Source organism: Octopus bimaculoides, chromosome 6 (assembly GCF_046866305.1).
Source record: "Octopus bimaculoides isolate indiv1 chromosome 6, ASM4686630v1, whole genome shotgun sequence".
Lineage (NCBI taxonomy): Eukaryota > Metazoa > Mollusca > Cephalopoda > Octopoda > Octopodidae > Octopus > Octopus bimaculoides.
Genome location: NC_142933.1, coordinates 110,513,863 through 110,572,103, shown reverse-complemented (window position 1 = coordinate 110,572,103; position 58,241 = coordinate 110,513,863). Strand labels below are relative to the sequence as shown.

Below are 58,241 nucleotides of genomic sequence, written 5' to 3'. Positions count from 1 at the left end.
GCTTGCCAGTCCTCAAACTGTCCAACCCATGCCAGCATGGAAAACGGATGTTAAACAATGATGATGATGATGATGTAGCATACACACACTTGTGCAGATGTAAAATAATTTGACACTAAAAGTATTTTTGCCTGATGCTAACTGCAAAATGGTTGTCAACCTCTGGATATCAACAGGTGAAATAAATATATTCATCTCATATCTCCAGACTTTCTTTATGTTCTGTATTAATCTCCACTGATCAGATTTATTGGATTTCAACTGGATAGGGGCTCCACATTACACTCCTATGTATTGGCTTACTATGAGGCATGTAACCCAGTCCATTAAAGGAGTTTTTATTTTTGTGATTACCACTGGATTAGAGAATTCCATATATTGTGCATTAAATACATACACACACAATGAGCTTCTTTCAGTTTCCGTTTACCAAATCCACTCGGTTATGGTTGGCCAGAGGAAGACACCTGCCCAAGGTGCCACACAGTGGGACTGAACCTGAGACCATTTGGTTGGGAAGCAAGCTTACCACACACCCACACCTGTACCTGTATATATGACACACACAGAAGTATGCATTTCTTTTGTAATAAGTCAAAAGAGGTGGTGCAGTTAGTGAGGTTGGTTTTTAGTTTGAAGGAAGGATTGAGAAGTAGAATGTTGAGTAAAAGAGGTGAGAGAAAGTATAAATAGGTTGGACATGGGTGGTGGAAGGGATAGTGATCTATTTTAGAAGCTGTTGTAGTTAACGGAGACCATGGAATGAATCAGCAACTTGTTGGTGAGTCAATATTTTGCAATCGAATGAATTGCCTTCAGGGATATTTATTGGTCAGTTATGTAACCACTCTTCTAGATGTGTGACTAAGATTAATTAGGGTGGCTCTACTTGATGTTTGTAGAGAATTAGTAACAGCCACAATTCAGCTATTATCTGACCCTAAAAAGGAAACCTATGAAGCTTTGGTAATAGTGTCAATAAGAGGTCATCGAGAGGGGGGGAGGCCCTGAAACAGTCTATTGACCCCTTAGCATTCAGATTATTGTCAAATCTAATTCATATTTATTCACATTGTTTTGAATTCATCCTGGATTATCTCATAGCTTTTGAGATTTCAATGATATGATTGTTTATTTTTACAATGACATTGTAGGGTAGGTGTGAGAGGCTTGATCTGGTCAGTTTGAACATAAAATAGGGAGAATATTGGGGACGGATGTGGCTGGATTAAATGCTAAAGGGTTAAGAGACTTTGAGGGTTTCTGTGTTGTTCAGGTGTACAAAGGGAATGGCACAAGATAAAATTATGTCAATTTTTGAAGAAAATACTAGTGTAGGTAAGATGACTAGATAGAGGTAATGTTTTTGTTTTTCAAGTAAAGGATCTTTTCACAGGCATTCAGGGGGTGTGAAGGGAGCTGATGAATTATTGATAGAAATTAAAACACTCCTACTTAGCAAAGAACTCTTTTATGGTGCAAATATAAACAGACTTCTCTCAGTTTTCATCCACCAAAATCCAGTGACAAGGCCAAAGGCTATGGGAAATACTTGTCCGAAGTGCCACAGACTGGGACTGAACCTGAAACCACATGGTTGGGAAGCAAATCAGTCAAAGCCAAACAGCTATGCCTAATGACTTTACAGGTGTCCTTTGAAGAAGGCTTACAAAGCCTCTGCAGAGAGGTAGTGCAAGTCTAGCAGGAGATGGCTGCTGTGTGTGTGTGGGTGGGTGGAGCTTTGTGAAGGAGTGAAAGGGGTTGGTTGAATACAAGGGGACATTTGAGTTGGGGGAGAGAGACCATGTCAGTGCTACAACTGATACAACATATCTGATTGGGTGGGAAGGGAAAGAAAAAAAAATAAGGGGTGGGGTGGGGGTGGATACCAAAAAAACAAGGATTTACATTTGAAGTGATATTTAGCCTTCAGTGATTGGACTAATAATCCTTTCTACTAATGGCACAAGGCATGAAATTTTGGGGGATGGCATGTGGCTTAGTGGTTAGGGCATTTGACTCACAATCATAAGGTCATGAGTTCAATTCCTGTCGATGCGTTGTGTCCTTGAACAAGACACTTTATTTCACGTTGCTCCAGTCCACTCAGCTGGCAAAAATGAGTCGTACCTGTATTTCAAAGGGCCAGGCTTGTCACACTTTGCGTCATGCTGAATCTCCCTCTGAACTATGTTAAGGGTACATGTGTCTGGAGTGCTCAGCTACTTGCACGTTCCTTCAATTTGTAAAAAGCACCCACTACACTCTTGGAGTGGTTGGCATTAGGAAAGGCATCCAGCTGTAGAAGACTTGCCAGATCAGATTGGAGCCTGGTGTGGCCCCCTGGCTTGCCAGTCCTCAGTCAAACCGTCCAATCCATGCCAGCATGGAAAACGGATGTCAAACGATGATGATCATGAGGTTAGTCGATTGCACTGACCCAACTGGTACTTATTTTATTGACCCTGAAGGTGTGAAAGGCAAAGTCGGCCTCGGTGAAATTTGAACTCAGAACATAAAGGCAGACAAAATGCCACAAAGCATTTCGCCTGGCGTGCTAATGAATCTGCCAGCTGGAGCCACCCTAGTGATTGAACTGTAGGCTGTCACTGACATCTAAAAGCTAGATGCAAAGTTTCGGGCTTTGCTCCACTGGGGATGTCTGTGTGTCTACAATGGAAGGGAAAACTGAGTTCTTATTTGAGACTCAGTGCACACTCAGGTGCTTTACAAATAACAGACATCAATCAACTCGACTGAGCAACACTAAACATCAAGGTCAAACTTTGACCAATCTGCTTCTAATTCTACCTAATTCCTTCCTTTAGAACCTTCACAATGGGCCAATATGGATTATTATGATTTCAGCTGAAAATATTTTCCTTCAACCAATTTTTAAATTTGAAGACTGAACGTTCAGGTTTTCTATTTAGCTGCAAAAACGAGCAGTGTGTGTTGAGTCACCAGGGCTGGGTTGGGCCCAAGATCAAGCCACTGTCAGCAGTCAAGCTCCCTGCCCCTCTTAGCTCTCAGTCATTACTGAAATGATAGAATTCAAGGACAATATTGTGAAACTGAATATTTCATTGGGTTCCAGTGTTGGGTAAAATAATCTTGTGGTTAAGCTAGGCCATCACTGTATCCAAAGAACTATTAAAATTCAACTCAACGATTCAGAAATCAGTCATAGATGTAGAGACGCAGAAAAGAACACGCACACACACACACACTTAACACCAATGAAGATTACACAAGTCTCAAACTACATTGATCTGATTAAATGCAAGAGCAACTTCACCATATTACTAGCAGAAACGGCTTTGGAATGACAAAAACAAACAAATAACTATTTCAATGTTTTTTTTTTCCTTCCTCATAACAGAACAGAAAAATCATGAAGTTTTTAAATATAAACATCAAAATATCAGTTATTTGTTATTGCAATGTAAAGCTATTTTTCAATGAAATCTTAAAATTCAGGTTTAAATGAATGGAGACTCACACCAGGCTTAGAATAAATCTCATTACACACACACACACACACACACTTGCGAATACTCGATTCAGTCACTAATATTATATATATACATGGAGGTATGTAAAAAGCCTTATAAGAACTCAAACGGAGAAGAAAGCAAACTAGTTTTAAAATAGAAAATGAAAATCAGATACAAAACTAAAATCAAATTAAATCTGTTACTGACGAGAGTAAAAAAAAAAAAAAGAAAAGGAATCCATTAATATTGTTCAAGGAATAGAAATGAATGTAACAGATGAATGAGGTTTAAGTAAATGCAAAATGTCGCAAAAGATGAAAGGAAAATGAACAAGTCAAAACACAAAAAAAAAAAAAACAAACAAACAAACGAAGTCACCAACTGACCTCGAGAAAGGCAGTTAGGGGCAGATAAAACCCAACAACAAGTCTACTTGCTGTGACCGAGTTACAAAAAAAAAAGAAAAAAAAAAAAAAAGAAAAAGAAAAAAAGGTTTCCTAGGTAATTAAAGTGCAACTTAGGAATATAAGGCCATCTTTTATGTAGTGATTCAAATAAGTTACCAATAAGCATGCAGAATTTACAGGAACAGGAGAAAAAAAAAATATGTGTATATATATATATATATATTTATAGAACTCAAGTTTAGAAAGAAAAATGCACATCGCCAACATGTTGTTGGGGGCCATTGTAGCTAGCCCAACAGTAAGCCGCAGAACCATACACAGAGCAGTCTTACTGTGACGTGGTGACTGACTTGCCTGTAGAATTTCTTTGGGGTCCAAAGCCAGGTCACAAGCAAGCTCTCTCTCCCTCTCTCTCTCTCTCCCACCCAATATGTACCCAAACTCAAAACTGAAACCATAAACAGGCAGAAAATATTTTTTTTTTATTTCAGCCTTTTATAAAGAGAAGAAGAAGAAGAAAAAAAAAAATCAAGTTTCAGATAAATTTGAAAATGTTAAATCTGCAAATCAAGCATATATAACATTAGCAAAGACTTCAAAACACTGGAATGTTACATATAAATGGGTGTTAGTTTTAGAATTATTCTTCATTTTGAAAGAGAATGACTGAATACATTTTCAACCTAACGGGTAGTATGTGGCTATATCATAGGATTGATCAGACTATTGGACATTCTCATACACCACTCGTCACAATGTGTTTCAAATGATGCCACCCTGTCGACTAGCCGAGAAAGTCAACATTCCCCCACAATTGGGGGGGTCGTCTGTTTTAGGGCGACTCATCTGTAGCTGAGTGGACTAGGGCAATGTGAAATGAAGTGTTTTGCCCAGGAGCACAACAGGATACCGGCTCAACGGATTGAACCCACAATCACCAGATCGTGAATGCAATGTCTCTAATGACTAGGCCACATGACTTCACATGTGTAAATATAAATGCGTTAATTTAATAACTACAATTAGTTTAATAGTTAATGAGCTCCTGCAACTCAATCTGTGCCGCCCCACACGTAGCTCACTAGGTGGAGCATCAGGCTTAATATGACAGTTACAGGCTCAAGTCCTCAGTAGGAGCACTTTGATGTCAGTGTCCTAGCCTGACCACCCCCACTTTGCTAGAGACTAAGAGAGCAAACTTGTGCATATGCGAGATATTCTATAATTACTTTTGCTTTTTTTTTTATGTTCAGTTATAATAAAAACAATTTTATTCTTCTTATACAAGAATATTATTGACACTGACTTCCAACTTTCGGCCAGTTAGTGTATGTATACACACACACACAAACTTGAAACAGCTGTTGATCTTAAGGTGTAAGTTCATCACTTTCCTCCCATAATCTGTACAGCCCCTGATGTTCATTGAACAATCCTTTCCACCAATCACTTGATCTTTGTCAAGTTACACTCTTGCTGTCATATATACTGCTATTTTGACAGCTTCTGTTTTTTTTTTTTTTGGATTCTGCTCACTGCAGACTTTTAAATTGCTTCATCTTTGTGCCACATCCTCTAGGTTATTCTACACTTTCTTCCCCACCACCTTCATTTCTGCCCATGACTTCTCTTTCATCAGTTACCCTTGAGAAATCCAAAACCAACAATAATTCTACGAATCTTAGTTCTCTCTCCGAACTGAAAAGTCTTGGAAGTCATAAAAATATTTAAAAGCTACCAGCCTTTCTATTCAGACAAATTAACAGTTGATGCATTTATATATAAAATCAACAAGTTTTCTTTCAAAATTACAAAACGGTAGAAAAAGCTGATGCATCTGGAAAGTTCTAGAAAGGATTCCTTCTACCATTCCTTGTTTGGAAATGAGATAAAAGAAATTGTTAAAAAAGAAATATTTAAAAACAAACAAACATGGGAATTGAAATGTAGAAATCATAACAGTACACATATTGAAAACTTGTTCCTTAGAGTGATTTATTAGAAATGAAAAATACCCCAAGTATACACAATGAGCTATACATTAAATAGGTAGGGGGGTCGGGGGGACAGCAGGGCAGGGGGAGGGGTTGAGAATATGTTCATAAATCACACACTTACCAGATTCCAGCAGAGCGTTCAATGTCTGATGAAATAAACATTCCTCCCACTCCCACCCCCACCCCATTCTGGATCACGTTTCAACCTTACCCCCATCGCCCCCCCTACCCCCCCAACCAAATGAACTAATGGTGTCTGGAATAAAAATGTTCAGGGTTTAATGTTATAGACGTCTATTTCTTCGAACACCATTTACACAACATTCATTTTATCCAATAAATAGAATGGATTCTGTATGCCATATCTTTGACAGTTGTGTTGCCATGGGTAACAAATGCAGGTTTGAATTGCTCGAGATTATTATTATTATTATTATTATTATCATTACACACATTTGACAAGAGTTTTATTTCAGTTTCTTGAACATAATCAGAAGGTTAGCCACAAGTTCCTGAGGTCAGAAAACTTTTTTGTGAATGTAAAAAAAAAAAAAAAAAAAAAAAATGCTAATCAAGTTTTCTAAATCAATAAAATTAAAACAGTTTGAAATCTTTGAAATTGTATTACTTCTCCAGTAAAATAAGGAATTTTTAATGCGATTCCACTAATCCAAAGAAAACAACATTCTCCTCTCTGCTGGGAGAAATTAGAAAGATGGAGGAAGGTAGAAGAACTTTGCAGATGAGTAACTCAATAATTTAAAGAGCAGAGAGTAACTGTGGTTGTACTAGTGATGGAGATTAAAAAAAAAGGGGGCTGTAGACAAAGAAAAGGACATGAGGGAAGTCTGAAGAGACTAAACAATGACGCTTACCTTGAATTCAAGTGTTGGATGGTAAGTAGCTGGGCTAAAGTCCTCTTCTATCCCCTCACCTGCATAAACTGTACATAACAATCAATACCCATCAGGTTAATTAGGCTTATGATCTAATGAAAACTCCTAAATAGGCAGGTTTCTTAAAAAATAGACATTTTGTAAGGAAAAGAGATTAAGTTTGTTTAATGGAGAGGTATTTAATAAAAAAAATTTAAAAAAAAAAGGAAAAAAATATACATTTGCTTGTTTTTTTTTTTTCTTTTTTCTCAAGGAGTGAACAGTCACAAAATGATTGTGAAATAAGAACGAGGGGCAAGGGAGCAGGAGGAATAACAGGTTTAGCAGCTGAAGACTTGAGCCAACCAGCAAGAACAGCAGTAGCAGCAGCAAGCCCAAGCTGAAGAATAATAATAATAGTAGTATTGACGAGCTTACCAATTACTGCTGTAATTACCAATCAGACTGTCACTGCTAGAGAATTTAGTGATTCCCGTTGTGACACTCACCAATGAGGTGGACACTCTAAGTTGGTGGCAATAAGGAGGGAGAAGTAGAAGAAGAGGAAGAAAAAAAAGAGAGAAAGAAAAAAGAAAATAAACAGCTCTAACATAACATTTAGAACCTCCCTGCTTGTTGCGGTGATTGTGTTGTCGTTGCTGGTTGATTCATTATGACACCACGTGGATATGGGTTGTAAGGAGCACGAATGCCTATTGCTGGTGGCACAGTGGCTGGCATTCGAGTGAGAATCGGGCCTGAAATTGTCAAAAGGTTTTTAGAATAAGTGACGAAAAAAGACAAAAAAAAAGACTAGAAGAATAATCATTAAAATGTTAAAGAAAATCATTTTACACAAAGTCAGAATTAAAGTAAATGCAATGTTAGTTTTCTATTTCTGGGATCCATTTGCCATTTAAAGTGCATCCACTTCACATTGTAAAGTGGTTGGCATTTGGAAGGGCATCAAGCTGCAAAAAAAAAAAAACTTGCCAAAGCTAACCTCACATGTGCTTGTGCCCTGTAGAAAGCACTAAGTCCACTCTGCTGAATGGTTGATGTTAGGAAGGGCATCCAGCTGTAAAAACCCTACCAAAACAGCCACAAAAGTCTGGTGCAGGCTTCTGCCTTGACTGGCTCCTGTGAAACCATTCCACCCATGCCAGCATGGAAGGCAGACGCTGAACTATGTGATGATGGTGATTTGTACATTCTTTAACCTTTTAGCATTTAAACTGATCGTACCCAGACCAAATATTCTACCTATTTTATGTTCAAACTAGCCAGATCCAGCCTCTCACACCTACCCAACAATGTCATTCTAAAAACAAACAATCACATTGTCAAAATCTCAAGGCTATGAGATGATGCATAATTAATTTGAAACAATGTGAATAAATAAGGATTACATTTGATAGAGTAATCAGAAATGCTGAAGGGTCAATCACTTGCAAACAGTTCAAAATTTCTCCAAGACACCTGATGAAGGCTGGAGGGTATATCAGCCGAAACGTGTTAACAACAAACAAAATGAGGACAGATATCCATCAAATGTAAATAATATACATAATTCCTCATCTCTTAAATATAGAACTGCATGTAAAGGTTGTTTTCTAAATTCTTTCTATTCTGGTGATTATAGAGCGTTGAGATGTTGTGGTGAAGGAGTATATTCTTAGTGAGAGTGGCTCTCTTACCATTAATACCAAAGGGAACATGGCACGGAAGTGTTACAATGAAAAAATACAAAAGAGAGGACCTGCCGCAAGCAGACTCACTCGTCCAAATTAACAGTGAATACAGTAGAAAGACTGGTCACAAGTGTCATCATCATCTTCCAGGTTGGTAAAGGCCAGAGGCCTGCTGCACCAAGCGCCACTGTCTGCTTCAGCATGGTTTCTACAGCTGGATGCTCTTCTTGATGGACGGGGTGCATTTTACATGACACCACAAAACTTGCAAGACAAAAATCCCTCAACTGAGAGGGGAAATGATACTGAGGGAGGCGGCTTTGTGCCATGTGAAGAGAGGTTAAACTAGGGACAGAGGGTGGGGATATGCCAGGGCATAAATCTGAAGGATTATAAAAAGAAATGTAATGGCAGAGGATTATCATCATCATTGTTTTACGTCCGCTTTCCATGCTGGCATGGGTTGGACGGTTTGACTGAGATCTGGAGAGCCAGAAGCTGCACCAGGCTCCAATCCGATCTACAATCTGTTTCTACAGCTGGATGCCCTTCCTAATGCCAACCACTCCGAGAGAGTAGTAGGTGCTCCAGCACAGGAGCCAGTCAGGCAGACTCAATGGCAAAAGCAACTGGACCAACAAATACAGTGACTGAAATGCTGAATGGACCAGGTGGGTGGGGAGATTGTGTGCATCATCAATGAGGTAGTTGCTGTAGTAGTATTGTCTTATTAACTGCTACAAAAGTAAAACGAAATGTAAGAGAGAGATGATGATATAATACCATGTATTTGATCGATCAGATACTGATGTGAATTAGATTAGAATTAAAAACCGTATTAAGAAAAAAAATATTTCCAAAATACATAATCATAGATTTCGAAACAATTTCAAAGTCAGAATTTCATCCTAAACATCAAAAGGGTTATAATACAACAAGGTCCAGTGATTTCAATTTACTCCAGATTGAAATTATTGCATTGGTGCAACACAACAGTTCTTACCAAACTAGAGCAAGCTGCTTTACACCAATATCTACCTGCTATTTTCTGGAGAATATGTCAAGCTAGGATCAAATTCAATTCGAATCTCTACAGTAAACCACCAGTTTGGTCTAAGATTGCTGGTTTCAGGAGTTGATTGACCATGTGACAACATCATTGCAGGAGTTAGAGTGCAATTAAGAACAGAATTAATTTAGATGAGGCAGTTTGACTTTGTCCTGTTAAAAGGACACTATTAATGTTGGCGAGACAAGCGCAGGAGAAATATTAGCTAAAAGTAAGCTGTTGTAACTTGCACATACTGACCAGGAGAAGGGTTTTGATAGTTCCATGATTTATTATGTGATGAATGTTAAGGAAACCCAGACGAATTTCTTGTACAAACTATATACACAGGTATATGCAGCAAGGTCAGTGTTAGCTATGTGAACAGTGACAAGTTTAGAGTGCAGGTTGGGGTCTATTTGGGCCTGGTCCTCAGCCCTTTCTGTCCATTGTAGTCTTCCAAGATATAACAGGAGTTTAAGACTGTTAGTCCATGGGAACTCTCATGTGTTGATGATTTAGTTCTGAGAATTAAATCTAATGTTGATTTACAGAAGAAATTTTAGATAAGTAAAGAAAACTAGAATAGAGAAACCTCAAACATAGCAAATAGTAAATTTTATTAAATATGAAAAAAGATAGGGTTCTGGTGCCGGGTTTGATATGCAAGAAGAGGAGGAGACAGAAATTCTGCATGGATGCCTAGGAGGAATAAATTAATTAACCGTAGGTGCAAGTGTTCTAAGAGCACAGTGGTTTGTGTAAGAATGTGTTATCGCCTCTGATAGCAATAAAGAACTGCTCTCTCAGAATGAGGAGTAAATCATTTAATGTTTGTATGTAATGCTACATGGTGGCAGCACATGGGCCTTGGCTGCAGAGCATTTGCAAAGACTAGAAATGAAGTGAGCACACACTGCTGGATGCTGGAGTACAAATGAGGGTAGAGAGAAACCAGATACCAAAGGAATCAGATGTAGTGTGCAAGAGAGAAAAACTGAACTGGTATAGGCATGTGATGTGCAAGAAAGTAGTGAATGCTCCAAGTGGAGTGACCCTGTGAAAGATGGAGATTGAGGACGACAAGAGACAAAGCATTAAAGGCAGTTCACAAGAAGTTACACTTCACAAAGACAAAGGATTCTGAGGGTTAGCCCCTCATAACTTAACAGTAAGTATTACCCTTCTGTATTAATAGCTACCATTTCAGGTCACTCATGGTCAACACACACACACACACTTACATCAACCAATTTCTAGAACCACCACTCGCTTCTCTTACTAACATGTAGCTGCCCTTAGTGACCTCTTCTCTCTCTCTCATTGCTTAACTGTCTCCTTCTTTACTTCACCTAGCATTGATTATTTTCTCCCATTACTGTTTCTTCCACCATACTCTCTCAATTCTTCTCTTCTCTCCTACCCTGATTCATCTTCTGCCTATTCTGTTGCTTACACTGCCTTCTTGAACAAAAAGAGACAACACACAATGGTCAGCTCTCTTTTGTCTTGCACTAATGCCACAACCAAATACTTCCAATTCATTTTGTAAAGTGGCTGGGGGTTTAGGAAAAGTACTGAGCTGCAGAAACTATGTAGAAAATAAAACACAAGTGAGACATGTCCCCCTCCCCCATCTCCCTACTCGTCTTGGACGGCAGAAACTGAATAAGAACTGATTTGGACTGTGATGACCCATCAAACCCATGCCAGAAGAGAGAATGGATGTAAAACCAATGGCTTTGTAAACAAGCATTTATTGTGGAATATAAGAAATGCAGTTGTACATATTTATGCATTCATTCATATTTGTCGCTCTGTTTGATATATATGAGGAATATAAGAGGAGGGTTTAAAAGAGAAAATAATATTTACTGACCAGACAGCATTCCAGATGTCATCATACCTTGTACAGGCCGAGGCGACTGAGTGGCTTTTTTATACTTAGGGAGACTGGCACGTCTTTCTTCCTATAAAAGCAATAATAATACATCACTTGTAGAAATTAAAACAAACATCGTAGGTCTTCGATATCTAATAGACTGTTTCAGACATTCCTCAATGACAGAAAATTACAGCAAGACGACTTTAGTTTTTTGGGGAAATTAAAAACAAAGAAAAATGTAGTGCATCATTCACTTACTGATCAAGTAATTCTTCAACGGAGAAAGATGGCCACCTCAACCATTTGCTGAGTTCTAGGACATTAGTAGGAATTTTCAAAGCAACATTATCTAGAATCTGTAACATTTATTTTTAAATCTAGGAGGACAGCATCAGGCAGGTAAATATATCTACATTTATGATGTTAACAGACTTTGAAATTCAAATTTGCCACTTTAAAAATACAAGAACGGAAAACGGTCAACGGCATAAAATCACAAGGAATTTGCTGAAGAAAGTTGAAAGACTTCCAACCAGAGATCAAAAAATCACTGCTGGGTCACAGTGCCCAATACTGACAGCATCTATGTACACAAACATCAAACTCCAGATTTAAAAGTAAGCAGCAAATAAAACTGACATTCAACCGGGGGTCCCCCCACCACCACCACCAAAGGCATAAATGATATGAGTGATGGGCTGGTTTTTTTTACCATGAATAGAAATCACATCACACATTTCACTCCCCAGAATATACGACACCACCAGCCAAGGATTTAGTTGGCATTATCTTGGTTGCATTGCTGAGTTATGTCTGCCGCCAATATACTCAAGCCTCACAAGGCGGTGAGCTGGTAGAAACATTGGCACGCCAGGCAAAATGCTTAGCGGTATTTTGTCCATCTTTATGTTCTGAGTTCAAATTCCGCTGAGGTTGACTTTGCTTTTCATCCTTTCAGCGTCAATAAATTAAGTACCAGTTGCGTACTGGGGTTGATCTAATTGACTGACCCCCTCCCCAAAAATTTCTGGCCTTGTGCCTAGAGTAGAAAAGAATATACTCAAGTCACACTAGCCAAGTTGAATTAATTCCTTAGAAATAGCACAAAATTAATCGACTGATTGTTGCTAAGTAAATGGGAACACTTAATATACAAGTTTCAACACTTCCAGTGAATAAAGCTTCATGAGATAAGATGACCTTGAACTTCCCCTCATAAAGAACACTGTTTATCAGCTTGAAACCTCAAGTTAGAGAGATAATATTCAGTTGTGAAAGTTGCATTGTTTTACAAGAGCCTTGGTCAGTTTATCATCATCGTTTAATGTCCATTTTCCATGCTGGCATGGGTTGGACAGTTCGACTGGGATGTGAGAAGCCAGGAAGCTGCACCAGGCTCCAGTCTGATCTGGCAGTATTTCAACAGCTGGATGCCCTTCCTAACGCCAAACCACTCTGAGTGTAGTGGGTGCTTTTTACATGCCACAGGCACGGAAGCCAGTCAAGGCGGCGCTGGCATCGGCCATGTTCGGATGGTGCTTTTTATGTGCCACTGGCACGGGGATCACAACTACAATTTCCATTTGATTTTGATGTACTTGACTCAATAGGTCTCCTCAAGCACAGCATGTTGCCCTACGATCCAAGGTACCTTTGAGTGGGCTGGGGCTGGTTATGTGACACTGGTGTAGGCTTCAGCTGTGAACTCATTTTAGTGAAGCAAAAGTTCCAAATAGTAACAAAAACCAGGTCAAAGACTTGATTCAGACAAGAACTTGACCATCACACAACTGTACACCACATACACCACTACCTTGAGAAGAATAGCAAAATTAATTTTACATTTTCACTTTGAATGTTTTTTTTGTTTAAATCAGGTTTTTTTAAAAAACCCTTTAACAGTTATTTGAAAGGGGGGGGGGAAAAGAAATTTAAATAATTCAAAATATAGCAAAAATAAAAGACAGGAATTTAAGGAGGGAAAGGATATTTTTATACACACAACATGCATACACAGGCATACATTTTATGTGTGTGCAAGTGGAAGAGAAAGAAATGTGTCGAGATAAGACTCCAAGATGGTAGCTGTTAAGAAGTAAGAAGATGGAAGAGAGCCAGTCAACCGATGCCACAAACCCACACATAAACTCACCAGCGATATGTCTTCATCCGGATGCATCAACTTCGACGTTAACCCTGATGCTGATTCTGGTTTACGGATAATAGGTGCTCCTGATATTGTGGCACTGGGGGAGATTGATGTTGTGACAGCAGCTGCTGAAGGAAATGTTGGTTTTATCTGTGCCATTGCTTGGCTTATAGCTGTGGTGGGTTTGAAATCTGGTCCAACTGGTCGCGATGTGCTAGTCTGTGTCTGGTTAAAAACAAAAATGAAAACATTGATCAATATTTAGCATCAAATACGACAGACAGGTTACAACAGATAATGTTGAGGAGACAGGCTCAATCTACACTAGCATAAAAAAAAAAGAAAAAGGAAAAAGATACTACAGTGGTGCTTTATAAATATATCATTATGGTCCTTAACTCCTCCATTGCTACTGATCGACATCCCTTCTTGTCTTAATCTGCTAATCCTAGCACCCTCACATTTGATATCCCAACTATTTTCCTGTATCTTTAGTTATATCATCATCATCATCGTTTAACGTCCGCTTTCCATGCTAGCATAGGTTGGATGATTTGACTGAGGACTGGCGGACCAGATGGCTGCACCAGGCTCCAATCTGATCTGGAAGAGTTTCTACAGCTGGATGCCCTTCTTAACACCAACCACTCTGAGTGTAGTGGGTGCTTTTTATGTGCCACTGGCACAGGGGCCAGAGGAGGCTGGCAACGGCCACGATCGGTTGGTGCTTTTTACGTGCCACCGGTACGGAAGCCAGTCAAGGCGGTGCAGGCATTGGCCACGTTTGGATGGTGCTTTTTACATGCCACCGGCACGGGTATCACAACTACAATTTCCATTTGATGTTGATGTACTTGACTCAATAGGTCTCCTCAAGCACAGCAGGTCGTCCTATGAACCAAGGTACTTTTGAATGGGCTGGGCTGGTTATGTGAAACTGGTGTAGGATACAGCCGTGAACTCACTTTATTTGTCGGGTCTTCGCAGTCACAGCATATTTCCAGAGGTCTCAGTCTCTTGTCATTGCCTCTGTGAGGCCCAACAGTCAAAGGTCGTGCTTCACCACCTCATCCCATGTTTTCCTGTGTCTCCCCCTTCCATGGATTCCTACCACTGTTTAAGAGTGGCACTTCTTCATACAGCTCTCCTCATCCATCCGTAGTACATGACCATACCAATGCAAACGTCTCTTTTGCACACCACATTCAATGCTTCTTATGTCCAGCATTTCTCTCAGGGCGCTTACACTCTGTCGTGCGCACACTGACATTACACATCTAGCGGATCATGCTAGCTTCATTTCTTTCGAGCTTACGTCTTCAGCAGTCACAGCCCATGTTTCACTGCTGTGAAGCATGGCAGTTCGCACACATGCATCGTACAATCTGCTTTTCACTCTGAGCAAGAGGCCCTTTGTCACCAGTAGGGATAGAAGCTTTCTAAACTTTGCCCAGGCTATTCTTATTCTAGTAGTAACACTCTCTGAGCATCCACCCCCACTACTAACTTGGTCAACTAGGTAGCGGAATCTATCAACTACTTCTAGTTTTTCCCCCAGGAGTGTGATGGAATCTATTTTCTGAGCATCTGTGGTGATTATTGCCCCTGTGCATCTGCCGCACACGTAAGATATCTTCTCGGTTAATCTTCCTTTGATGCTGCTGCACCTCTTATGTGTCCATAGCTTACACTGGGTACATCTTATGCAGTTTCTACCTACACCTTTTCTACAGATCGAGCAGGGCCACCTACCTGAGGGGTTATGTGATGAGTTCACCTTCCTACTTACTAGAACTTTGGTCTTCGCTACATTGACTCTAGGGCCTTTCGATTCTAAACCTTGCTTCCATACCTGAAATTTCTTCTCTAGTTCTGGTAGTGATTCTGCTATGAGGGCCAGGTCATCAGCATAGAGGAGCTCCCAGGGGCAACCCATCTTGAATTCCTCTGTTATTGCCTGGAGGACTATGATGAATAAAAGGGGACTGAGGGCTGATACTTGGTGGACCCCTATTTCTACCTGGAATTCTTCACTATACTCATTGCTAATCCTAACCCTCTGTATAGGGCCTGTACAGCCCTTATTAACCATTCGTCAATCTCCAGTTTCCACATCGCCCACCACATAAGGGATCGGGGGACCCTGTCAAAGGCTTTCTCCAAATCCACAAAAGCTATGTATAGGGGTTTATCTTTGGCTAGGTATTTCTCCTGCAGTTGCTGCACCAGGAATATAGCAGCAGTGGTGCTTCTACCTGGCACAAAACCGAACTGCATCTCATCTAAGCAGACTCTCTCCTTAATGAGGTGGGCTATGACCCTCTCCATGACCTTCATCACCTGATCCAGCAGTTTGATACCCCTTTAGTTATTTCTATCTAGAGCATCACCTTTACCCTTGTAGCAGTTGACTATGGTGCTGCTATGCCAGTCATTGGGTATGACTCAATCATGAACTCCCTGGTTTACAATGCAGGTGACTAGGCCATAGCCCACACCACCAGATGTTTTTAGCATGTCAGCAGTGATTCCTGATGGGCTGGGGGGCTTTTGCTGGCTTCATACCCTTCATCCATTTTTTTAAGATGAGAGATTTAGCTTCTTTTTCTAATAGGTCAAGTGGTTAATATAGAGGTTTTCCCAAGGCCAACCTGATGTTAAGTAACAAAATTATGCAGTTTCTCTCTCACCAACACTTCACATCATTTCCCCATTTCTCTACATTTTTATTACAGTTACTCTCCACTTCCACCAATCATCTTCTCCTCTCTGACTCACTTCCTATTGTTTCTTTACCTACCAGCCCTAAACCGAGATTCATTATTGACCACACCCCCACCCCTTTCTAACCATTTGTTACTCTTCTTTCACACTTACCCAAACCTATCCACCCAGCAATCCTTGATTCCCTGTCCCTCTTCTCTTTCTATCCACCTTGTTGTATCCTGACAGCACACCAACATGCTTTCTCCCTTTCCTGCTGGGGCAGCTATGTATCCCCATTACAGCAAGGCCTGTCGGCTTGTCCCTCTATCATACTTTAAGCTCTCAATTACCTGCTACAAAGCCACCTCCCTCATTCAACGGGTTTTTTTCTTGCAAGTTACTTAGCACCCTCACTAGTGCTGGTGCAATGGAGAAAAAAAAAAAGAAAAAAAGCTGCCAAGACATTCTGTAAAGTGGTTGGTGTTAGGAAAGGCATTCAACCATAGAAATCCTGCCAAAGTTGACAGTGACGCTTGAAGGATCCTGTGGAACCATTCAACCATTGCTGACATGGAAGACATGCTAAATGATGATGATGATGAATTCAATCAGAAACCTGCCAGTGTATCAACAAGACTAGTCCAGAGCACAGAGCAAAGGATGACTTAAGAAGCAGTCAGATGAAATACAAGTCACAGACCCTAGACATAGACAAAGTGACCATACTACAAACTTATCCATCCATTCTCTCTGCCCCCAGTTTCAGGCATCTCCTCCATAGGGTCCTACCAGAAACAACCACTATTTCACTTTCCAGCTGGATTTCCAAACTTAACCAACTGAAACTAGAGATACTCAACCATCTCATTCTTCATCTCTACCCTTACGTTTTCTACTGGTTGGCTTAGCTTAATCCATTTTGTGGTCCTTTCCTGAGACATTCTAATTACATTTCAACAAAAGCTGTGATCTCTCAATGCAGAGAAGTAGCAGGTCAACTTGGAGAGTCCATTTGACATATGGAAAACCAATGATGATGATGATGATGATAGTGAGGGTGACAAGTTAGAAATGCTTCAAGTCCTGTTGTATCAATATTTTTAAATAGTTGATAGGAAGCCCTAGTATACCTGTCCAGCTGCTGCAGCGGGGAAAAGAGGTTTTGCTGGTGCATTCTGTGTTGAAGTTATAGACTGTGAGGAAATTGGAGGTCTTGACACTTGAGGCATTATTCCTCGTGGAGGAACAGCCATTGTGGGAATACCAGGACCATTGTTTGGATGCATTCTGCAAAGAAGGAATACAACAAAATTGAATAAAGAATTCTTTAAATATACTTTATAAAAATGTTTTTATGAGAGACAAAGTTAAAAACTGACACATTAAACATCTTTCTTTATTTTTGTTTCCTTCTTTAAAACCTAATCACTTAAGTCTTTGATTGCACGAGATCAGGTGATGATTGAAATATTGATTCATTCTGAGGAGAACTTGAGAACCATTTACTTACAGCTGATATCTTAAAAGTGTATTTACCATTCCTCATAATTCCTTTATTGGTTTCTATATTTAGTTGACATGAACATTGGAAATATTGAGACATCACAAGATGTTTTACAATTGTTATTAGTAATTATTGGTATGAATAAAGCAGAGATGAAATTAAGACTTACCCCATTTGTGCTATTGGTCCCATAGGGCCTGCAAAAAAAAGAGAAAAATAATAATAAAAGCTGTTGTTTAACCTGAAGTCAATCCTAATCAACCAGTTGTAGAATTTGTGTTTTTTAGTTAAGTCTTTGCTATTATTATCCATATGTGAATTAGTCAATGAAACGAGGATTCCCCCATTTCTTTCAATATCTAGTTACTAAGGCCACATGTAATTTTCATTTCATTTTCAGCCAGACTCTCATTGCTGTTGCAAAAATCCTTATGAGATAAATTCAACGATTAAAAGAGGTACATGCATATTAATTAAGTTTTAAAATATTTTAATAAGAATAATTATTAAATACTACAGCTTTCTTTCTGTGCCCGAACTAGCTATACTGTGCATAAGCTTAGCCTTACACAAGGGCTGCCCAATGTGCATTTTTGCACACACGTTACACCCACTCACCCTTCTCCACCATTTTAACTCGGTGATTCATACGTCACGTGTGCTGTTTATGTGAATACATATATTTTGAGCATACCCTTATTCCCCCTCCTTACAGCCCTCATACAAGTGCCCTGATGTCATACAGTTGAATATTTACACACATAATACTTAAGCTGCTCTATGTAACCACCCTATTCTCATATCCACTTGTTCACTCTTGCTTAGGATGTTGGACGAAGTGCGGTGCGGGGTGGGAGACTGGTGTCTTCTGCTAAAGCCTTGTGAGAGGATTTGGTAGACGGAAACTGAAAGAAGCATGCCCCCAGCCAATCTTGGTATGTTTATATCCCTGTAACTTAGTGGTTGGCAAAAGAGGCTGATACAATAAGTACTAGGTTTACAAAGAGTAAGTCCTGGGGTTGATTTGTTCAACTGAAGGTGGTGCTCCAGCATGGCTGCAGTGAAATGACTAAAAGAATATGTGTATATATATATATATATATATATTTTGTTTCAGTCATTAGATTGTGGCCATGTTGAAGCACCACCTTGAAGAATTCTCAGTGGAATGAATTCACTGCAATGCATTGCAGAGAATTCATTCCACACTTGAATGGAAGAAACTTACCAACAGGAGGCATTGGTGCCATTGGACCGATTGGTCCTATTGGCCCTAATGGCCCAGCTGGTCCCGGTCCTGGAGGAAGAGGAGGCATACTAGGAGCCCCTGGTGGAACAAAAGGTGGCATTGCAGCAACTGGTACCTGACCTCCATTGAAGTAAGTGTTGTTAGCGGGGCAACTGTTGCTGTCTTCATCACTGTCTGCTTGCGGCTGCCGATTATCTCCTGGCAAACAGAAGAAAAGAAAATCATTTAATAAAAAAAAAAAAAAAAAAAAAAACAATTTTAACAACTTTGAAGACTTGGAAAGAACCTTCCAGTATCACCCAAGGACACTAATGCCTTAGGATTCAAAATGGACAATGTGAAAATATTTAGATCTAAATTTTAATTTTCCAGCATAACTTTAAGAATTAGAAATACAAAAGTATGTCCCAAACACTCAAAAACGAGCATCTATTTTACTAAATCTCAAAAAAATTCATTATTTCAAAAATTTATTGGAGCTTCAAGGAAGTGTGTCTATCATTAGAAACACAAAAAGGAAAGAATAACTGGAAAGAAATGAAGAATCTCTGTTGAAGAATTATCGGAGAGTCTAAGAGCTACACTCAAACAGGAAGAGACAAACTGAGCAAAATATAGGATAAAGGGGTCTCTCTCAATTCAGTATGAAAAGACCCTTTCCAAAGATCTGAATGCCAAACCAGTGAGCAGAAAGTGAACCAGATTTCATCTTTGCATCAAATCATATCAACACTAAGAACCCCAACAATATTCCAGCCAAAGATAAGTGGTGAGAGTGGCCAGGATTGTTCTCATGCCAGACATAATGCTTTGTGGCATTTCATCTGCCTTTAATGTTCTGAGTTCAAATTCCACCAAGGTTGACTTTGCCATTCATCCTTTTGGGGGAGAGGGTGGGGGGGGGGGGGGGGTTCGATAAAATAAACACCAGTTGAACACTGGGTTGATGCAATCAGTTTACCTCCTGCACCCTGAAATTGCTGGCCTTGTGCCAAAATTTGAAACCAATGTTACAGTTAAAGGTAGACAATCACACACACACACACACACATTATTGATGTCAGAGCGCATTATTAAAAAGAAAGAACACAATTGAATGTGATGCACTACAACAATGGTTCCCAACCTGTGGCCCGTAAAGGTAGTACTGGGGGGTAGGGGGGTCAGTGAACTAAGCTTAAAATTTCATATCTACATATCTCTCTCTATAGTGGTTGGCGTTAGGAAGGGCATCCAGCTGTAGAAACTCTGCCAAATCAGATCGGAGCCTGGTGTTGCCATCCAGTTTCACCAGTCCTCAGTCAAATCGTCCAACCCATGCTAGCATGGAAAGCGGACGTTAAACGATGGTGATGATGATGATATATATATATATATATACACACACACACACACATCCACATAAAGATAAGCATATTAAAAGGAGTCCGTGGGAAGATTCATTTAAATAAAAGGGGTCCTTGGTCGTGAAAAGGTTGGGAACCACTGCATGTGAAATTGGGGTTCTCAAAACTGCTTTTACTGCCTCATGATTGTCAGGGCAGTGGAGCTGGCAAAATTGTCCCCATGTTGGATGAAATGCATTTTTTTCTCTTTAAATTCTGAGTATAAATGTCACCGAGGTTGATTCTGCCTTTGACCCTTTCAGGGTTGATAAAATAAAGTACCAGGCAAGTACTGGGGTCAGTGTAATCAACCTGTGCTCGTCACCTTTAAATTGCTGGCCTTGTGCCAATATTAGAAAAGATTAGTATCATTTCTACAGCTTTTTACATTTGAAACAAATAACAGTTTCCCATTCAGTGACTGAATCGGAAGGATTTTCAAACAAAATGAAGCAATAAGACGACTAATATAAGCCATGTGCTGGGTGGAGGGCTTCCCTTTAGTTTCTGATTGTGATGGCAAGAATGAAGTCATTGCAGTGGAAATTTAACCTTTTACCATCCACATTACTCAGTTATTAAAATGAACTGCCTATTTATTCGAGTCTAGGACATTTACCTCACCATGGACAATACTGTTGAGGACAACAGATGATTTAAAACTTAATATATTGGAGAGGGGGTAATTGTCCTAGGGGGTAGTTGTTGTCGGTGGGGAATTATAAGAGGGGCAATTATCCTGATACGTACTTATTTACATTGTTTTGAATTATTAATCATGTATTCTTTTCTACTCTAGGCACAAGGCCCAAAATTTTGGGTCCTTGATTAGATCAACCCCAGTATGCAACTGGTACTTAATTTATTGACTCCGAAAGATTGACAGGTAAAGTTGAACTCGGTGGAATTTGAACTTGACCGAGACCTTTGGAAATGTGCTGACTACTGACCGAGACCTTTGGAAATGTGCTGTGCGTGAGAGGACCCGGCAAGCCAAGTAAGATCGTTGCCAGTGCCCCTGGACTGGCTCTTGTGCGGGTGGCACATGAGATGCACCATTTTGAGCGTGGCCGTTGCCAGTACCGCCTGACTGGCTCCCGTAGGATTTTCGAGTGAGATCGTTGCCAGTGCCCCTGGACTGGCTTGTGCGGGTGGCACATAAAAGACACCATTTCGAGCGTGGCCGTTTTCGTGCGGGTGACACGTAAAAGCACCCACTACACTCTCTGAGTGGTTGGCGTTAGGAAGGGCATCCAGCTGTAGAAACTCTGCCAAATTTAGATTGGAGCCTGGTGTTGCCATCCGGTTTCACCAGTCCTCAGTCAAATCGTCCAACCCATGCTAGCATGGAAAGCGGACGTTAAACTATGTTGATGATGATGATGATGAATGTAAAGACAGACGAAATACCGCTAAGCGTTTCGCCCACCTTTTCTAACATTTCTGCCAGTTTGTCACCTTATTAATCATGTATTATCTTGTAGCAAAGAGATTTCAATTATGTGAAGGTTTATTTTTAGAATGACATTGTAGTGTAGGTATGAAAGGCCAGATGTGGCCAGTTTAAACATAAAACAGGCAGAATATTTGGGCCAGTTTTAATGCTAAAGGGTTAAAAAAAATATATAATTGATTCTCTTCGTCAGAGGGAAAAAGAAAAGAAATCCCCAGGTTTCCTCAAGATGCAAAAGCATTTGATTACAATAATTAAGGAAACAAATTGTCATGCAAAATATAAATAAATATATAGACAAACTGCAATCTTGTATAGACCTGGATGGAATTTAAACTTTATAGCAATAACAACAATAATAGGCATTGGGAAATTAATCAGGATCACTAATTAACAGAACAACGAGATCTTTTCTGTTTGGCTGCCACTTTTCAATTTCTTCAATTTCCATTTGATTTCAAATTTGGGGTATTGATGTAGTTTTGTATGCTAATTATTGACATGAAATTCATTTTCTCCATAAATCAATAAACAAAGAGTTAATAGCTTTTAAAGTTTGCAAATTTTGGGTCATTTTAGCCAATTGAAAGCCACAGACATAGGTGCCTGTTTCCATAGTAACAAACCAAGTGTCGGAACTCTTGTTTACAAAAAACCAGGTGTGTTTACAAACTGGATATTTTAAAGTGGTGTTTTCCTGTTGTATACATCTGTTGCTGTTTGGGGATATTTTATGTTGCATTTTCTATACCCACCTTTTCAATGCTTAAAACACGCATTATCATCCAAATGTTGACATTATTTTGTCGTCTTACAATTGCAGTCATGCACAAAATGACAGCTTCCAAATCATGTTTTCCGACTGGGTAAAGATGATCAAACTCTAAACCTCAGTAACTTTCTAAAAAAATTTTCTGGAACAAGTGAATTATCTCCTGAGATTCAGCATGAAAAATTACATCAATACACCAGATTTTGATGTATAGCACCTTAATCCTCGTCAGCGACTCTTAACACCTAGGGTTAAACTCAACCACCTCTGTCAATCTTATAAGAAAAACAATTCAAAACCTGTGCTGATTTTTAAAGCTGTAAAAATGTAAACAACAAATAAAAAAAAGTGGGGGAGGAGCTTATTAGCAATTTGAACCTAAAGACAAAATTAGTAGAGGTCACAAACATGGAGGGTACTGACCAGCACCAGCTATTGCCAGAAACAAGAGTTAAAGTAACCCAAAAGCCACAAAGCAATGAACATAATGACTGACAAAGGGAGGTAAGTCCCCAGCATATATAGCTGGATCAAATGATTTCGGATTTTGATGCAGCCAAACAATAGATAAATCCTTCAGGGACTAGAAATCTCCAAGAAATCAACGCATAAAAGAACATAACAATTGTCATATAAGACAAGACTTCTCAACACTGAACCAAGTTATTTACATTATTTACGTTTGACGGATATTTGTTCTCATCTTGTTTGTTGTTAACACAACGTTTCAGCTGATATACCCTCCAACCTTCTTGAGGTGTCTTGGGGAAATTTCGAACTTGGGTTCTCATTCCTAAGGTATTTTTCGATATTATTATTATTATTATTATTATTATTATCATTCAGGTCACTGTTTGGAATCGAACTCAGTATTTTGGGGTTAGTAGCCCACGCTCTTTACTATGTCATATGCCTGTGGGTATATCTGTTGAATGTAAATAATGTACATAATTCCTCATCTCTTAAATACAAAACTGTACTGAACCAAGTACATTTCACTTCCATTACCAACCAAATAGAGAAAAAGAAAAATGACTATCCATTAGTAAAGGGAATGGTGGTGGTAATGTTTCTGGCAATGTATATCAAGCAAACCCACAAGATTGAGGAATTAAAGTATAGAAGATTTATAAGGGAAACACTGGGTGTTCTGAGTTTAATTGGTATACAACAACTGGTGCAAGTCATCATGGCCTAGGATAGCATGTGGTCAAGCTGGATATTACTTTTCGACTGAGATTTCAGTTTGGTCAAACTTAGAGTAGATTTTAGAAGCCATGGTAACATGGCATCATGCACATGCAAAACGGAAGAGACTGCAAAATTGGAAATGCGAAATAATGCAGCAGCGATACAAAAGTAATTTGCTTGTGACTACAGAGTAAATATACACAAAAATGGTTTAGGCATTTTAAAAAAAATCTTCTTTACCAAAAGTAATGCAGCCCCCTGTAATTGTTCTCAGATGTTGCAATGTAACCGAGGGAAGAGTAAAACCTCCAAAAATAACAGTTGAGGGGAAAAACAAAAGCCTGTCAGAGGGATATCGGTCTGAATTTAGCCAACCGTCCGCTTAACATTTGTATTTGTACGGATTAAATGGTTCGACAGTATCTGATGGGTCTGAGGACAACATCATACTCCAGTGTCTTTCACATGGTTTCTATGGCTGGATGCCTTTCCTAATGCCAACCACTTTACAGAGTGTGGACTGGGTGTTGTTTTCATGCCACCAGCACTAGCAAAGTTGCCTTGCAGACTGCAAGACTGTGGACCCCAAGAGAGAGGCAGCTTTATGCTAAGAGATGAAAGAAGTTAAAAGTATGAGAGAAAGGGTTAAAGCAGCAGAACAGGTTTGTTGCTGTAGACAGGCCATATGGCTATTCGTATTTTAGAGGAGATGGTGAGGGAAGGGAGGATCAGAATAGAAGTAGGAAGAGATAGAAATTGCGAGGGTGTGTCTGGGTGGACCCTCAAGGTACAAGGTGAGCAGAAGTGAGTGGGGGGGGGGGCAGAGAAGAACTGAGCATGGATGAGTAGAAGTTGCAAGAGTGAGTGGTGAGGAACATAATAAAGTACAAATGTTGAGGGGAGGGGTGAAGGGAATGGTGGATATGAGGTGGGGGGGATGTCCAATGAGGCATGGGGTGAGGGTGTAAAACAGCAGAAAACAATGATACATAAGAGAGAGGCATTGTGCTTGGTGAATGGTGGTAGAGAAGAGCTAAAATGTTTGGTGGCCGAGGAGCAACGCTATTCTATGAATTCCATTTGTATTGACAGGACTCAATTGTAAAACATTCTGACAAACAAAATATCATTTTATATTAGCAATATTAGAAATACTTGAAAGATATCAATTATCTAAAAGTGGATTATCTCATAATTAGTATTGAATTCATTAAGAATAATGGGAAAAGAAAAAAAACTGTGGTGAGGTACCTTTTCCAAGTTTGTGTTTTTCATGTTCTTTCATATCTTCTTCAGGAATTCCTTCCATTCCATAGATTTCTATTTCTATGTTATTCCGACCAGGTAATGCATTGGGAACTTTATCAACTTTTTCCTTATGAACCTAGAAAAAAAGGTTTTTTTGTAAATATTTAGCATTTTATTTAAGGACAAGCTGATGACAAAAATGTTGAAATGAAAAAACTAGTATCAGAGAAATTTCAAAAGAATATCTCATGGAACTCTCACTTTCCATTCTGTTCCCATCTACCAAATACACTGACAAGGCTTTGGTTGGCCCAAGGCCATTGTAGAAGACATTTGCTCAAGGTGCCGTGCAGTGGGATTGAGCCTGGAACCACATGGTTGGGAAGCAAGCTTCTTACCACATAGTCATGTCTGCACCTATATATTTCTTCATTCTAACCTAAATTAATCTTTACAAAACTTTATATAATTTAAAGAAGTAATTCAAAAATGGACATGGTAAATTTCTCTTCTACGATAGAATTTAAATTCTATATAAATTATTATTTACTAGACATTTCTAATCATTAGAAATAAAGCTGCAGATTAGTTTGATAAAGATCATCCCTTTCTAAGCTATTGACTAAATCAAACTCGGCTACAAGACACAAGTGCTGCACAACTGTGCCAACCAATAATCAACAGGAGATGTTTCTATGTCACTGTGACATGACTCAAGAAATTATTGAACATGAAATCAATAATCAATATTGAAACAGTCTTGTATGGTGTGTGTGTGTTAGCAAACAACAGGGGGGGGTAGATATGATGTTAAAAGCAGAGCATGTTGCTGCAAACCAAGCTTATCAAGTCTACCATGCTCTTAATGAATTTAAGGGTACTGGTAAAATCCAACAGATATGATCAATAGGTCTGGCCCCTGGAGGAATTTAATAGACTAAATCTCAAATGGGGATTCAAATAACAAATAATTAAAAAAGGGAAATTAATTTTAATTGAAAGCAATCACTTACTTGCATACAATGTATCGATAAACCAGGCCCCGTGTAAAGTTTCTTGTGACATATATGGCATTTGAAGTGCTTTGCTTTTTGATGTTGTATGAGAATCTTTTCATCATCAAATTCTCTGTTGCAGTACCTGAGTTAGATTTAAGGAAACAACTTGGCAAAATAATATTGGTTTCAAATTTTGACACAAGGCCAGCATTGATGGGGAGGGTACAGGTTGATTACATCGACCCCCCCCCCCCACCAATGTTCAACTGGTACTAATTTTATCAACCCCAAAACGATGAAAGGCAAAGTCAAACTCAGACAGACAAAATGCCACTATGCATTTTACCTGGCATGCTAATGGCTCAGCCAGCTCTCTCACCACTCGGTAAAATATATAAAAAAACAAAACAAACATATATGAATTGTAAAGAAATAATAAAGTAGCAGTTCTACTGGCCAAGTGAAGTCAAAAGTTTTGGTTAAGGTCTCCAAAAACAAACCTTTCATTCAGTGTGAGAAATTAAGAATTCTATCTGCTGTTTCTATTGCAACATCTGATGGTGTTTACCACAATAGCAAATGAAACAAGTGTACCATGTGCTATATGTACGTGTATGATCATCATCATCATTTAATATCCATTTTCCATGCTGGGATGGGTTGGATGGTTTGACAGGGGCCTCACTGTTCTGGCAGGGTTTCTACAGCTGGATGACCTTCTTAACACTAAACACCTTACAGAGGGGACTGAGTGCTTTGTACAGGGCACCAACACCATGCACACACACTCATACTTGATGCACCATGAGTTGTAGCAATCATGGACCTCCATCCTCAACCTCCCAATGTACAATTCACTCTCAATCTTTTCCAACTTCTTTTCAATTACAGGAAAAATTCATACATACAATGGGGCTGTGGCTGGTACAGAATGTACAGGGTCAGTGATGTCATGTGAGTGACCAAAGGGCTTTACTGAAAGGAACAGGAGTAAAGGAGGTCATGCAAGCAGAAGGACTGCTAGCATGGACCTCATTTGCTCTGGGGTTCTCACTTGGCATGGATGTGGTAGATGCATAAGCTGAGGGAATTTGGTGTTAGGTGGGGTAGGGCCCCACCCCCACGGATATATCCCGACAGGAAAGGATTGATTTATGCGAGGACTTGCAAGGTAGGTGAACTACACTTTTACCCCCATGCCACAAATACAGACAGATGATGCAAACACAACACACTGGATATACATGGCTGTATGGTAAGAAACCTGCTTCCCAACCACATAGTTCTGGGTTCGGTCCCACTGCATGGCATACTGGGACAGAGTCTTCTATTTGGCCATGGGCAGACCTAAGCCTTGAGTGAATTTGGTAGATAGAAACTGAAAGAAGCTCATCATATATACATGCATGTGTGTGATTGTCCCCCACCACCACTTAACTGGTGTTGGTGTGTCTGTCCCCATAACTGAGCAGTTCAGCAAAAGAGACTGATAGAAAAAGTACCGGGCTTAAAAATAATTACTGGGGTCAATTCATTTGACTAAGGTGTGTGAGGGGGGGGGGGAAGGCACTGCCCTACTGATGTGAATATCTCTTCAGAAATCAAAGAGAAAGAAGATAACTATGGACAACTACTTTGAACCCTCCAGCTTCTAAATTCACACTTATCACCATCATTGAACATCTGATGTCCATGCTGGCATGGGTTGGACGGTTTGACCGGGGCTGGCAAGGCTGGAAGGCTGCACCAGGCTCCAGCCTGACTTGGCAGGGTTCCCTTCCTAATGCCAACCACTGAGAGTGTAATGGGTGGTGCTTTTAGATGCCATGACTGCAATTTTACTTGGCTTGATGGGTCTTCTTCTCAAGTATAACAATGCCAAAGGTCTCGGTCATTGCCTCTGTGAGGCCCAACACCCAAAGAGCTTTTCATGTGCCACCAGCCAGACTTGGTTTTGTGAATGACAATCTGGATGGGTTAAGGTTTGCAAGAAAAAAAATCAACCAGCCAACTTGCACAGTACAATCTGTCAGCAGTGAAAATATGCCAGACGTTTCTCAACAATTTGAAATTGTTTTGTTATCTACATTCCAACAATAGGACTTTGTATCTTTGTTAAAAACTAGCTCCTTCCTTTAAGGAAGATTTCAAATAATTAAAAACAGAAGACCACACACACACACACACCAGAGGCTCCTGAAACAGTTTCAGTTGACTTCAACGTATCAGTTTCTGAGAGCAGATTTTATTTTGTTAAAAATATCAAAAGTAAATTTCAAGGACATTCATTCTTTATGTAATATACGTGTGTGTGTGTGTGTGTGTGTGTGTATGTATACACAAACAAACTCGTCTGCTTTCATTCATATTCAAATGAAAACTAGGTGCGGTCCAACAGTTTAAGTTGTTGTTCATAACAAGTCATTTCTAAATCAGATGACACAGTTTCTCTCTGGAAAGCAAACTTCATTTCACATTGTTCTAGTCTAAAACTAAATACCAGTGACACCTTGGAAGTCAAACCCTGTGTGATGGACTGTTGTCCCACCAAGGACCACCTGGTACTTTTCGTCATTGAAGCAACACCAAAACTTGGATAAACTCTGACCTCATATGAGACTAAATGCAAGAGATAATACATTGAAGTTTAACACACACACAAATACGTCCATGTCAGTGTGCATGCATGACAAAGTGCTAATGTATTGAGAGAAAATTATAAGAGGCATCAGATGTAATGTGCAAGAGAGGGAAGACTGCTGGCATTGATCATGTGATGCATATACAGTAATCCCTCAGCACATCATGGATTTTTCTGGTTAATACATGTAAATTTATATCGCAGACTCCTCAGTATATCACAGGTTTCTGCGGCCGATAGGTATTGATAATTTTTAGATTTTAATTATTTCTGTGGGTGGTTTTGAAATGTAATACCCATGACAGTTGAGGGATTACTGTAGATGAGAACAGTTGCATAAAGAAGTGCTGATTGCTTTAAGTGGATGGAATTCATGGAAGAGACACACAGGAAGACATGAAATGAAGTATTGAAGTCTGATCTCAAGATGCTGAGCTTTATGGATGAGATTAAGATAATTGGTGATTTATTGTGCTCGAGAAGACCCATCACACACAGAAAAAGCTCTATGCACGTGCAGTGCCCTCTTCCCCCTCCCTCTGCCCTATTAAGCAACCTCCCAATTCTCATCCCCTATCACCTCTTGCTCCCCTATTTATGGTACTACTAGGGCTGGTGACATATTTCATTCCCTTCATCCATCCTCTCCCTAGAATTGCTTCCATTTCCACCAATCACCTGTTATCTCAACAGCTCTTCATCTCTCTCTCTCCCCTTTACTATATTCCATTCTCAACACCCTCTCACCTCTACAATCACACCCCACTTACTATACCTCTATATCTCCCTCCCCACTGCTCCAACACCTTGCACATCATGGGGGTGGTGGTGGTGGTGTTACTTTCTGATCTATTCTCCTCCCTGAACTACTCATATATCTCCCACCTAACACCTCTCCATACTGACACTTCCCTCAACTGAACCTCGACCCCGGGTTCATCACTCACTACAATCAACTCCATCACCATCTGTTACTACCCTTTACACTATGAAAGCACCAATGCTCTCCTGCCCACATCCTCTCTTAAGCTCACCTTCTTATAATTTGAGAGTTTGCTCTGGCGCTCCCTCACTCCCTTCCCTTTATCTCCTCAACAACCACCCACATCTATATATAATAGGGGTAGGCCATGTGTCTCCTCTACAGCCAGACACTTGTTTCTCTATTTTACTTCAGCCTCACCCCCCCCCCGCCTCAAATATTCCCTATTTAGTAGTGGAAACCTTTTCTTCTCACCGCTCTTCTTCCGTCATGCAAGTTACTTAGCAACGTTCCTAGTGCTAGGAGCATGTAAAAAGCACCCAGTACACTCTGTAAAGTGGTTGGCATTAGGAAGGGCATCCACAGAAATCATGCTAAAACTGACATTAGAGCCCTACACAGCCTTGCAGCTCACAAGATCCTATCAAATAATCCAACCCATGCCAGCATGGAGTGTAGACATTAAATGTCTACATGATGATCATAAATATTATTGAAATATTATTTACGATGATCATAAATATTATTGAAGCATTATATATCGCTACCAATAGCAAACCTGAAGAGAAAGTCAGCTTGCACAGCATACAGAAACCACACACACACAGTGTAGTAACACAGATGAATCAAGTTTCAACATGAATCTGTTTACAATATACAGAATAATCTAGCTGGATATTGTTAAAATACAAAAACAATTCTGAATTTTTTCTTCAGCTGTTCTGCATCTATTTTCCCGTAATATTGATTCATACTCAAAATCAATAGCAAACGATAAATATTTATATCTGATTATTGTCATCTCTGCATGTTCAGTCCATTGGTTTCAAAGTTGTTCTCCACCCACCAATAGTTATCTAATTGTTTCCTCCTCCCACTGCTGCTAATGTGCAGGTGAAAGCTAATTTTACATACAACAAAGCAGGCAGATTAATGTCATTTACCTGAGCACACTTACATCAAGTAATCAATTGGAAATTTCAAATTGGGACCTGGAAATGGAACACCAATCTCCAAAATCTCGAATTTCTTTCCCAGTCTTACATGCTGTCAATATTTACAAAGTTTTCATACTTATAATTTTATGACCCCCTACCATTTCTATCCCAACAGTCAGAAGGAATTAGTTATACATGGATTGTAAGGGGTACAGAACACGTTCACACCTACAAGAGATCCTTAAAAAACAAAAACAAATCCTGGGTTGTTCTCAATTTCCTTGAGGACATTGAGACGAAACCCATGAGATGTTGCTTCCAGCCTGGTAACATTCCATTTCTTGTTTCTTTATTGCCCACAAGGGGCTAAACATAGAGGGGACAAACAAGAACAGACAAAGGGATTAAGTTGATTACATCGACCCCAACTGGTACTTAATTTATCGACCCTGAAAGGATGAAAGGCAAAGTTGACCTCAGCGGAATTTGAACTCAGAACGTAACGGCAGATGAAATACCGCTAAGCATTTCGCCCGGTTTGCTAACATTTCTACCAGCTCGTCGACTTCCCAGAAATGGAATGTTACCATTCCATTTCTGTTAAATGCAATGTTACCATTCCATTTCTGTTAAATGCAGTGCTTTGGGTAAACAGTCAGTGAAGTTCAGCAGACATGTTCCCTAATCACTTGATGTCCAATCAAACCACAGACTTTAGTATTTATTTTGATGGTGTACGAGCCAAATTCTGCAGGCCAAAGATGGATCAAGTCCAATCTATTATATGGTAATTATTCCATAAAATGAGGTCACTACATTGAAGGAGGAAATCAGAGAGTGGGATGTCAGTTAAAATTTAAGCATTTCATTGCCATCTCTTTAATGTCCACTTTTCTGTGCTTTCATGGGTCTGATGGAGGAGATTGATCTTCTATGGCTGGATGCCCTTCCTGTCTCCATGTCCAGACAAGTTTACATGAAAGATTGGAAGTGAATGACACTGCTTGTATGACAGTGACATTCAATTACAACTATCACATAATGTTAAGACAAGGAGGCACAAACACACATATATATGAAACTGGCTTCTTTTAGTTCAGTGCCAATAAAGGAATGAACCTGAAACCATAATGGCGGGAGACGGGAAGCGAAGTTCTTAACTGAGCCATTAATTAATATTATTAAACATAGGCGCTGACATGGCAAAAAGTTTGCTTCTTGACCACATGGTTCCAGGTTCAGTCCCATTCCATGTCATCTTGGGCAAGTGTCTTCTACTACAGCCTCAGGCCAACCAAAGCCTTATGAGTGGATTTGGTAGATGGAAACTGAAAGAAGCCCATCGTATATACAGGTATGTCACCATCACTTGACAACCAGTGTGTATGTGATTTACATCTCCTTAACTTAGCAGTTCAGCAAAACAGACTGATAGAATAAGTGGCAAGCTTAAAAGAAAAAAAAATGAAGTCCTGGGGTTGATTCGTTCAACTTAAATTCGTCAAGAGGTGCCCCAGCATGACCGCAGTCTTACAACTGAAGCAAGTAAAAGACAATTGAGATCATTCTTCGGAATGCACATTTTTGTCAATTGGCTTTGTATTGCTATTAATGCGTTTTATCCTTATTTTACTGATGAAAAGAGGAGGGAAACCAGATCCAATTTGGTAAGATTTTACCTAAGAACAGAGGTATTTCATGCACTGCTTTACCATTTCTGCCAACAGAGCTACAAAACAACGAATTTATAAGACAGGAGAATAAGACTGTGTGACATTCATGCCTATTTTCAAAGGCATGGACAAAACTTAGTTAATAAAGTGGTTGCTACCAGCAATCAATAATGAATGAACAGTGGAGCCGTTAAGTTACGGGGATGTGAACACACCAATACCGGTTGTCAAGCTGTGATAGTGGACAGACACAAGGACACACACACACAAATATATATATATACGACGGGCTTCATTCCGTTTCCGTCTACCAAATCCACACACAAGGCTCTGGTCAGTCTGAGATTATAGTAGAAAACACTTGCCCAAGGTGCCACGCAGTGGGACTGAACCCGAAACCATGTGATTGGGAAGCAAACTTCTTACCACAGAGCCACGCCTACTGACAGCCGGAAGTGACCTCTGACGAAGAAAAATAAACAATGTCAAAAACGAAAACACCTAATTAGCTTCCTCTTTAAGCCAGAGCAATTAGTAACGAAGTGGGCGTTCCTTACATTAATCAAGCCGCTTCCTTTCATTAAAAAAAAAAGAAAAGAAAAAAATGGCCACTTCTTCCCCCAAAAGGTGTGAAAACGGCAGAGGTCTGGAACAGGTCATCCACATAAGCTGGATTTTCTCCGTTTTGACAGAGATTTTTCAAACAATAACAAAAGATAATCAGAACTACCAAAGTTTTATAGAAAATACAGTTGCACAGGAATAGGGATACTTCTAGTAGGAATCACTAAGTGAGAAATTAGCCATGAATATAGATGGTCTAGATTGAAGTCATGAGAGAGGGAGGGGGGGGGGGGGAGGGATTTTACACGATTAGAAGTTCAGATATTATCTCGTGGTTTGTATTATTACATTAATACTGACGACATAGGTTGAGGGGAGGGGCTAGAATGGTTATAATTGTATTCTATGAAAAAAACGGCGAAGCACGTAATATGTTATCTAAAAATAATTGTTCAAGTTTACGTATGTATGTGTATATATATATATATATATATATGTAAGGGTGATAGGTGAACCCCTTCGGTCAAGAATAACCAGAGGATTGCACCTGGAAAGTTACACTCCGAGGCACAAATCCGTGCAAGGTTGTTTATGGGAAGACCAGCAGTCGCCCATACATACCAGCCTCCCCTGTATGTATGTATATATATATAATAAATAAATATATATATACACACACACACACACAATTGAAGGTGGACGAACTTTATACCGCACTCCACTACGTTCTTAACAGTATATACCATAACTATATATATATACACACACAATTGAAGGTGGACGAACTTTATACCGTACTCCACTACGTTCTTAACAGTATATACCATAACTATATATATATATATAAATATATATATATATAATACACACACACAGGGTGGTTCAAAAGTCGCCATACATAAGAACAATTTACTTTTTTATAAGTTTTTTTTATTTAACTGTTTCTTATAAAAAAATACATTTTTCCTATGTATGCTGACTTTTGAATCACCCTGTATGTGTGTGTATATATATATATAGTTTCAGTCACTAGACTGCAGCCATGCTGGGGCACCGCTTTGAAAGAATTTAGTCGAACGAATCAACCCCAGTACTTATTCTATCAAACTCATTCGTCTAACTGCCAAGTTACGGGGACGTAAATACACCAACACTGGTTGCCAAGCAGCGATAGGACACACACGAGGGTTTTTTTAATTTCCGTCTTCCGGCATTCTTTCGTTAGAAACAGCACGCCCTACCAAATCCACTCGAGGCTTTGATCAGTCCGAAGCTACAATAGAATACATTTGTTTAAGGTGTCATGTAGTGGGATCATGAGCTTGGGAAGCAAACTTCTTTCTACACAGCCACGCCTGTGCGTCTGTATTTCAGAGGTATAGTTGGCAGGCCAGGGATCTGATCTGAGGCCATGCATTGAAACCAAAACAATTAGAGTGGAAGACACATAATAACAACCATTGAAAAACAGCCGAGTGGAACCGTGTCGGTGACAAGGTCCTAATTGGCGCAATGATCATTTTGCCACCAAACACTGTTAAAAGGGAAGTTAAACAATGTGTTTTTGAATGACTAATATGCGTCTTCCACACTAATTGTGTTTGTGCGTATGCATGCATATATATATATATATATATATATATATATATATATATATATATATACACACACCAAGTATTTAGTAAAGAAAGCATCATTGTAGTATTAGTTAAATAACAAAGGAATTAATGACAATCAAAAACTGCGACAAACAGGGGAAACAAAGGTAGTTAAAAAAGAGAAACCCTTAATACTAAAATGGTATAAGGAAACTTCACAAATGACCGACAATGTTTTTTTAATATTTTTTTTTCTTTTGTAATTCTATTATATATTTATACACACACTGGCAATAGATAGCAAAAATATCCGTTTTATGGTGAAGGCGCGAAGATTTTGTAGAAAAAAATACAAAGGAATATTTAAGGAATTATAAAAATCATCATATATCGTATATGAAAAATAAATTTTGCAAAATAATAAAGTAAAATGAAATAAATAAGAGAGAGAGAGCAGTAACATCCATAATATTAAACACAACAAAGTCTTTTTATATTAAAACATTTCAACAGAAAATGATAAACAGAGAAAAAAAATAAAAAGATAAAATATGAAAGGATACCAGCACCAAGGTTTCAACTGCTTCTTCTTTTTCCGACCCATTATTATTAATTATTTTTACAGACTTTTGAAGTTATTTCCTGGTTGATATTGAAAAAAGACAATAAAACTGAAACGGTTGATGTGAACGTTGGATGAAATGGGAGAGACGGATGTCTGGGGGAGAAGAGAAATTAATAGAGAAAAGCGAGCACAATTGAGGGGCCACTGTTGAAGTAGTGTTATCTAAAGAGTAAACCACAACTTTATAATGTTGTTGGTGGTTATTTAAATCAAATCAAATCAAATAACGAAAGTTTTACACCAAATTTTTTTCAGCTGCGTTTTTTGGGTGAAGAAACCTAAGATGGCTTCTGAAATAACCCGGATGACGATAATGACAGGAGAGTTCCACACTTCCGCTCACGTAACCGCGCCGTCGTGATTTTCTCATCTGACTCTCTACCTCTCTTTCATCTCCCTCTCTCTTACATCTCTTCCTTTTTGTCTCTTTCTCTCCGTCTATCTTATCTCCCCCTCTTCCTCTCTCAGCAGACATGTTTAATAAGAGAGAAAGAGTTATATAATTGAAGTCAAAGAATAATTCTTTCTGTTAATGAGATACTCCCTGAAATTTTGAGGGAGGTGCTAGTCAATTACATCGACCTTAGTATTCACCTGGTACTTATTTTTATCGACCCCGAAAGGATAAAAGGTAAAAATCGACCACAGCCAGATTTGAACTCAAGACGTAGAAGAAATATCGCTAAGTCTTTCGTCCGGCGTGCTAACGATTTTGCCAGCGCGCCGTCTGTAATATAGGAGGCTTATGTAATTAAAGCTATATAAATCAGTTATATCCGCATAACTGCGTGTGTATGTGCATTTAATTGATTAGACAGTTATTATTTAATTGAAGCTAAAATTTAACGATTACAGGGCACAAAATTACTAAAGTCTAAACTTTACTTAGACATAAATTGTATTACTTCAGGTTTTGTGTTAAACATATTATTCTCTTAGGAACAATGTATGTCACGGCCTTCACCTCTTTACGTCCGTGTGTATGTGTGTGAGAGTATGTATGTATGTATGTCTCTCTCTCTCTCTCTCTCTCTCTCTCTCGCTATATATATATAGCGTTCCTATAGAATAGTCTTAAATTATATAGTGTCCCTTCTTGCTTATATTTTTCGTGCAGGTGTTAAAGGTTCAAGAGGAACATTAATGGTATCAATCTCATTGGTCTGGGACATTGGCTCTGCCCCTTTCTTCAGACCCAACAAGTAAAATATATGTGTGTATATGTGTCTGAGTACGTAAGTATGTACACATGCATGTGTGTGTGTATAAGCGAATGATCATCCTAAGAATTAATTCATTAAATGGAGTTCAAAAAGACGAAGACATTATGTATGTATGTATGTATATGTCTTTGTCTTTTGTTTTTCTAATAAATTTCAGCTTTATGTTATACGCTCACGTGGTCGCTCCAGTTTTATCTTGCTTTCACTTCCTACTCTTTGGACTTAACATATCTTAACTACTTTCCGAACTTTCTGTACCCCTCCTCACCTATATACCAGCACTCCATCTGGATTACCCCTGGACATACCGACTCTACTTTCACAGATTTCTCTGGAGTTTTTTCGTTGATGTAAATCGCTCCAATCTACCATGACTTTTGAGAACTTTTTTGAACTTTCTGAACTTTCATACTCCGTACATATAATACTTTGCCTTTCTCTCTCCTTTTCTTCCTTTTTTCTTCTCGTCTCTCATTTTCTCCTTTTTTTCTTCTCTCCTCGACTTTTGAACTTTCATACTCCGTACGTTATTACTTGGCCTTTCTCCTTTCCTTCTTTTTTCTCCTTTTTCCAGCATGCCTAATTCCAAATCCTTCCTCTCCCACCTTCAACACCGTCTAAAGAAACACCTTTCCACACTCCCTTTCCACTTTCAACCTTCTATTAATCTTTTCCTACTGATTTTCAAAAAAACACGCTCCTGTAGTCATGTTTCTTTTCTCAGTCGCCACCTTCACCACCACCTCATCCCCAAAGGCTTTCCACCTCCATTTCCACCTCCATTTCCACCCCATTTTCCACTCTGCTTCTGCCATCCTACCCACACTCCGTACTACCGCCTTATGTGTGCTACCATTCTTTCTAATATCTCCAAAATACACACCCTCCATCGCCTTCTCCTTCTCACATATTCCACCTTTTTCTCCTGCCTTTCACCTTCCTATGCACACTCCACTCTATGCTTCATACTCCATTTAAATAATCTTTTCCATGAGTTCCTCACTCGCACTAAACAACATAAACCCCACTCACTCGTTCATTCTGTCCCACCCGATGCCTCTACATCCACTCCACCCCTCCATCTCCGATCCACCCCCCTCATCCTCACTCCTACCCTTCCATTACTCCAACCCCTATGCACTTCTTCCTCCTCTCTCTCCTCCCAGCCTTCCACTGCCTCCACCACCCCTCCCACATCTAACTCATTCACCCCCCTCCTCACTTCAGTTGTTACCATTTCTCCTGATCTTCCCCTCTCTGAGGCGGAGCACTCTCTTCTCAGTAAGGGCCTGTGCTTTATCCCTCTCGCTCCATCCACTTGCATCTAATGAAGAGGACTACTTCACCGGTCTGGGCCATTGACCACCCCACTGGACGCCAGCTCCTGGCCAGTTCCAAGCAGTTGATCATTTTGCAAGCATCTGCCAACATGTGAACCGGTTCAACTTTCGCAGGCATCCCCAACAGCTCAACATCTCTCCGGCTGAACTCTCGGCCCTTTGATGTCTCCACCGTCGCAAAGACATCATCATAAACGCAGCTGACAAGGGTGGAGCCATGGTGGTGTGGTGCACAGACCTCTACAAGGCTGAAGCTCTCCACCAACTTAAAGACATCTTCTATTGCCCTCTGCCCTCCGACCCCACACCGAACTACCAACAGACTGTGTCCTCTACTATCCATGACCTCATCTCCTCCTCCCACTACCTCCAACCTCACTGTTTTCATTCCATGCACCTCCACCATTTACTCCCTTCCCAAAATCCACAAGCCCAACAACCCTGCCTACCCCATCATCTCTGCCTGCAACTGCCCTATGGAATTGATCTCTATATACTTCGACCGTGTCTTTGCCCCTCCTACTGGCTTCCCTCCCCTCCCACATCTATGACACTAACCATGCTCTCCCTCTCTAACTTTTTGCCTTCCATCCTGGCCCCTACTTGCTCCTACCTCTCCAACACCATCACCCTCACAGGCACCCATCATCATTCCTATCACATCACTGACTCCTTTACCTGCACTTCCAGCAATGTCATTTACTGCATCTCCTGTTCTTTCTGCCTTTCCCTGTACATTGGTCAAACAGGATGTTGCTTGGCTGACCAGTTTGCAGAGCACCTCTGAGATATCAGACTCAGCAATGACACCCCGGTCTTGTGCTGTTTCCGCTCTACTGGTCATTCGCTACAACATCTGTCTGTGTTCGGACTGTCTTTTCACAGGGGCCATCCAGACTCCTGCCTTTGCTGTGAACAGGAATTAATCTTCTCTTTTCGCTCCTTTCCACCACATGGGTTCAACTCCCCTCCTCTCTTCATCTGACACCTACTTCATCAGCTGAGTGGATTGGAGCAATGTGAAATGAAATGCTTTGCTTTAGAACACAATGCGCCACTCGGTCCAGAAATTGAACCTACAATCTGGCAATCATGAGTGCAACACCCTAACCACAAGGCCATGCACTTTCACCATATATGAGTGTGTGTATATATATATATATATATATATATATATATATATATATATATATTGGGTCATCCCATGAATAATGCGGTTTTTTTTTTCAATTCATGAACTAAAAGTCGGAGGGGGATGGCATAAACTACTTGCATCAACTTGCTACAAAAGCAGGTAGTAATTTTATCTTGTACTTATTCTTAGTGTAAGTTTTCAAGAGTGCAGTTCGATTTTAACAGTTATTTTTTTCAAAGCTATAATGGAAGTGACAAAGAACCATATTTGGTTATATTTTGCTTTATGAGTTCAATAAAAGCAACAATGCAACGGAAAGTGTGAGGAATATTAATGCAGTATAAGGGGATTGAACAATAAACATGAACCAGTGTTAACAGTGGTTACATAAATTCTGAACCAGAAAATACAGCCTAGAAGATGAGTCTCATTCTGGAAGATCTGCAGAGTTTGACGAGGACATCCTGAAAACCCTGGTGGAACAAAATCCCATTGTAATTGTTGAGGAACTGGCAGAGAAGCTTGTATTTGGTCATTCGACCATTCATTGACACATGTGTGCCATCGGAAAAGTCAGCAAATTGGGTCAATGGGTTCCTCACAAACTTTCCGAGTATAATTACATGCAGAAAGTGAATGTGTGCTCTTCTTTGCTGTCATGTCTCATGAATGAGCCTATTTTGGACTGAATCATTATTCAGTGATGAAAAATGAGTTCTCTGTAAACTGGTGATGAAAAATGAGTTCTCTGTTAAAATGTCGAGCATCAAAGACAGTGGGTAGGGAAAGGAGAAACATCGGCACCCCAGGCTAAAGAAGGTTTCCACCTACATAAGATGTTATCTCTTTGGTGGGATATGCAAGGTTTAGTCCACTTTGAACTTTTAAACCCAAAGCTAGAAGAAAAACAACCATCTTTGGTTTCAAGATGAAAGGTGTTCTTCCATCAGGATAATGCTTGGCCACATATAGCAAGGATGACATTCCAAAGGCTGGAGTAGTTTGAATGGGATATGATGCCCCACCCACCATATTCACTGGACATTGCCCCATCTGATTATCATTTATTCCGCAGTCTTCAAAATCATTTGGACGGAAAAAATATGAATTCTTTAGACGAGGTCAGAACACTACTGGAGTAAATGAATTTTGGAAGAGGGTTTTTGCAGGTCTACCAGATAGATGGAAAAGCGTTGTAGTAAAAGAAGGGGAGTGTATTTTAGATGAAAAAAGAATTTTGTTTACCTTAATTTTGAAAAATAAAAGAAGTGTAAAAAAACTGTATTACATATGGAATGACTCAATGTATATATTTATATGTGTGTAAACTTTTAGATAAGTTCAAGTATGTTTAGGATATATTTGGCCTGTAAAAGGCTGTTTCCCCTTCAGTTTGGTGCAGAGGGAATTCTTGTTTTAGCAACTAGTGTTAAAACATCAACAGTCATTTCACAGTACCCCCAGTAGATCGATGAAAGCATTTCAAGCTCCTTTGCTAACATCAGTACTGGATACCAAACAGGATAGAGCTGAAATAACTTTGGAAGTCATTACTTCCTTTTAATAAATGAGGAGACCTATTAAGTCAAGTACATCATCAAAATGAAATCAAATCACAATCAAATGGAAATTATAGTTGTGGTGCCTGTGCTGGTGGCATGTAAAAACCACCATCCGATCGTGGTTGATGCCAGCCCCCTCTGGCTTGTGCCAGTGGCATGTAAAAGGCACCCACTACATTCTTGGAGTGGTTGGTGTTAGGAAGAGCATCCAGCTGTTGAAACATTGCCAGATCAGACTGGGAGTCTGGTGCAGCCTCCTGGCTTTCCAGACCCCAGTCGAACTGTCCGACTCATGCCAGCATGGAAAACAGACGTTAAACGATGATAATGATGATGATGATGTGCTGACTGCATGCATTGGCTGCCAGGCTCAAACAAGTTACACAGTAAGCATATTCAAACTGTTCTCCCTACATTTGTTTCACTCGAGGTGGTTGTTGGCTGTTTGTGCACTTGCTGAATGAGTCACACAACCCATGTTAAGTCATCTCAGTTTTACTTAACTGAAGGACAAATACTTGTTTTCTTGCTAAACAAATTTTGTAAAAAACAAATCATTGTAATGTTTGCCTGACTTTTGCAACAGTTGTTCTGTTTTCTTTCTTTAAATATCATCATTAAAAATGTCTCTTTAACCCTTTAATGTTTAAACTGGCCATATCCGGCTCAAATATTCCAACTGTTTTATGTTCAAACTAGCAAGATTCAGCCTCTTACACCTACCCTACAATGTCATTCTAAAGCTAAACAAACACACCATCGAAATCTCAAAGCTACAACATAATGCATGATTAATTCAAAACGATATGAATAAATAAGCATTACATTTGATAGAATAATCTGAATGCTAAAGGGTTAAATGGTGAAACCAACTTTTAGCCAATTATGCAATACTGATGACATAAATTCTTACACAAAGTAACACTTAAAAAAAAAATTTTATGAAATAAATTATTGTTTTTGTGTCTTGTTTCAACAGATGCCAATGAAAATTCCTTCAAATCTTTGTCTTTTCTGAAATTTCCTTCTTCACAGTGCTGACAGCTGCAAAAGAATTGGTAAAAAGAAAGTTATGTATTTCATAATCAGATATGTGTTCGAGCCCCAGAGTTTTCAAAGTGAAGACCTTAAGTCTGAATTCTATTTCTTTACTCCTTTATGTGTTTCAGCCCAAAGGCGGTGGCCATGCTGGAGTACTACCATTTTTTGTTTTATTGCCAATAATATTTTTTCATGAATTTCATCAGTAGGAATTCCAGAAATTTGACAGAATTATGTACTAATTCTTCTTGATAATATATGTCAGTCTTGCTATTCTACCCCCACTGGAGAAAATATTTCAATTATTTCCCCCCTGTGTGTTGGTATTTTATCAGAGAATAACAACCAGCGTGAGCTTATCAAAGGGGATTTATCAGTAAGTCCAATATTTATTGACAGGTTGTGTGGTTGAGGAGCTTGCTTTGCAATCATGTGCTCTTAGGTTCAAGCTCACTTTGCAACACTTTAGGCAAGTGTCTTCTACAATAACCCTGGGCTGACAAAAGCCTTGTGAATGGATCTGGTAAATGGAAACTGAAAGAAGCCTGTAATATATATATATATATATAATTTTTTATTTTGTATATTTTCATTTGTCTTGCCCGCTTATGTTCTGGTGTTTGCTGAATTTTTTCTAGAGAACATTATTTTCTTTGTCGTTAGATCATAGATGATCTTTTTCCAGCATATCGGGTGTACACTTAGTGGTCATCCCTTCTTATACTCATGTAATACAATTTTTCTGAATTTTCAGATTATTTATATATATTTTATATATATATATATATATATATATATATATATATATATATATATATATATATATATATATATATATATATATATATTCTTTTATTCTTTTACTCGTTTCAGTCATGTGACTGCGGCCATACTGGAAAACTGCCTTTAGTTGAACAAATCGACTCTAGGACTTATTCTTTGTAAGCCTAGTACTTATTCTATCGGTCTCTTTTGCTGAACCACCAAGTTACGGGGTCGTAAACACACCAGCATCGGTTGTCAAGTGATGGTGGTGGGGGGACAAACACAGACACATGCACAAATACACACACACACACATACATATACGGCAGGCTTCTGTCTGCCAAATCCACTCACAAGGCTTTGGTCAGCCCAAGGCTATAGTAAGAGACACTTGCCCTATATACTAGCAGACATACTCAGCATTGCTTAGGATTTAAATGGCATAGTTTGTATATATGGTGTGCACCATTGACGACAAAACATTTGTGGTGTAAACGAAGGGCTAATTTTACTAAGTGATGTGTCATGTGTCTGTTTGGAAGATTCCAGGCCTTAACCATGTCGTAGAAAAGTGGGTGGTGGGTATGTGATTTTTGAATGCACCAAAAAGCTCTCAGTGGATACACTCTCCTTTGCGGCTGTCGGCGCTGCTGCTGCTGCCATGCTCAACAATCAACAGACATAAGAACTACATCTTTGTGATGAATTAAGCCTGTGGGCGTGCTCAACAAGCATCTCATGAGAGAAATCTACATGAAAGAAATGATGTGGTAAGTGTATGTGGTGGGGAGATTGGCAAGGAAGTGCTTGAAAACAACACTACCATGCGATATTTTGGTTTGGAATCAATAGTCGTGGCTCAACCATGCACTCCTTCAAATTAACAGCATGCGACCATTGTGACGACAATTTAGCTCCTAAACGAAAACAATTCTGCATGCAGCGTCCAGGCACACAAGGTCACATTAAGGACATCGTCTCTAAGTAACGTGGTTGGGTCTTAGACACAATAAATTAGTAGGTTAAAATCCATTTCAATTTGTAATCAATAGTTGATAAGGAAGACTTTGATAAAAAAAGGTAAAAGGAAAAAGCTGAATAGTTGCTCAGGATTTAACATATTTTAGCATATTATTTTGTAATAAACATAGGGCATTCCAAACGGTTTTTATTCCAACAAATTGATACTTATGGTACTACAGGAACAGGCTATTAATGCTACCATTTAGACGACAATGCAGTCTGAAGTCTACATTGGTTCAACCATTTAATACAACCTACTTATATCACTTCAGTAGCTGCTTTTTCCAGTTTGAACAAAAGCAATGCGTGGACCAAGCAGGCAGTCTTATGTACCTCAGGAAATGAGGTTTTCTGCTCCCAGGGGCCCCATTACTCATAATGTGAAAAATATTAAGAGTCTCAAATGATCTCTGAAACATAAGAAACATAAGTAACGTATGTTCCCAGTTTGAAGAAAATCAGTTGAGAACTACAGAAGTTCTGCAGGTTTACACACACACACACATCCTCAGTGTTATATATATATATATATATATATATATATATATATAATTTTCCAGAGGATGTATCAACCGTTACCAATATAGCATAAGAACTTACCTTAGGGGATCATTAACTAGATTCCTTAAGGGTCGTTCTCACAGTTTATATTTATATTTCAAGGTTTTTAACTTTTAAATTTGTATATTTAAAAGAGACAGAAACTTCAAACTCGATATATCCAAGATCGATTTATTCACCACTCGTTGACATAGAGTGGTGAATAAATCGATCTTGGATATATCGAGTTTGAAGCTTCTGTCTCTTTTAAATATACAAATTTAAAAGTTAAAAACCTTGAAATATATATATATATATATATATATCATCATCGTCGTCGTCGTCGTTTAACGTCCGTTTTCCATGCTGGCATGGGTTGGACGGTTCGACTGGGGTCTGGGAAGCCAGGAGGCTGCACTAGGCCCCAATCTGATCTGGCAGTGTTTCTACAGCTGGATACTCTTCCTAACACCAACCACTCTGGAGTGAAATCATAGTCATAGCCGATGCCAGTGCTACCTGACTGGCACCTGTGCTGGTGGCACATAAAAAGCACCATTTGAGTATTGAGCCTCATGGAGCCAGTGACAGATGACTGAGACCATTGGCAATATGCCATGTTTGTGAAGATCTATCAGCACACGTAAGACCATAGTTGTGGTTGATGCTGTTGTCAGGTAATTGGCACCTGTGCTGGTGGCACATAAAAAAGGTACCATTCAAGGATTGGGCCTTATGGAGTGTAGACACAGGTCTACACATGCTTGTGTAGACCTGTCAAGCCAAGTGAGACCATAGTCATGGTTGATGCTGGTGTCAGGACATTGGCACCTATGGCAGTGACACATAAAAAACACCCACTACACTCTCGGAGTGGTTGGCCTAATGGGAAGGGCGTCCAGCTGTAGAAACCTTGTCAAATCAGATCAGAACCTGGTGCAGCTCCCCGGGTTACCAGTTTTCAGTGAAACTGTCCAAACCCATGCCAGTATGGAAACCAGACATTAGATAATGATGATGATGCACATCGCATGATTGACCAGACTATTAGATGATGTTATACATTGCTAGTCACAATGCGCTTTCCATTGTTTTAGCTTTCGAATTATGCCATCTTGCTGGTTAGGCAGGATGACCAGCGTTTCCTCTAATCGGAAGGTTATTTGGTCGCAGAGATACTATTTGCAGCTGTAATAAAAGAAATCGTCTGATGTTGAAACTGAACAATAATATAAATCAAACAAGAAAAGGTGATGAGCTGGTAGAAACGTTAGCACGCCGGGCGAAAAGCTTAGCGGTATTTCGTCTGGCTTTGTCTGTCCTTGTTTGTCCCCTCTATGTTTAGCCCCTTGTGGGCAATAAAGAAATAAGAAACGTTAGCACACAGGGCGAAATGCTTAGCGGTATTTCGTCTGCCGTTACGTTCAAATTCCGCCGAGGTTGACTTTGCCTTTCATCCTTTCGGGGTCGATAAATTAAGTACCAGTTACGCACTGGGGTCGATGTAATCGACTTAATCCCTTTGTCTGTCCTTGTTTATCCCCTCTATGTTTATCCTCTATGTTTACCCCCCTGTGGGCAATAAAGAAATAAAATAATATTAAAGCAAATAACATGAACAAGAGAGACAACTCAGTTGCTTCGAAGGGAGAAAACTCTGGTGGTATGATGTTTTTGTTTCTCATTCTGAGTATTCGGCTCAAGTTCGTAAGGTTATGAGTTCGATTCCTGGCAGCACACTGTGACACTTTATTTCACACTGTATCAGTTTGCTCAGCTGGCAAAAATGAGTTGTAGCTGCATTCGAAAGTGTCAGCTTTGTTATGGGTACGCGCGTCTGTGGATTATTCAGCCACTTACAGGTTAATTTCACGATCAGGCTCTCCCATTGATCGGATCAACTGGAACGCTCGTCGTCGCAACCGACGGAGTATCAGTTTTGAGGTAAGAAGATGCGGAGCTGACAAATTAACTCTTAGCTGCATTTTTGTCCGGTATATGTTCTTGGTTCAAATACCGCCAAGCTCGGTTTTGTTTTTCATCCTTTCGGGGGTCGGTAAAATAAGTACCAGCTGAGCGCGTGGGTCTATATAACCGATTCACCCTCCCCTAAAATTGATGGCTTTATGCCAAAATATGAAACCATAATTCTGACTTAGACGAAGGTGGGTAACAGGAGAATCTTCATCAGACAAAATATGTCCATCGTCTTTTGTTAACGAAATGGTCCTTATCAGCTGTGCGATTGTGTGAGCGCATGCGTATTTTACAACCAGGATACGAAGGAAAACATATGTACGCACGCAACGTTTTCAAGATGAAATCGAATTTAATTGAAGATAGAGGTATATGTTTGTAAATACTTTTTGGTTATCTCACCCCCATTAAAAAATTGCCATTAAAAAACTGGGCTAAGGCGGCGAGCTGGCAGAAACGTTAGCACACCGAGCCAAATGCTTAGCGGTATTTCGTCTGTCTTTACTTTCTGAGTTCCAATTCCGCCGAGGTCGACTTTGCCTTTCATTCTTTCGGGGTCGATAAGTTAAGCATTTTTTTTTAGTTGGGGGAGATACTCCAATTTTTTAATGGGGGTGAGATAACCAAAAAGTACTTACAAACTGTGTACACTCACAGCTAAAAATCAGAGAACATATTAGTCAACATCTGTTTATGTTCTGAGTTCAAATCCTACCGTAGCTCATTTTGTCTCTCCAGAGTCGATGAAATAAAGCATTAATCAAATACTGGGCTTGATTTAATCGACTGCACTCTCTCACCAAATTTACGGCGCTGTCTCGATAATAGGAATCATTCTGAGATGGATAGGGTGCAATACTCACACTATATTTTAGACTAAGATTTGAGACAACTGCGGGACTTGATAGAGTTAGCGTTTGATATCTAAATTTGCCATGATAAAGAACACTGAAATCTGTTTGAGATTTTTGATAAGATAAATATTCATTTTTATTGCGGGGAAAATATTGTTGTTACTACGAATGACAAACAGTGAAGTAGATGGAAGATTATTGTCGTTGAACTCGGTAGAATAGTAGTCGTTGCTGTGATGTTAGCTGATCATTGTGTGCTGCAGTCGCTTTCCGGTCATTGTTTTAGCGTTGTGACAGCGCTCTGGCCAGTTGCTGGTTTTGCTACGTGTTCTGTGTCCGGTCTGATGTCCACCGTCCACTCGTAGTGACCAAAAGATACGCTGAATATTCAGTGGTGGTCTTGCTCATAAAAAGCGCACCAAAAATGAAATTGCTGTTAGATCCGGCTCCACACGAAGTCTTGAATGGTCAGAACTTTTAATGGCGTTGGCAATATTCTAACGAATCGCTATCGTATTATTCAGTATTCTTTTTTGTTTTGCCATCGGATATTGTGATCTGGGTTCGATTGCTTAATATTCTTGCTACAAATTAGAGATATATTACAAATTAGTAATTCAATTCAGAGATCTATTCCAACGGCAGGGCATTACTTTTAGGCCCAGAATATACTTTAACACTGACCAGTTGGCAACGATGTCTTACAAAGCCAAAATGCGATTCATATAACATTAGTTTATCGGAGGAACTGGAACATAGTCTAGACTAGTGCTTCTCAAACTATCTGATGTGGCGTACCGCCATTTTTTTGTCTTGTTTTCCAGTGTACCCGAGACCGGTAATATTTCTTGGTAATATTAATTTATACCGGAAACAATATATATCATGAATATAATAAAAGTTGACTATTCTTTTTTCACAATGAGAGATATTCAGCAACAGTACTTTGGAGTAAAGATTATTTGCCAACATAACATGGCAGTCCTGGTTTAGGACGAATGTAGCTGTAATTTAGATCTAGGAGGCATCGTCTCCAGCTGGTTATACGACACGATCTGTGTCCTTATATTTTGAGTGGGGGTGCTGGATTCCCTTGTTCGAAAATATAAGGACACAGATCGTGTCGTATAACCAGCTGGAGACGATGTCTCCTGGGGCTAAATTATAGCAACATTCGTCCTAAACCAGGACTGCCATGTTATGTTGGCAAACAATCATTACTCCAATTTTTTTTTCATCTTATATTTATTTTGTAAACAAATAATACAATGCTACATAAGCTGATAAGTTGTTTACTGCAATGCATAAAGCAAAATTACTGAAATTATGCTATTATTTCTTTCTTTTCTGGAAACTCGCCGCGGACCATCATTTTGAGTAGCACTGGTGTAGACCACATCCTCGTAAATATTCAACTGAATATCAAACTTTACAACATTACATTCACTATTACATATGTATATTTTGTATGTGAGTTACGACTGAATGAAGAGCTAATATTCATTGGACGGTATGTAGTGGAACTTTGATGTAAATGTGTATGGTTGTTTCGTGTAACTGCGTCTTTAGCGAAAGCGATAGTGAAAGCTTGAGCTTACTGTGGCTCTGAGTATGTCTAAACGGTATTTAATTTGAGTAGTTTCATTTTAATGTAAAAATTGTGATGATGTCAGGCGCTCTATTTTATGTTCGTTGCAGTTTGTTGTGGAGAAAATGGTGGTCTAGACAGGACAAAATACAACTCATCATAGATGTAATATGATGTCGAGGGGAGAGAATAGAGGAGTAGACAGGATTAACACAGCCCACCGTAGATGTAATATAAATTAACGTTATCTGCATTGACAGCCATGTCTGTTCAGTAATAAGCAAAGACCACAGCACATCAAATTAATATATTTAGTGGCGATTATATTTTTAAGGTGATGTTTGACCCATATTTCAATCTATTGTCTTATTTCGTCACTGATGTCTGTTGTCGTCTCAATTGTGTCATTTCAGACTCTTTACAGCCACTTGATGTCCAGTATTCTCTTTGAGCAAGTGAATTATAACGTTGTCAATTGGTTTTCCTTCTGTTTTTATCACTTTCCAGTTTCCACATCCGTAGAGTAATTCTAAACCAGGAAACTCAGGTTACACAAAGAGTGCATCACTCAAAGTTTGGAATGCAGAAATTACTGACGAGGTGCGGCAGCAGAGACTAACGTGATTGATACCGTGGTTCACATGCATCATCTTCTGCTAGTGTTAGCCAATCCCCACCCTCACGTATCGTGTGCTACAATTGCTATGATGTCTTGGGTGAGTCACGTCTCCCAGTCAAGTCAGTAGCGAGGAGGTGTCCTGTCGTTGTTCGTGAATAATTACAACGAAAGAATAGTTTTGTGAACGGGATTAATTTACTTTTAATTAGCTCAAGGAATGAAAATTTTCGTGGTCGGTCGATCTTTTAAAAATAGCAACTAAATTTTTCTATCCTATTTTTACAATAAATTCAATTTAAATATTTTATAATTAAAGTAATTATATATAATTAAGCATTAAATAAAGAATTTTAAAATATATGTATATAATGATTATAACATTAATACATTAAATTAAAATAAGGATCTCCTCTCACCAGACTATATTAAAGAAAGAGAGGACACATTGGATAGTGGAGTGAGAGTGAGGCAGAGGGAGAGAAAGGGAGAGAGGGGGAGAGAGAGATTGTTACTAAGATTGAAGATGTGGTGATCCCAACGGGAATACAGACCTGCTCAAGGGAAGCTCACCTGGGACTAATCAACAACAACAACAATAACAGCAACATATATCTTAAAATAAATTGCCCAAAATACAAACCTGGCTAATTAATATTAATTTCCTTCGTTAAGGTTGCGAAATTATGAGGAGTAAATTGTGTGTGTGTGTGTGCGTGCGTGTGTGTGTATACATACACTTACATATATGGGTATATATACATATAAACATATAGTCTTTTATTTGTTTGTCATTTGACTGTGGCCAAGCTGGAGCACCACCTTTTAGTCGAACAAATCGACCCTAGGATATTTCTTTGTAAGCTTAGTACTTATTCTATCGGTCTCTTTTGCCGAACCGCTAAGTTACGGGGATGTAAGCACACCAACATCGGTTGTCAAGCGATGGCAGGGGAAAAACACAGACAGACACACACACACACACACACACACACACACACACATATATACGACGGGCTTCTTTCAGTTTCCGTCTACCAAATCCACTCACAAGGCTTTGGTAGGCCCAAAGCTATAGTAGAAGACACTTGCCCAAGGTACCACGCAGTGCGACTGAACCCGGGACCATGTGATTGGGAAGGAAGCTAGTTACCATACAGCCACTCTTGCGCCTATACAGTATATGAGTGTGTGTGTGTGTGCGCGCGCGCGTGCGTGTATGTATATATATATATACACACATGATATATATATGTGTGTGTAAATACATATTATATATATGTACATATATATATTTGCATTGCTACGTATCTCTCTTTACCCCTCTCGTTCTTCCTTCTGTTACTACTATATTCCTTTCTTCCTCTCTTTCTCTCGTTGCTCACCTATTCTTCTACTTCCTCCCTTTGTTTCTCCCTCTACCACTCTCTCTCTCTCTCTCTCTCCCTTACCCCTGCCTGGTCACATCTTCCAAAAACAAACAGATTAAATCTCTCATTACATTACTGCTCAAATAAAATCAACAATTAAACCTAATTACTTATTTTTCGATCAACTAACCTTTACACCGACCTACGATCGGTTACAACTCTTATAAAAGTACCATAAATCTGAAGCTGACACCTAAATTGACACACGTGGTTACAAAGTTCTGCATGCATGACTGAATTCTGAACGACTCCAAATTTAATCACTAAAAATCTTTCATAATATCTTTCCATCAGAACCTACCCTACAACATAATTATCATCCAATAGGGCTCCACCTACTTCAGAAAAAGTGAAACTTACAAGAAACTGTAGAAAGCAAAGATGAACTCAAATGTACCACAGTCCGATGAAGAGTAAGACGAAACTCCGAAGTCACTGCCAACACTTTTTGCTAAAGAATAATATGTATACAGTTCTATATTTAAGAGATGAGGAATTATGTATATTCGGCTGATATACCCTCCAGCCTTCATCAGGTGCCTTGGGGAAATTTCGAACCCGGGTTCTCATTCCTAAGGTATTTTTCCATATTATCATTATTATTATTATTATTATTATTATTATTATTATTATTATTATTATTCAGACCACTGCCTGGAATCGAACTCTGAATCTTGGGGTTAGTAGCCCGCGCTCTTAACCACTACGCCATATGCCTAAGACACCTGATGAAGGCTGGAAGGTATATCAGCCGAAACGTTGTGTTAACAACAAACAAGATGAGGACAAATATCCATCAAATGTAAATAATATGTATGTATGTATGTATGTATATATGTATGAGGGTGTGCGTGTGAGAGTGTGTGCATGTATGTATATATATATGTGTGTGTGTGTGTGTATATATACACACACAATACATAATTACGCATGTGTGTGTGTATGTTCACACGGGCATAAATGCATATCTATGTGTGTATCATTGTATCTATGTACTATAATGATAGTCATGGCATAATCTAACCGTTTAGATTAGATTAAAATCAAGCAGACAGCTGAGTTTTTTTGGAAATGTGTTTGGATGAACTCACCACTCACACACACGCGCGCGCACACACAATCGATACATAAATATATTCACATTAATATGTTTGAAACAGAGAGAGAGAGAGAGAGAGAGAAAGAGAGAGAGAGAGGGAAAATCGATTTAGGCATATATATGTATATAAATATGTATATATATATATATATATATATATATATATATATATATATATATATATTTGAAGGTTTGGAGGTGATGTACAGAAATTATATAGAAAAAAATTAAGGTACTCAGAAACCTGGATGTTTGTACATTTACAGATTTTTATTAATGTGTATATATATATATATATATATATATATATATATATATATATATATATATATATATATATATATATATATATATATATATACACACGCACACACATTCATATGTATGAAGTGCACGCACTCGCTCGCGCGCACGCACGTACACAGAGAGTAGGTTACTTTCGTCGCTCTACATCAATGCTTCATCTTCGCTCTCTGCAAGATTCCAGTTTGTGTATCGGGTTCCAATTACGTGTGCTTCGTAACAGCAAGTTGGTAAGCTTCTACACATTCGCTTTTTGGTATCGTATACAATAGATACACCTGCTGCTGCTGCTACGGTTGTTGTTTTTATTTCTTGTCTCCATTACCGACACCTACGGAACGGTCCCTTAAAGAAATAACAGAAGAAAAGTGAAGAACTTTCAACATCTTTGTCGCGACATCGGACACTATATTTCCTGATTTTCCTACGAAATATACCTGGCAATATCACCTTTTTGAAACTTTTATTTACGGTTAAGCTTCTCGAGGTGAAAACACAGAATTGTTCTCTGGTGACTTATTACGTGTAGGAAGTGTCAACTGTAATGAAATTTAATTCATTTTTGATTCGTTGTCTTTTTCAATGAAAAACAAGAAAATACGAATAAAAAAAAAAGTGGGGGAACGAAAGTTAAGTAACATCTTTGAAAATCCTTTTGAAGTTACATCAGTCTGTGGGAAAGAATTTTATCTTGAATACGATAAAGTGCAGAGCAAATAGCAAAGCTGGTATTATGCCTTTTGAAAGAAACAATTTAGTTACTTCCAGCGAAATGACTTACCGAAATGAACCAAGCGAATTCCAGGTAAGAAAATAAAACTTAGAATTTTTCTGAACTTAGTTTTGGCTATTTGCTTATATATGTAAACAAACAAACACGGCATTTTTTTTTGTCATTGACCAAAAATATTTATGGAAACTTTTCGAAGTTATGAGATAACTTTTAAACAAATTGTCGTGTGTGTGTGTTATATATATATATAATGTTATTGTTCTGCATTGTGCTAATAATACGTCAGAATCACAGTTCGTTTTGTTTTCATGTGAAAATAAAACAAAATATGAAAACATTTATAACAGGCATTTATAAATTTTATATATATATATATATATATATATATATATATATATATATATATATATATTTCCGTTTTCAAGTTCCAAGGACTTTCAGTTTGTCACACATCGAACATTTTGCTGTTTTTTTTCTCTCTAAATATATTATAAACGATTAGATGTTTCTAAAACAGAAATTATACTTCTTTCTCTAATTGTACTTTTTCTCCGACTCTCGTTCGATTTCGTTACATATAAATTCAGTTTACGTATTAAACCGGTCTCATACAGCTGGTCAAACTCTTCGAGCGCCCTGGTACCCGTCTCGGTTCAACGTCTCCCAAGGAATGCATGAATATTTAACAACTTGTAGATTTTTCCACCTATAATTTCATTTTATCTGATTCGGCCAGATGTAAGTATTTCTTTTAATTTCCCCACCACCCATGTTATTGAAATCATCTAGCCTTCAATTTCTCCGGGGTTACTAAAATAAATACTATTCATTTCATTAAACCTGTTTGAATTATCTCTAGTAAAGGGGAAGAGGACCGATTTGACAGAAAATGAACAATTATCATTCCGAAAATGAACAATTATTTTTGCTGCTGTTTTTGTCACAGCTGTTGTTCGCTGCTGTCCGGGAAAAATGATAAGGCAGAATTACACTTTGATGCCCCGTTCCGAATTAGCTTCCTCATAACTTTTTAAATAATTTATATTTAATGAAATGTTTGCAGAACTACATTTTCAAAGGTATAGAGTCGAAGGCAAAGAATACGTACACCCGGTGCTTATGATTAGGGGTTAGGGTTTTTGTTACGCTGAAAACCGGTTGTGTACGTATTCTTTACCTCCGACAATATAGATTACGATTTTGCTGAGGAAAATGTTTTTGTTTTTTTTTTAAATCGCAGTTGATATCCTTTTAAACCGTTCTAATAGGCGCAGGCGTTAGTTGTGTGGTAAGAAGTTTGCTTCCCAACCCCATGGTTCCGAGTTCATTCCCAGTGTGTGACACTTTGGGCAAGTGCCTTCTACTATAGTAGTGGTTCTCAAATTTTTTACTGTCAAGGACCCCATTTATTTAAATGAGTTTTCTCACGGATTCCTTTTTATAATACCTATTCTTATAATATATATATACATACAAGTCGTCATCAACTTGCGATCAATCTGACTTACAGCCAATAGACTTTATACGACGATTGGCGCGCCAGCTCCTGGCAGCAATAATAAATAGTCCAGTTGAAATCTAATGGGTTTCTTAGAAATTAACCCGTCTACGGATGATGTCGTCTGACAAACGCTTCCCCTAGGTTTGGTTATCGATCGCCACTGTGGTTATTCCAAGTGTTGGATTACTATCCTATTGCGGAGGCATCGAGGCAACCTCGTATTTGTTTATAAGACGACTGCTTGAGATTCCGGAATTTTTTACTAACGCCAGTATAATACAGAATGCTTTGTGTGACTTTTACCTGAGAATGTACTTTAAGAATGTAAAAATATAAAACAAAGCCATGTAGACCTAGAAGCCGACTTACGGCCAGTCAACCGGAGCCAATTGTGGTCGTAAGTCGACGACGACCTGTGTGTGTGTATGTATATATATATATATATATATATATATATATATATATATATATATATATATATATATGTCAGTTAACATTGCAATTTACATTATATTTGTGCCCTATGAACAAGTATTTATACCTGTATATATATATATATATTGACCGTTGACTGAACACTATTCAATTTTTTTTCTCCGTGTTTTTCTCCTTGTCTCCGTATTCTTTCTGTTGAAGAGCGTAGCTCGAAACGTCAAAGACTTTCCGTATTCCCGAGCGTCATACTAATATATACTTTTGTTATTTACACCACCTGTCCTCGTCTGTTGTTATTTTTTGTATATTCTCCCATATATATATATATATATATATATATATATATGTGTGTGTGTGTATATATGTATGAAATTTTGAATTTAGTTCACGGGCCCCTAGTACTACCTTTGCAGACCACTGGTTGGGATCCACTATACTATAGCCTGCGACCGACCAAAGCCTTGTGAATGGATTTGATAGACAGAAACTGAAAGAAGCCCATCGTGTGTGTGTGTTTCCTACCACCGATTGACAACCGATGTTGGTGTGTTTATGTCCCCGTAACTTAGTGGTTCGATAAAAGAATAGGAATTTGTTATTAATCATTGCACACCTTGAAACGCTGTAAACATTGTCTTCATTAATATCGTTCATTAAGAACATGAAATTAGAAGACACAAAAGGAAAAAGAAAAATCCCGTTTTGTGTTTAACCTACAATTATACAAAACGTAAGCTTTACTGACTACTTTCATTTCGTATTGATAATAATGATAACCGGGTTAATTCAGTTTTATTTTCTGTTGTGCAGTAATAATGTCAAGTTGGCGATCCTTGTGTGTCAGATTTCATTTTGTCAGTTAACATTGCAATTTACATGATATTTGTTGCCCTATGAACAAGTATTTATACCAGTTTGTACTACAACTAAAGAATTTCTGAAACTTTGAAACAAATTTAAATAATTGTCCTTTACGAAACTTTCGGCCCCACAGTTACTTTGCAACTGCAGACGATTAAAAGTGAGAAGGTATATAGTCATGTTTTGATTTTCAGTTTCTGTAACCAAACCTATATACATACATATATGATTACTTGTCACCAAAAATTAATATTATGTTACTGCTTGGTTGACGTTGAAAACGTACACATTTAATTTTATCGCTATAATTTCTCTTTCCGAATAAAAGTTGTATTTTTGCCTTCCAATCAAGATTTAGCTGTATACATTCAATATTTCATCTTTTAAAATTAAAATGTTATGGTTTATCCCGGTGGTTCCCAACCTGGGGTCGACGGACCCCTTGTAGTCTGCAAAGGTAGTACTGCGGGTCCGTAAATTAAATTCAAAATTTCATATATACACATAAGGATAAGCATATTAAAAGGGGTCTGTGGAAAAACTGATTTGAATAAGAGCGTTGGAAACCACTGGTCTCTCCAGCTTAGTTCAGTATTTCAGTTTACAGATTAACTGTGAACTTTGGCAGCGGGAGTGAGGAGCGTGCGCTTGGAGTTAAGAAATTTTTAGAGTATTCTTTACAATTTGTTATTGTGCTGTTGCTTTGGAAACCACTATGTATATACAGGTGTGGCAAGAAACTTGCTTGCCAACCAAATGGTTCCAGTTTCACCTTGGGCTAGTGTCTTCTACTATAGCCTCGGGCTAACCAAAGCCTTGTGAGTAGATTTAGTAAACGGAATGAAAGAAACCCGTCGTATTTATATATATATATATATATATATATATATATATATATATATATATATATATATATATATATATATATATATATATATATATATATGTGTGTGTGTGTGTGTGTGTGTGTGTGTGTGTGTACATCTGTGTGTGTTTGTTCTCTACCACCGCTTGACACCGCAGTTCGGCAAAAAACCGATAGAATAAGTAGCAGGCTTCTAAAAAGTTCTAGGGTCGATTTATTCGACTAAAACCCTTCAAGGTGGCGCCCCAGTATGGCCGCAGTCTAATGCCTGAAACAGGTAAAAGAAAAAATAACAGAAGATACACACACACATATATATATATAAAGATGAGAATGTGTCTCTGTCTGTGTGAATCCCTAAAACCTGAGAACTACACAACCAATTTCATTCAAATTTTACACATGCTTTACTTAGGGTCCATGTAGTGTCATAGGCCAAAAAAAGTTTTAACTTCTTGCCTAGCGCGGGCCCAGAGCAATATCATAATAACATCTCTCTATTGTAATTTAAGATATTTTCACTTTAATAGTTTCACTTTAATACTGAAACTATTATCAGTATTAATAATCTCACATATATACAGGCATGGCATACATACATATATACATAGTATATATGTATTTTCTTTTTTGTGTGTGTGTATATATATATATACACATCTGCACAAAGGTATATATATATATATATATATATATATATATATATATATATAGATGTATAATATAGATTTAATCAAAAGATTAAATGTGGTACTTAAAATGTTTGTGGCACCAGAATTTGGTAGGGTAAAATCGAAAAACAAAATCAAGAGATGAGCTGACATATATATATTGATGTGAGGTGATACTTTCATTTCCCCTTAGCCCTCACGTCACACAGTTGTTAATGTTTGTGTTGGGTCACGCTCTTCCAATTCCTATAGATCCGTAATGCATCTTACGGCTGTGCCTGTCACCTGTATGGTGAGGAATCCTACATTGGGGAGTAGTAACGACTACGGTAGGGTAGCTGACTGTTTATTGTGATCATTCATCATTTGGTTTCCTGTAGTTTTGCTCTCTTTTACAAACGCAGTGAACATATATTTCCTATTTCAAAGAAATTCGAACAATACATATAAGACCCAAGTTAAAAAGATTCTCAACAATTCAACTTCTCTAGTTGACATTAAGACACCCCAATAGGGGCCCTAACTCCCACATTTTAGAGCTCCATGACCTCCATTTTTGAGGAGCCAAATCCTTTTAACAGGTTCGATAAGACTGGAATTTTGGATTCTGCGCATAAAGATCAGTAGTATGGGATACATGTGTCATGATTAGAAGTTTTTTAGGGTGTGTAAAGAGGGAAAGAACCCTCATCTGCAATTTTGAGGAAATTCGAATCACAGGTATTCCAGTTCATTAGAAAAAGTATAACAGAAAAGTCTAATTCTGAAATCGCATGTAACACTGGCAACGCCGGGTATCTCTGCTAATGTGTGTTTATATATATATATATATATATATATATATATATATATATATATATATATGTATATATATATATATATTTCTTTATGCATATATATATATACACACATACACGCAGGCGTGTGGTAAGTGTGGTAAGTAGTTTGCTTACCAACCACATGGTTCCGGGTTCAGTCCCTCTGCGTGGCACCTTGAGCAAGTGTCTTCTACTATAGTCTTGGGCCAACCAAAGCCTTGTGAGTGGATTTGGTAGACAGAAACTGAAAGAAGCTCGTTATATATGTGTTTGTCTCCCCCCCCCATTCGCTTGACAACCGATGTTGGTGTGTTTACGTCTCCATAACTTAGTAGAATAAGAGACCGATAGAATAAGTACTGGGCTTACAAAAGAATAAGTTTTTAAGTTGATTTCTTCGACGAAAGGCGGTGCTCCAGCGTGGCCACAGTCAAATGACTGAAACAAAACAATATATATGTATATTTATATACCAGCAGAAAGACCGCCCTCCGAGCGGTTTTCTGCTAGTCCCTTGATATATTTTCACATGTCTAATTATTTCTTTGTATAATAGTACTCATTTGTTTAGCAAGTATTGCCTTCATTATTTTTTATCACAGCCATAATCTCTCTTTTTTAAACAAACATCACGGTAGTCCAACAACAGAGGGGGAAGCAGTTTATCAAGTTTTACCTTCCCCTCAAATCAACATAGAGATTTCAATTAAGCAGCACTTCTGTAAACTCTGCAGTGTGTGTGTGTGTGTGAGAGAAAGAGAGAGGGGGGGGGGAGAGAACAATGA

At 38.7% G+C, this 58,241-nt stretch overlaps 2 protein-coding genes across 4 annotated transcripts in view; one reads left to right on the top strand and one right to left on the bottom strand.

The window, feature by feature from the left end:
• Positions 1–5,874: 5,874 nt before the first annotated feature.
• On the bottom strand, positions 5,875–35,378 carry LOC106873553 (BUB3-interacting and GLEBS motif-containing protein ZNF207). The gene is made up of 9 exons (XM_014920976.3): positions 35,015–35,378; positions 26,071–26,197; positions 25,061–25,193; positions 18,988–19,206; positions 17,929–17,956; positions 17,386–17,542; positions 13,553–13,774; positions 11,395–11,485; positions 5,875–7,534 (listed from the first exon to the last, which is right to left on the bottom strand). The coding sequence occupies exons 1-9, from the start codon at positions 35,053–35,055 to the stop codon at positions 7,395–7,397; spliced, it is 1,158 nt and encodes a 385-aa protein (XP_014776462.1). The 5' UTR covers positions 35,056–35,378; the 3' UTR covers positions 5,875–7,394.
• A 16,436-nt stretch (positions 35,379–51,814) lies between these two features.
• The window catches only part of LOC106883755 (uncharacterized), a 22,304-nt gene continuing 15,877 nt past the window's right edge, over positions 51,815–58,241 (top strand). Inside the window, exons 1-2 of one of the 3 annotated variants that reach the window (XM_089354438.1) lie at positions 51,815–52,377; positions 52,920–53,043. The gene's annotated coding sequence lies outside the window, so the exon portion shown is untranslated. Of the gene's footprint in view, positions 52,378–52,892; positions 53,044–58,241 lie in introns of all 3 variants that reach the window. The other 2 variants (XM_089354437.1, XM_089354436.1) reach the window with 2 other exon arrangements.

Coding starts and splice junctions, on each gene's coding strand:
- LOC106873553 (XM_014920976.3), bottom strand. CDS start 35,055: ATGGGTCGGAAAAAGAAGAAGCAGTTGAAACCTTGGTGCTG. Junction 26,198..35,014: donor CAGTTGAAACCTTGGTGCTG/GTATCCTTTCAT, acceptor AATCTAACTCAG/GTACTGCAACAGAGAATTTG. Junction 19,207..25,060: donor AAAACACAAACTTGGAAAAG/GTACCTCACCAC, acceptor TCTGTTTGCCAG/GAGATAATCGGCAGCCGCAA.